The sequence below is a fragment of the Dromaius novaehollandiae genome, unplaced genomic scaffold (assembly GCF_036370855.1).
Source record: "Dromaius novaehollandiae isolate bDroNov1 unplaced genomic scaffold, bDroNov1.hap1 HAP1_SCAFFOLD_27, whole genome shotgun sequence".
Taxonomy (NCBI): domain Eukaryota; kingdom Metazoa; phylum Chordata; class Aves; order Casuariiformes; family Dromaiidae; genus Dromaius; species Dromaius novaehollandiae.
In genome coordinates, this window is record NW_026991415.1 from 3,629,741 (window position 1) to 3,700,145 (window position 70,405).

At 51.5% G+C, this 70,405-nt stretch overlaps 3 protein-coding genes across 3 annotated transcripts; 2 read left to right on the top strand and 1 right to left on the bottom strand.

Moving 5' to 3' along the window:
* The first annotated feature begins 1,830 nt into the window (after positions 1–1,830).
* LOC135326317 (olfactory receptor 14A16-like) lies at positions 1,831–34,733 on the top strand. Its single transcript, XM_064504198.1, has 4 exons — positions 1,831–2,007; positions 33,575–33,713; positions 33,918–34,441; positions 34,656–34,733. The coding sequence occupies exons 1-4, from the start codon at positions 1,831–1,833 to the stop codon at positions 34,731–34,733; spliced, it is 918 nt and encodes a 305-aa protein (XP_064360268.1).
* A 12,632-nt stretch (positions 34,734–47,365) lies between these two features.
* On the top strand, positions 47,366–47,953 carry LOC135326414 (olfactory receptor 6E1-like; the record flags this gene model as incomplete). The annotated part of the gene is made up of 1 exon (XM_064504302.1): positions 47,366–47,953. A coding segment is annotated over one exon (588 nt), but the record flags the coding sequence as incomplete, so codon positions are not given.
* A 6,840-nt stretch (positions 47,954–54,793) lies between these two features.
* LOC135326424 (olfactory receptor 14A16-like) lies at positions 54,794–55,312 on the bottom strand (the record flags this gene model as incomplete). Its single annotated transcript, XM_064504311.1, has 1 exon — positions 54,794–55,312. A coding segment is annotated over exon 1 (519 nt), but the record flags the coding sequence as incomplete, so codon positions are not given.
* Between the last annotated feature and the right edge of the window lie 15,093 nt (positions 55,313–70,405).

Below are 70,405 nucleotides of genomic sequence, written 5' to 3' on the forward strand. Positions count from 1 at the left end.
TTTTTCAGTGAAGTTTTGATTTTCTCTGGGGATGGAGATCTGAGAACCTCTCTGGATCCCTGTGCCACAGTTTTGCCACCCTCATGGAGAAAAAGGCTTGTTCTTAACATCTAAGAAGAATTTCCCATTGTCCAATTTGTCCCTGTTGCCTCTCATGCTATTAGCGTGCACCTCCAAGAAAATCTTCTCCATGACCTCCATAAGGTAGCTGTGCACAGCATGAAGATGCCCCTTGGCCTTCTCTTGTCTAGGCTGAACAAACCCAGCTCTCCCAGCCTCTCCTTGTATGCCCCATGCTCCAGGCCGGACCATCTTGGTGTCCCTGTGCTGGATTCCCTCCCGTGTGTTAGTGCCTTTGCAGAATGGGAGAGCCCAAATGGGAGCCGGTATACAGACATGGTCTCCCCTGTGCCAAAAAGAAGGCTAGAACATCTCGGTTGCCCTACTGGCTGTGCTCTCACAAATACAGCCCCAGCAGAGAGGGGAGACATTTGCCCCTGACTGTTGCAACTCTGCAAGGCCAGCAGAACTGACAGTAACACTCGGATTCTTTCTTTCTTTCTAGGTTGCTCCACTCAGGTAGGTTCCCGGTGCAGGCCTAGAGCCCCTGAGGATGGAGGCAGGATGCCAGGGTGTGTCCCTGTACCTGTCAACACCTTTGCCAATGTCTTGAGCCCTCTGTGAAAGCAGCTGCAAGTGAATGAGATGAGGCTATGCATGGATGCGAAGGCTTCCATAAATGCACCTGGCTTCCATGGGTGACTTGGGGTGTGGGTTCACCTCCTGCTACCTCTGCTGTGCTGCAAATTCCATGTCCCACAAATGCTGTTACTGCCAGCCTGCTCAGCAAATGCCATTGTGCCCCCTCCTTTTCCTAGAAGGTTGTGGTGCCACATAAGATGAGTCCAAGATCCTTATAATTAAATGTCAGCATCTCTTGAGTGCCTTTGTCTGCATGCTCCAAAGCCTGCTCAGCTTGAAGTGAGGAAGTCTCACAGATCTTGGGCTCCTGGCTCTGTGAGGGGTGAAGCTGTGCCCAGGGCCAGGTTGCCCGTGGCAGCCAGGACAGCTGGCATTTGAGCAGAGCTCCAGTCTGGGGCTGTCTCCTTGCTTGGGCCTCATGTCAAAGCCTCTGCACCCTTTTTCCCTTCACAGGGGCTCCTTGTCCAAGGAACTAAAGGCAGGGAACCAAGGTTACTTTGGACTCAGGAGGCCTTCAGCACTCTCAAAGGTTTCTACAGTGATCTGTAACTTTTGTATTACTAAACAAAATGTCCCATCCCTAGCTGGAGGATCCCGAGGGGATGGGGGTGGAAAGCAGCAGCCTGCTCTGCCCAAAGAAAGCAGCCTGCTTCCCTCTGAAAAGAGCAGCATCACCCAAGGAGCCAGCTCTGTCACTGAGCTTGTGCTGACCATTCGCACCTGCCTTGTGAGCCTGGAGTGCCTTGGCCACCTCCTGGTGTTACCACAAGAGCTTCACTGTGTGTGTTGGTTGAGGAGCCAGGGGAAGGCAGTGAGCAGGGCAGTGCCTGGGGAGTGCGCAAGCAGTGAGGGTCCTGCATCCATCTCTTCTTGCTGGCACTTGGTTGTATCTAGCAGAAGGGCCAGCTCTGTGTGGCAGGGACAGTGTGTTTGCAGACTAGCTGGCACAGCTGAGGTCTGGTGTCAGGGTGATGCCTCATGCAGTGCTGAGTTGGTCTGACAGTGTCAGGGACCCTTTCCAGTGTAGCTGCTCCCTCAGCTGATCTCTGTACCTCGGCACTAGAAATGGCAGTGGCCTCCTGCTGTCATTGTGTAGGTCCTCCAGTGCAAAGGCTCACAGCTCGGACGATGGTACTAAAGGAAAAGCAAGACCAATCGTTGCCTTTTGTGATTTGTGCCCAGGGTGACAGAGTGGAGATGTGCCATGATCTGGAGAGAAACCTGCCAGGAGATGGAAGCCATTTGCAGAAGACTGTTCTGTACAGAGTGATCACAGCGTACTCAAGGGCCATGCGAGTGGCCCAGGTGAGCTTCTCCTCTTTAAAGGTTTGCACTTCTCCAGTCACTTTTGACTCAGTACCAACTAGGCCAGCAGCAGGCACATCGATGCCGTTTGTGCTTGTGAGGTAAGTTGTGCTTCTGAGGAACACACAGCTTTGGTGATGCTGGTGAGGTCCCTCGTGTCTCAATGCTGCCAGAGAGGCAGGCTGCAGGAATACTGCGATGTTGTCCTTCTGAGCTCCCTTCTGCCTCAGGACGTAATAGGCCAACAGTAGGACCATGGCTTTGGGGCAGACTGTGAGGTCACTTCTTCCTGAGAACCTCAGAGGCCAGCAGCAGGGACACAGCTGCTCTCTGTGCTTGTGAGCTCACGTTTTCCTGAGTGTGTTACAGGCGAGCAGCTAGCCCACGGCTTCAAGGCTGATAGTGAGGTCACTTGTGCCAAGCAGACAGCATATTGCTGCCATTTGCGCTTGTGAGGTCATTTGTGTCTCGGACACTTTGAGGGCAGCTCCAGGCATTCGGCTTTGAACTGGACTGTGAGGTAACCATTGCACCAATACGCGATAGGCTAGGTGGAGGTGCTGAGTTTTTGGTGTAGTACCTGGTCCCTGAGGGGTGTTTGGCTGCCCTGTGAGCATGGTGAGGGGATGATGTGAATCTCTGCTGTCACGATGTCACTCTACAGCACTCTACAGCAACACAGAAATGCAAGTATGTGCTTAGCTGATAGGCCAGCACTTGACTCCTGTGTGGTGTTAGTGGCTGTGAGGTCATGTCTGCCTGAGTACCTGATAGGCCACCAGCAGGCACAGGGCTAGCATGTAGGTTTTGTGGTCACTCCTGTCTCTGCAGGTGATTGGCCAGCAGCAGGCACATGACTTGGATGTTGATTGTGAGGTGCCTTCTGCCCAAGTACCTGACTGGATAGCAGCAGGCACAGAGCTGGGTCACGTCCATCAGGAAGCTGAAAGGCCGGCAGCTGGTGCGTGGGCTTGGATGTTGTTTGTGAGGTTCTTTGTACCTGGTCAGCTGATGGGCCACTAAGAGGCTGATGGGTGGCAAAGTTATGATGAGGTGAATTATGTCTTGGAAGTTCCTAAGCTACTAGGAGGACCCTGGCTGTGAAGATGACAGTGATGTCACTTCTGTCTCCGAAGATGATGGTCCAGCAGCAGGCACCGGGGTGTGGAAGTGCCTGTGAGGTCACCTCTGTCTGTGCAGCTTAGAGGCCAGCAGCAAGTACACAGCTTGGATGTTCATTGTGCAGTCACTTAAGGTGTAGCAGCTGATAGGCCAGTACCAAGTACATGGCAGTGAAGGTGACTGTGAGGTCACTGCAGTATCAGCTCTTGATAGGCCATCAGGAGGCACATGGCTTGGATGTTGATTGTGAAGTCACCTCTGCCGTAGTACCTGACTGGATAGCAGCAGGCAAATAGCTGGGTCGTGTTCATCAGAGAAGCAGAAGGGCCTGCAGCAGGCACCTGGGCTGGACAGATGATTGTGAGGTGACTTCTTTCTGAGCAGCTGACAGGTCAGCCTGTGGCTCATGCTGAAGGTAATTGTGAGGTCAGTTGTGCTGGAGAATGTGATAGGCAAGCAGCAGGCTCAAAGCATGGCATGTGCTTCTGAGGTCACTTGTGCCTGAGGACCTTATTAGACAGCAGGCACAGAGCCTGCTGACACAGAGCCTGCAGGCACAGAGCCCTCGCCCTGCTGGCAACACTCTTCCAGTGCAGCCCAGGAAACCATTGGCTTTTTTGTCCACGAGGACATGTTGCTGCCTCATGCTGCTTCATGTTGTCTACCAGCATCCCCACGTCCCTCTCTGCAAAGCTGCTTTCCAGATGGTCAGCACCCAGTGTGTCCTGGGTTACTCTTTCTCACGTGCAAGATATTGCATTTCCCTTTGTGGAGCTTCATGAGGTTCCTCTGTGCCCATTTCTCCAGCCTGCCGAGGTCCCTCTGAGTGGCAGTGCAGACAGCTGTGGTATCATGGCTGTATTGTGGGAGAAGATTGTCTCAGAAGCTTGTAGGCCCTTGGGAGGTACAAGAGCATGCAGGGGACTGTGAAGTCACTTCTATCTCTGCAGGTGATGGGCCAGGAGCGAGTACATGAGTTGGAAACTGTCTGTGAGGTCACTTCTGCCTGAGTGCCTGATAGGTCAGCAGCAGGCACATAGCTGGGTCATGTCCCTCTGAGAAGCTGACCTGCCAGCAGCAGGCATATAGGGTTGGAAGGTGATGATGAGAGTACTGATTTCTGAGGGGCTGATAGGCTCCAAAGCTCAAAGGCCAATCTGAGGCACATGGCCACGAAGGTGACGGTGAGGTCACTTCTGTCTCTGCAAGGGATGGGCAAGGAGCAGCAGTCTGTGAGGTGACTTGTGTCTCAGTATCTGGGGTGTGATTTTCTGCCTGTGCGGTTTGCACCTCGAAGTAGGTGGTTCCATCCTCTCCAGTCTTTTTTTTCCTGAAGCTCAGATATGGACGTTTTGCAATCGGGAAGCTGAATCCCACCCACGACTGTTAAGCTCATGCCCTGTGTTCATCCAGAGGACAGCAGGGAGGGTTTTTTCCTGTTGGCTTGCTCCCATGCCACAGGGGCTCTTCTGCTGGGATTTGTCTCCCCTCATTTCAGACAACCACCACTGGGAAATCAGTCCACTCTTGCTCATACAGGCTTCTCTTACAGCTGACAGAGGGTCTCAACCCTCATCCAGGGTAATTCATCCTTGCAGCACCATGAACTCACCTGGCTCCTTCATCCTCTCGGCCTCTGGGAGCCTGATCAACCCAGGCACAGCCTGGCTATTAGCTCACTCCTGGACTCTTCTCTAGAGGTGAACCCCCTCTGAGATGAGATCCCAAGTGTGGTTCTGAGGCTAATTTGGACAAAGGTCCCCTCTTGGCATTGAGGTGTGGGGAAAAAAACAAGTGAGGTTCAGTTCCTTCTAGTGTGGTCCAGGCGTGTCCCAGCAGGCCTTGCACAGTTAAACTCACCCACCCATCATCAAACTGTACATTATAGCACACAGTGTGACTCCTTCTTGGTATCACACTATAAAAACCCTGTGACTGGTAATAATACATCATGCAAAACTTTGGGCACACTGAGCTGCCACTGAGCTGAACCTTCCAGATCCTGCCTGTGCTGTCCCTGGGCTGCAGGAGCAGCACCCTGGGCTCGGAGGAGATCTAGGCGAGGAGCTGTGTGCTGCTCGGTGGCAGGTCGGCTGCAGAGGGCTAGTCCTGAGCAGGGTGGCCATGAGCCCTGCCTGCCTGCCTGCCGGCCGCGGGCTGGTGGGGTGGCTGCAGCAGAGGTGCCCTCACAATCAGCACCCAGATGGGTCCCTGTCACCTGCGTCACCCCCTCCCCTCCCCAGGGCTGTCACTGCTGCTGGGTGGGCTCTCTGAGGTGCTGGGTGACATCACAATGCCTGCTGGTGAGCACATCTGCGAGGGCCAATCAGGCAGCTGCAGTGGCAGTGACCTCACAATCAACACTGCAGCCATGTCCCCTTTGCCTGCCTCTCCCCATGCTCTGCAGATGCAGAAGAAAGGACAGAGAGGCAGAAGAAGAGATAGGCAGTACGTCTATTTGAATGCAGTCGTTCCTCAGAACAAAGTTTCTCCATGCGCAGTGCTGGTAGGAAATGTATCAGGAATGAATAACTCTATATAAATGTAAAATAAATAATACAGAAAGAAATAAGAAATCCATTCCAATTGATTAAAAAAAATTGATTTGTGGAGATGAGGATTTTTTTCAGCTCTTCCATAGAGTTATCTTTCAAATAGGTATTACCTTATGACTAAAAGTTGGTGTTCAGGCCCTTATTCATCTGCCTACATATAGAGGCTATTGCTGCCTGAGATGCCCTGGGGTGGCTGTGCTCCCATGTGGAGCTGGGAAATGTGACCCAGGACCTACAGGAACCTTTCTGGAGCATTAGCTGGTCACCCGGAGAAGCATCTCCAGACCTCTCAGTGAGACAAATTATTTCTCTCCCTTGACTAGAAAGGGAGGTCCAGACACTTGCATTAGACATAGACATGTGCACCAAAATGGCCTGGCATTGGGGGAGATCAGCCTCCTCCCTGTTGTCACCTCAAATGGAGTAGCACTTCATTTATCGTGCAGGGAAGGAAACGGGAGTGTGGCTAGATAACTAGGGACTCCTTTCAGACATCACTCTCAGGGCTCTTCCTGGGGGCAGTGTAAGGGTGGGGGTGTGCAACGCTGAGCACAGGACAATGACATGGCACCTCCTGGGCTCCCTGTGGACAAGGAGGCCACAGTGCTTTAAAGAAACAGCATCTTGTCAGAGGCCTCGGTGGCAGAGACAACAGCCATAGCCAAGAGGGCAAAGACCTTTGGAGGCTCTGAGCCTTGGCAGTGCCCTTGGTTGTCTCCACCACAGGCTGTCTTACACTGTCCCAGGCCTGTGCCTCTTTCCCCACAGTCTGTAGACACCTAACCTGCTTCCCTACCTTGCTCTCACCCCAGGATCTCCCTACCTTTACTGGTGTCTCTCTGTCCTCACTTACTTTTCCTTGAAATACAAAGCAAGGGGCTGATCACAGACTGCCTGTGCATGACCTGTGGCACCACAGCACTACCCTTCAAGTGACATTTCCTTTTCCTAATGTCACAGCTGAACCCCACAAGCTGCAGCTTGTGGCTCTTTCCCCTTCTCATGCTGTTTCCCACTACCAAGAAAAGCTCCATCATTTCTGAAACCACCCTTCAAGCAGTCACAGGCCTCTACGCTACTGCCCTCAGCCTCCCCTTCATCAGGCTGAACAAGCCCCGGTCCTTCAGCCTCTCCATAAAGGCCTTGTCCTTTAGACTCCAACCTTATCTTCACAGACCTCCTCTGGACCCTCTCCAGTTCCTCCCCATTCCTCCAGCACAGGGCATCCCACACTGGGACACCCTGTTCTAGATGTGGCCTCACCAGTGCTGAGACGAGGGGGATAATAATTCACCTTGTCTGGGTGGCCGCTCACTTCCTAATGCAGCCCCGTATGCAGCTGGCCTGATTTATGGTGAGCACGCAGCACTGGCTCATGTGACATCCCTTGCATTGTCCAGGTCCTTCTGCTCAGGGTCACTCCTCTACCGGTCAAGTCCCAGCCTGTCCTGATGCACAGGCTGTTCTGCCCCCTCTTACACAGCACCTGCCATTTCTCCTTGTACAATGTCATGAAGTTTCTGTCAGTCAAATCCCCAAGTCTTTCAAGACTCCTTGGCTTTGCACCAATGTTCTCCACCCTTTGAGCCAGGCGGCCTCCAGCTCATTTCCCACACCCTCCATTGCTTACTCCTCCATCCCACCTCTCCCCAGTTTGGTTACAAAGATGTTATGGAAGAGCATGTCAAAGGCCTTCCTACATTCAAGGAGTGCATGCACTGCACTCCCCTTGTCCACACAGCCAGTCGTCCCATCACAGAAGGCAGCCAGACTGGTCAGGCACAATTTGCCCTCAATGACGTCATGCTGGCTGTTCCTGACCCCTTCATGTGGCTGGAACTAGCTCCAGGAAGATTTGCTTCCCAGGGCCTGAGGTGACACTGACCAGCCCATCACTCCCCAGATCCTCTTTCCTGTCCTTCTTGAAGATGGATGTGATGTTTGGCAGGCAGGCGGGGAGGGCCAGGGGCCGGGCAGCGGCTGTGGGGCTGTGCCAGCTCCTGCTGCATCACTGGTCCCTGCAGTGTGGAGAAGAGGGACAGAGGACGAGGCAGCACGGGGGTGGTGGCAGGTTGGCAGGGGCAGGTTGGCAGGGGCAGGGGCCAGTGGGGGCTGCAGGGAGGGGTTGTGCCCGTGCCACCCTCCCAGCAGGACGGGGACACACAAGGAGCGTGCTCTGCCTGTTGTGGTGCTCAGGGCAGCTCCCCAAGCAGCACAGCTTTGCCTGAGGGACCTCTTGGTCCTTGGCCTCGGCTCCAGCACAGCTGGAGCAAGAACAAGAGCTCATGGGCGAGGCCAACGTCCCCCTGGCACAGTCCCTGCGACAGCCTTCTGTGCCCCGTCCCCCACAGCCCTCCTGCTTTGGCAGCCTCCACAGTTCCTGCACCTTGCCCAGCCCTGGCCGTGCCCCACGCAGGGGTTAGCACACAGCCGTGCCCAGGGCCTGCTGGGGTCTGGGCCAGGACAGAGGCTGCCTAGACCTGGTTCTTGCCCTCGATACAGGCGCTGAGCCCAGCAGGAACGAGCTGGCCGCACAGCAAAACTTGCCCATAAACCTGGGCTGTACAGCCAGGGCTGCAAATGGCCTCCACTCTCCTGTGCCTGGCATGTCTTGATTCCCCTCCACGAGACCTGGCTCTGCCCCACAAACCCACCGGTGTGTGTCCTCACCCCAGGGAGTGCATCAGTGCTGGCCTGCCTGGCCACTCCTGGAGCCTCCCCTGTGCTCCCCGCAGGGCCCCGAGCTGGCGGTGCTGCTCTGCAGAGTGAGCGGGCTGTGGTGCCCCAGGGCCATGGGGTGACTCTGCACTGGCCGTGGTGGTTGGGGTGAGAAGCAGACCCAGCTGGACGGGCATCATTGCACCTGACAACCCCCTACCAAGGGGTCTGTGGCTGTGGATGATGCTCTGAGCAATCACAGGGCATTTCAGATGGCTCAGGCTGTGTTCAGGTGTGACCCTAGATGCAGCACATGTGTTTTCAATGAAGGTGACATGAACCACTCTGCAGGCTCCCTTCCCTCTGCCTGCAGGGTCCCCACTGTGGGCATCTGTCACCAACCCTGCCACAGGGCAGACAGTCCCAGGCAAATACCGCTTGACCATTCAGCACCTCCAGGAGCACTGGGCACGCACAAGTGAGAGCTGAATGCAGCCCGCATTCCCTAACACAGCACCCCATGAGCTCATCGCCTTGGGCCCATGGAGAGCCATAGAAATGCAACAGGCCATTTCATGGTTAAAGTCCTTGAGCGCATTCTTTGCTCCAGCTTTGGAAAAAAAACCCAACTTTCAAGCACAGCACCGTGGAAATCCCCTTTTATTCAAGACCGCCCAGCTCCGACACAGTGAGAGACACATTTACAGAAGGCCTCTCAGGCAGACAGACGGGGTTTGCGCCTCTGGAGAAGTGGGATGAATTCAAACACTAATGTACAAACGTGATTATCACAGGGAGAATGCCGAAAGTACAAAAGTTGTCCGAGAAAATTAGAAATCACCTGTGAAGAGGGATGGGCAGCTTACTGCTGCTGAACTAATACCAGCTGAATCAGTTTCTTCAGGGCATCCTGGAGCTCCTTGTTCCTCATGCTGTAGATGAGGGGGTTCACTGCTGGAGGCACCACCGAGTACAGAACAGCCACCACCAGATCCACAGCTGGGGAGGAGAGGGAGGGGGGCTTCAGGTAGGCAAACATTGCAGTGCTGAGAAACAGGGAGACCACGGCCAGGTGTGGGAGGCACATGGAAAAGGCTTTGTGCTGGCCCTGCTCAGAGGGGATCCTCAGCACAGCAGTGAAGATCTGCATGTAGGACAGCACAATGAAAACACAACACCCAAAGGCTAAACAGGCACTAACCACAAGAACCCCAACTTCCCTTATGTAGGAGTCTGAGCAGGAGAGCTTGAGAAGCTGAGGAATCTCACAGAAGAACTGCTCTACAGCATTGCCTTGGCAGAGTGGTATTGAAAATGTGTTCCCAGTGTGCAGGAGAGCATTGATAAAACCACTGGCCCAAGCAGCTGCTGCCATTTTGACACAAGCTCTGCTGCCCATGATGGTCCCGTAGTGCAGGGGTTTGCAGATGGCAACAAAGCGGTCATAGGCCATGACAGTGAGAAGAGAATACTCTCCTCCTAACGAGAAGACAAATAGGAAGACCTGGGCAGCACATCCTGAGTAGGAAATGGCCCTGGTGTTCTGCAGGGAATTGGCCATGGATTTGGGGACAGTGGTGGAGATGGAGCCGAGGTCGAGGAGGGAGAGGTTGAGGAGGAAGAAGTACATGGGGGTGTGGAGGCGGTGATCACAGGCTATGGCTGTGATGATGAGGCCGTTGCCCAGGAGGGCAGCCAGGTAGATGCCCAGGAAGAGCGAGAAGTGCAAGAGCTGCAGCTCCCGTGTGTCTGCAAATGCCAGGAGGAGGAATTCATTGAAGGAGGTGTTGTTGGACATTTGCTCCCATTTGGCTCTGGGGGAAAAGGCAGAGACAAGTTACAGCAGTCTTCTCTGAACCAAAACCATTCCATTTGTAATAAAAATCCCCACATTTTCTCTGTACCTTACATTCATTCAGCGTTCTGTCTGGAGCTCTGGTTCATGCTGACTGAACGTGACATGCAATGCAGGGCCCTCTGCCCATGGTCTCCAGAGGAGTCAGTTCTGCTCTGCTAGAGGATGGAAATGGAGGTGTCAGTCAGCCCCACATATTTGGTGGGATACCAGAAAATGATTGCCATGACATACAGAAAGGGGACTTGGTCCAGGGACACAGTGGGAATATTCTCTATTTACCAGAATGAGAGATGAATACAGTTCTCATGCCAGCTGCCTCTGAAAGAGAAGACCCTTGAGAAGGATTCATCTCTCCCAACCTTGCCCTCATGAACAGAGGTGTCTGTGTCTGAATCAGTCACACCAGATCCCACTCGAGCAAGGGAGAGAAAGAGGAAAGTGGAGGGGCTGAGCTGACCCTTTCTAGATGCCTCTGTCCCAGTGAGATGGACCCTCTCCTCAGGTCTATTTACCATCTGTGCTCCAGGCTCTGTAGTGGGAGTGGGAAGTGACTAGCTCTGATGCACACATCCTGCAGCAGACAATGTCTACCCCTTATGTGGAAGGGCTGTTCCACTTTTAGACACCTATTTTTACAAAAAAAAAAAAAAAAACAAAAAACAAATGACCTGCATCAGAGATCTAGTCATAGATGGATTTAGTTTTTAGATGCCTCCCTCTCACCGTGGAAGCATTCTTTGACAGGCAGAAATCTTTGGCATTTTGATTGCTCTCAGCATGAGCACTTGTGCATCGCAAGGGGAAAACAGGGCTCGCTATGACTTTGTACAGAGTCCCGGGATGTGGTCTGTCAATGAGTCTCGCCCCTCACTCACCTGTGCTTGCACCTCTCTCAGCTGAAGGACAATCACACTCAGACGTTCCTCTCAGAAAGAAAACACACTGAGCTGAGACTGGAGGATTTCAGGTTTTAAGGGAAGACTTCCAATTCCTTCTCTCTCTGGCCAGACATGCAGACAGTGATGAAGAGCATGGTAAGGTCAGCTCATTCCCCAGCCCCACAGGGTCCCTTTTCTGTAGTCTCACAGGTTTCAAGGAGGCTGGGGACAGCTCACTCCCATGCAGACCCTGCTGTTCCCCAACTTGCAGTGTCGGTGTCTGAACTGCAGCTGAAAGCCCCGCAACCCCAGAGAGCCCGAGAGAGGAAAGGGAGCAGCATGGACAGCTGGGGAAATGAGGAGCAACACCACGATCCTGCTGCCAAGGCAGGCAAGGAGAGAGAGACAGATGGGAACGCGGGAAAGCCTTCACCTGCCCGGCTGGACATGCCCCCTTGCAGATGGCCACATTTGTTGGGCAGGACAACATGGGCCTGTGGCAGGAGAGAGGCTCCTCACCTCTGGCAGAGGTCTGGCTGCAGAGGAGGCAGCTCATGCCCTGGACCCCATGACTGTCAGGGCAGAGGCTCTGCTGGGTGGGAGAGGAAACATGGGGAGCTTGCTCGGGGGAAGCTATCTGCAGTGGAGGGACACACCATGACTTGCCCAAATCCATTCTCCCATGATGATTCTGTGAACAGCTCCCTCTCATTCCCTGCCCATCTCTGCTGCCTGGAGCTGTCCCTGCTGGCAGCTTTTTCTCTGTCCCAACGTCTTTTCCCAGACCCTGTTCCACCCTCTGTGTGCTCAGTTCTGCCCTACAGAAACCTCCCGGGACAGGGCACTGGCCAGGGGCATTGCTGTGCTCAAATGTCCTAAGGAGCACGTCACATAAACCCTTATAATGCCATAAAGGTGATGACGATGCTGTCTGTAGGCTGGGTGAGGATGAAGGGGCTTTTCCCAGTTTTTCATAGACCTACTGATCTCTGAGAGTGAAGGTTTAGGGGTCCCAGTTCTTTGTCAAACTAGAAAACTCTTTCCTTCATTCTCCCTGCCAAAATGAGGGAACTGAAAACATGCACCCTGAAAGGGAAGCTGCTTCCCTTTCAAGGAGCCCTTGCCCAGAGCCCCCTCTTGAAAAGTCCCCTCAGGAATGTGCTTAGAGTGAGCTAGAGCTGTGAGCAGCCCTGACCCATGCAGCATGCTCTCAGCAGGAGAAGGAACCTGCCCTGCCAGGGGTTGCTCCTTCCACACAGAGGTTCTCCCCGCAGTGCCATGGGGAGCTCTCTGGGAAGGCTGAGTGCTGACCCTCGCAGGCAGCAGAGTCACTGCCCCAGGCACACAGCAAGCTGGGGCGCAGGCACACTGCCCTGAATCAAAGCCCTGGTCAGACATATGTGCACACCCAGGCTTCACAGCCCTGCAGCCATCCCTGGGAGGAGGTGGCAAGGCACCCTGTTCCAGTAACGGTGTGGCAGGGAATCCCTGTTCTGAAGCATCTCCCCCTCCTCCTGTGCACTAGAGGAACCCGGAGAGCAATTCAGGGGATGGGCTGGGTTTAGAAGACCCCTCCAGGAACCTCAGTAGTGTTGCTCTACAGCCAGAGACTTACTGTGTCAAGGGCTGTGAAGATTTCTCCCACAAGCAGCTCTCCTCTGTCCTCCCACTCCACACTGCCTTGCACTTCTCTCTGCCTTCTCTCAGCTCATGTCAGCAGCAGCAGGCAGTGCCCGCAGCCCTGCTGCTCTTGGCAGAGGAGCTGCTCCTGCACACAGCTGTCTCTGGGCAGTGCTGCCAGGTTGCCATGCGCTACCTCTGCCCCGGGAGCCTGACCCTCTCTGTCCCTTGTGCTCCCTCCTCCTGGGAAATGTTCATTGGAATAAACTAAAATAATCACCTATTGTCCTTCTGTAAAGAGTGGAGAGAAACTGATTCCAGCATTGCAACTTATTTCATCAGAGGATGACTATCTATGATAGGTGGAAATGTCCCACTCTGGAAGCCCCTATTCCCATCTCATAATTAGGCAGGACACCTAGATAGGGACAAGGAGGGAGCTTGTGGACACATGGTTCAGGTTTTCATTCATATGAATCAATCTGGGCATTCAGGCTTGTTTAGAAGCCCCTGGGCTGCAGTGGGATTCAGATCGCTCCCATGAACTCCACAAACACACAGGTGCTGAGATTCTCCTTCCCAAGTTGAAGTGTGCACAACAGAAGGGTCTGCACGTGAGCTCCTTGTCTACACTCCCATTGCAATCACAAGAGGGGGAGGCTGGGAGTCAGTTAGCTGGTGACACCTGGTGACATTTGAAACGACAGAGGTGGTCCGAGGCATGTGCAGTGTCTGCTTGCTCTGATAGAACAACTGGGAGATCCGCATCCTTCTGGAGCATGAGGTGGGGGCCAGGTGGGGAATTGCCCTGGCCATGTGAAATGACCCCAGATGCCTCCTACAACTAGAGCCCCACTCACTGTGAAGCTGAGACAGAAGCAGATTCCAGTGTTACAAGCAGGTAACGTAATTCAGTGCAGACGCTTAATTTAATGACATGGAAAGAGGCCTGCAGGGCCATGTCGGATGCTGGAGGAGTCCAGCACAACCACGTCTCTAGCACATACAGCATGGCACATTCAGGAAAACCATGTCCCTTTGGAGTTGCTGCTGGGCAAGTGCCCCAGGGCATCTTGGGTTTCTTATCTGTCCCCAGACAAATGAATCTCCAATACTGTCTTCGGGCACAGTCTCTACTGTCTGCATCCAAGTGTATTTCGTAAATGGGAGAGGCACATCACACCAAGGTCTCCACTCTAGCCTCTGCACTCTCAAACCCTTCTAGCTGTCCTCCCCTGAACCTCTGCTCACTCTGCCAGATGATATGAGCAGGGACTGGGCTAATGATGACCTCAGGGTCACTGGATCAAAGGATGTCCAGGCTGAGGGACTTCTTCAGTGGCACCTTGTCCTTCCTGGAGATTAGTTGAAGAAGTCTGTCACAGGTCCAATGGTGCTGCAGAGTCAGCTCAGGTAGTCAACCCCTCTCCTGGCATTCCTGCACAGCCCAGCTCTGTTTATCGCCCTGGCCTGGGGCACTGCAGGGTTTGCTCTCTGAGTGGGAACCTCCTTTCACCATTACATTGCCACCTGCTATCCATGCCAGCGTGTCACCACTTCCAATCAAAGCCTCTGCATACGCAAGGTCCTTGGTAACCTGTTTATCTGTAACAAATCTTCAGTCGGCACCACAGCTGAGATGCTGAAGCCAACACATATGCAAACACATGCAGCCTGGGGTGCAGGCAGCAGCAAATGGAGATGGACAAGCTGTCACAGGACTTCCACATGATTGGAATACCGGAGATGTAGTGGGATCACTCGCATGACTGGAGTCCTTCAATGGCAGGGTGCAAGTTCTTCAGGAGAGACCACCAGGGATCATCAGGAAGGGCATGCCCTATGTGTGAAGAGGCATCTTGGATGTATGGAACTATTCCATGGGATGGACCAAAGGAGGCAGCTCTGAAGGGCAGAGGAGTTCAGGAAAGCCAGCAGGTCACTAAGGACAGCATCCATCAGGCACAAGAATGCTCCAAATGAACAGTTTATAAAGCTGGTAGACATCTCTGGGGCCCAGCTTGGCTATACAGGGAGCTCCCACGTGATCTCCAGGGCAATAAGGCAGCCTACAGAAAAGGGAAGAAGGCAGAGGCTGCAAAGGAGGCATTTAGAAACACTGTCCAGCAAAGTAGGGATGGTGTTAAGGAAGCCAAAGCTCCTCTGGGACAGAGACACTTGCAGGGGATGTGAAGGACAGGAAGAAGAGCTGCTACTGCTTCAGTGACAGTAAAAGAATAAACAAGGAGATGTGGGCTCACTGCTGAAAGGGGCAGGGATTCTTGTAAAAGCAGATGTAGATAGGTGTGGGGAAGCCAAGTCCTTCCTGGCTTCAGCCTTCACCAGCAAGGTCTCCTGAGTTGTTGTGCCTTGATTCAGGAGTCCTGAGGAGAAAACCAACCTGCAGTGCCTAAGTCTCTAGAACTCAACCCATTCAAGTCTATGGGATTCGATGTCTGGCATCCATGGACATGGAGAGAGCTGGCTGGTATGACAGCAAGGCTGCTCTTTATCATCTTTGAAAGGTTGTGGAGATCAGGGGAGGTCCCAGTGAGCAGAAAAAGGAAGCCAGGTAAAGGTGGGGTATGCAGGGGTATACTCCACATCCCGTCCTGTTGGAAAGGCTCATCAGTGGGGCAGAACAACACGTGCATCAGGACAGGCAGAGACCTGACCAGCAGAGGAGTGACCCTGAGGAGAAGGCCGTGGACATTACGAGCGATGCCATATGAGCCAGTGATGTGTGCTCACAACAAATGAGGCCAGCTGCATACAGGACTGCATTAGGAAGAGCATGGCTACCCAGGCAAGGGCACTTCTTATCCCCCTCGACTCAGCACTGCTGTGGCCACGTCTGGAACAGTGTGTCCCAGTGTGGGCTGCCCAGTGCTGGAGGAATGGGGAGCAACTGGAGAGGGTCCAGAGGAGGTCTGCCAAGATGGGGATGGGGGCCTTAAGCACATGGCCTGTCTGGAGAGGTTGAGAGACCTGGGCTGCTGACGTAGAGGATAAGGCCAACATGGTAGTCACCTGTGACTGCCTGTGACAAGGTGGTTTCAGAGATGATGGAGCTTTTCTTGGTACTGGGAGGCAGCATAAGAGCCACAACTTGCATCTGGAGAGGTTCAGACTGCACTTCATGTAACAAGAATGTCACTCGTAGGGTAGTGCTGTGGTGCACCAGCACACCCAGAGGGACTCTGTGATCAGCCCCGGCTTTGTGTTTCAAGGAGCAGCCAGCAATGACAGAGGGACATCAGTAAAGGTGGGGAGATCCTGCAGTGAAAGCAAGGTGGGGAAGAATTTTGGGTGTCTACAGGCTGCAGGGAAACAGGTGCAGCTTTGGGACAGCTTAGGACAGCCTGCGATGGAGATGACAGAGGGCAATGCCAAGGCTGAAAGCCTCCAGAAGAACTGAGGTCTTTGTCCTCTTGGCTATGGCTAGTGTCTCTGCCACAGAGGCCTATGTGAAGATGATGTTACCTTATAGCACTGTGGCCTCGCTGCCTGCTCCCCTCCACGGAGCTGTACCGTGTCCTGTACTAGGCATTGCACACCTCCCCTACCCTGACACTGTCCCCAGCAAGAGCCCTGAACAACATGGGAGGGAAAGGATCACCCTACCCAGGGGCTGGCCGTGGGGCTTGGTCATTCTGCTTGATAATACACATCCAGGTTGACCTGGCATCAGAGCCACCTGCACATTGCCTTTGCCTCCCTGCAATCAGGGCCTCCAACTTTCTGCTGTAATCAGCCCCTGGGGAGGCTTTCTTGGTAATGGCCCTCACTGGGACTTGTTAACGCTCCAAGAAACTTGGAAACTTGGCTTATGACTTTAATTCTTGAGAAGTCTGTTCAGTCTCAGCGTCGGAGGTTCATGGGCTCAGCACTATATACCTTATGGGGCTCATTAAAATGCACAAACCCCTAAGGAGCCATGCCTCTTCCCAAAATTTTCTTCAGCTCTTCAATTCTTGTGTGGCTAATTGGAGAGGTTTCAGGAGTGTATTTACAAGAGGAAGATTTCAATGAGCACCAAAATAAAAAAAAAAAAAAAAAAGGATTTCTGCTTTCAAAGTTTTCCTTGTTTTCAGCTTACAAGCTAGAGTGATATCCACATTCTCCAACTGATACTGATCCAGAGTGTCTCCTAATGAAGTCTGCACATGTAGGAAAAGCAGCATCCTTGAGGTCAGACAATCATGGAAAAGATTCTGCCCCAGCCCTGCCATTTCTCTCATCAGCCACTGGGGACTTAGAGCACTCTTGGTGAAAAATCTAACCTTTTTCCACTCAAGGCTGTAGCTAAATGTTACAGCTCATGTGCACCAATTCCCGCCTGCTTTCAGTAGAGAACTAGCTACAAACAGACACAGAAGGATTTGTCTTAGTTGTGATCAAAGAAAAATGAACGTGATCCAGTGACATAATAAATAAAATGCACTCCTCAACTGTATGTCAAGTCCAAGTTGCCTCCAATGAGGTCCACAGTCTACAAGGAATAACCTTCCTTGAAATGTTTTCCCAAATAGATAGGAATGGGTGGATAGACACACAGTGAAGGATTTGGTTGAAGACACAATTAGACTCGTGAATCATGTCATCATGGGAAAACACAGACGTTTAATTAGAATTATTCAGTCCTTTCAGCTGACAAAAATGTTCTCATATGCTTCTTTCTTTTTTTTTTTCTTTTCTTTTTTTTTTTTTTTTAATGTTGAAAACAACTCTTCCCCTTTCCAGGCAGAGCTCAGGTGTCCAACCACAAGCACCCAGTGGCACTTGGAGAGGCCCTGGTGTCTCTGAGGCACCTGCCTGGGCCTGGCAGCTCTCGCAGGGGACCTGTGGGAGACCGGAGGCCCTTGGAGCTGCAGAGGGAGGCTGGGCAGAGGGGACCAGGGCACCTGCAATGGCACCACATGTCCATGACACTGTGACTGCATCACACCCCAGCTCTGAAAATCACTTTCAATTTCAGACAAAAAGATAATGCATCATCGCCCCAAAGACTAGTATACTGAAACAGAACAAATCAAGAAAGACAGTAAGAACACAAAAAAAATTAGAAGTTGGGAAGTATAACAACACATTTCTTTGCTTTAAATCTTTGTCTTAATTTCTACATTTTTTCATTGTTAATGTCATTTTCTAAACATTTCTGTTATAATCAGTCCTGCACCAATAAAGAAGATATTTTTGTGTCTCACACAAGGCCTGGTGCTCAGAAAACCATCCGTGCCCATGGCTGTCCATGCAACTCCTCACTCTTTGCAGAGAGTACATTGCACTTTGAGGTGTTGGGCTCTCTCGACTGATGAGGAAAGCAGGGTGACCAGCTTCGTCTATTTTTGGATGGCCAAAATTGCACAAATCCCAACATACCTGTGTTACCGTGACCTTTTAAAGGAGTCCTGAAAATATCTCGCCACAATCCCTTTTCATTCCCTGCACGGTCAATGAAGTGTGACTTCATTTTCAGGGACAACAGGGAGGAGGCTGATCTCACCCCATGCCAGACCCCACCAGTGAAAATGTCTCTGTCCGACCAAGTTGTCTGTACTTCCCTGTCCAATCAATGGAGGGAAATAGGTTTCTCAACTGAGGTGTTTGGAGATACTTTTCCTAATGAGAAGCTAAGGTCCTGTAGGAGCCGCCTCCAAAATTTCCAGCACCATGTGGGAACACAGCTATCCCAGGGCATCTCAGGCAGCAGCAACCTCTCTATGTGGGCAAATGAATCAAGCCCCAAAAGGAGAATCTAGTCACAAGCTGAAATCTTCTCCAAAAATAACTCGATGTGATAACTGACAAAAAAAATCCTCTTTTCAAAACTTCACACATTTTTACCATTGCTGAAGATTTTTTTTTTCTTTCCTCTTAATGGGCAGCATCACGTTCAGGCACTCCAGTAACCATGGCTATGAAGCATGGCAGGGACCAGGGTCCCAGATAAAGCTCTCAGGATGCTGTGTGTTCAGGACACATTTGCTCTTTTCTGGTGTATCATCTCTACCTTAAGCACCACAGACCGAGAAACCTTGCTGAGGACTTTTCAAAACAAAGAGCCTGCTTTGGTGCCTCAAGGAGGAAGGCTGCATCCTCTCCGCATAAGGTCCTACATCCTGCTTTTACAGAAAGAGCAACCCACAGTAGACATCAGTTTTGAGGCTCACCAAAGCATCTCAGCCTGTGGCCAGGCTTTGTGCTGTTTCATTCCACATGACTTTGATCTTGTCTTTAAAAATACCAAACCCCAAACCAAACCCCAGACGTCAGCTTCCTGCACAGGTCTGCCCAGTGCGGAGACCTGTCAGTGCAGGGGTGCAGAAGTGACCTCTCCAGGGCCCCCTTTTAGATTTTTCACAGCCTTTGGCACCACCTGGAGATATTCCTGAAGAATTAATCAGCAAGTCTTTGGCAAATACCTGGGGTGAAGGGAGCTGAGGGGAGGGGAAATCTATCTGCTCTCTCCCTGACTGTGCCATCTCCACGGCAGTGACCTGCTCAGTCCCCTGATGACACGAGCTGAGGTCACAGTGGGATGTGCTGCATCACAGGGAGGTCTCCCTGGGTCCACAGGAGTGTCCTCACTTCCCTGCGAGGCCCAGGAGCTGCTGGGCACTGCTCACGTGCTCCCCACTGCTGCCCGTCAGAGCCGCTCCCTGGCAAGGAGCCGGGATAACAGGAAGCAGGGGCATGCTGGGGCCCCTCAATGGCTGGCAGAGGAGCAGGGAGAGGAGTTTTGGGTGACGAGATGGGAAGAGCATCCTTTTTCCTTTCTCTCTGGATGGACAGAAGAGCTGAGGGCAAGGGGGCAAGTGAGATGGAGAACTGCTGGACCAAGACCATCAGCCCAGACCACAGTTCCTTGTTCTCAATACTCCTGCAGTTCTCCAAAGGTAAGGGCTTCGGGAGCACCTTCCTGAGGTGTTGCATAGAGACTGTTAACTGCAAAAACAGCTGTGGGTCCCGGGCTGTGGGAGTGGCTGGAAGGTGTGGGGGGGTGCCACAGGAGCCCTGCCTGAGGGTCTGGCCAGGCTCAGGGGACAATGTGGCAGCCAGGACTCCTGGGAGCCCCAAGGCTCCTGTGGGGCCAGCTCCATCTGCTTGTGGAGGCTGTGGGGCAATTCATGGCCAGGCTTCCCTGGGAGTGGGCCCCCTTTGGCATCTGGCTCTGGCAGGAAAGGGCTCCTGTGTCCTGGAGCTGGGGTGTCCGGCAGCTCCCGTGGGGCTCTCAAGACCATGCTGGAAATGCCCAAATGGGAAATCAAACCTTCACCTTGTAATAACCCCAAGGGGTCTACTTGTTTGGGAGAACCTCTCTTCTTTCCCCCAGATCCTTTTATGCTGCCAACTTGGCAGAACATGTTTTGGGCTCAGAGTTCTTGTCCTCAGGTGGCCATAACCCCTGTCCTCCTGCAAACTGGGGTCAGACCTCTGCACCCAAAAGACAGCCTGTTTGGGGGAGCAGCTTGGGAACAGGTCGGGGTGCCATCGCCACCCCACAAGTCCCTGCTGACCCCAAGCCTGTTTCTCTGAGCCGTGGGGGGCAGTGCTGGGGGGAGCCCAGCAGGGCCATCTCCCCCACCCCCTCCCAGCCCCACACCTCTGCTGCCCAGCACCGGCAGCCCCAGAGCTGCTCTGGCCCTGGCTGCCCTGAGGCCCCGGGGCTCCTCAGGGGGTGCCACAGGCAGGGGGCCGGGGCCCCAGGGGCCAGAAGGCTCTGCCCTGCCCTGCTGTGCCCGGGGGCAGCAGGATGCTGCCCATGGGCTCTGGCACCCTGGCCATGCCCAGGAGGACCACTTCTACCAGAGCAGCTGATAGGTCAGTATTTGATGCATGGTGGGGGAAGTCATAGTAAGGCAGCTGCTGTCTCAGAGGGTTAGAGGCCACTGACAGGCATATGGTTGTGAAGACGGCTGTGAGGTCATCTCTTCTGAGTACCCTATAGGCCAGCAGCAGGCCCCTGGCTGAAAAGTTGCTTGTGAGGTCACTGCAGACAGAGCAGCTGGCAGGCCAGCAGCTGGCACCTGGCTGGGAACTGACTTTGAGATCACACCTGTCCCAGCAGCATATAGGCCTGCAGCATGGGTTGGATATTGATGGTGAAATCTCTGGTTTCTAGTGTCTGTGTGCTATAGAAAATCCACCTCATCAAAACTGCAGCGAGCTTGTGAGACATTTCTCCAAGATCTGAGCCATATCTCTGCCCTTTCATGCCTCGAGGTAGGAAGTGACCAGGCGCAGGGCTGTGACTGGCTATTCGGAGGAAGTACTTGTTGCAAGCCCTTGGAGGACTACAAGCAAACGGAAGGGCTGGAGACGTGGCCTTTGTGCGTTTTGGGGCCTTTGCGGGTCCCCTAGCTGCTGCCATGTCTGGTTGTGTGCTCTTTGTGTCCCTGATGAGAAGGTGTGTGTTGGCTGGCAACCCTCTATGAGGTGAGGGGCAGGTGGTGCGGTTTGTCACAGTGGTGGGGTGCCCTGTGGTGGGAACGAGTGGTGGCCCCAGTGTCTTGGTGCTGCTCTGCGTGGGAGGAGGTGTCTGGAGAGAGCAGTGCTGTGCGTGGGGAGTGCCGCCAGGCTGGGGAGCTGGGGAGCCCTTGGAGGTGAGGAGGTGACTTGGCTCGCAGGGCCCAGGCTGCCCTGGTGGCGAGAGCCAGGGATGCTGGCAGCCTGCTGCCTTCTGTGTGCTGAGGTTCAGCCTTGAGTTTCCTCAGCTCTTGCCAGGATCTGCAGCCAGATATGCCACATAGACTGTGAAATACATAGAAATATGCAGCTTAGAGTATTTGGAGTACAAGAGGTCATCTTTCAGAAAGGTTTTCTTGGAGAACATTCTTGAAGTTAACACTTCTGAGATCTGTCAAACAGATTTTTTTTTAGGCTAGAGGCATAGCAGTTGCCTCTCTCTCCTTTTAGCAAAGGCTAAGAGGGGGAAACTGCCCATAGAGCTAACTGGTGCAGACACTCTTTTCTTCTCATGTGGCAGGACCCTAGAAACTCTTTGCTTATAATGCAGTAGTATCCCCCAACTAACCCTTACTTAACCATTTGAGTAACTCCCCTCCAATCCAGTGAACTATAGAGAGGATCTTGAGCTCTTCCTGCTGAAGGCCTCCCTGCTTTGGGGCTCTCTGCTGCTACCTGCACCCTGCGCACTGCCCTGGGCTCTGACACAGGACATCCAGGGTCTGACATCTAGCAGGAGGATGCAGAGAGCAGTTTAGATCATGTGGGACTTTTTTCACCCACACAGTTAACAAGGAAAGGGTCTTGCCACAGTGGAGTGCCCAGAAGCAGCCTTTCAAGCAGCAGTGCCACAGTCATTAGCTTTTAAAATGGGCAAAATAAGGAAAACTTCCAAAGACAAAGGATTTCCTCAGAAAATAACAGGACTTTAAAACCACTTCTCCCTGATGTGCAGTGACTGCAGTGAGTCGTGATGCTCAAGCACTTGCCTGCAAGTCAGCAGGAAATACTTCAGGGGTCACAGCTGAGAACCAGCTTGCAAAGCTGAAGTTGTTTTGTGCAGATAACTTGCAAGGCCCCTCAGAATTGTGTTCCTCACCTTTCCACATGCTCCTCTCTGCTCTAAGGGAGTCATTTCTGACCTGACAGTTCAGGTGTCCAACTCAGCTGAGCACGTTTTGCAGTGTGTCACTGAGCTGGTTGAGGCCTGCAGGTTCTGAAGCTCCTGCCTGATGAGCTCGGGCACAGCCTGGGTCTTAGCTCACTCGTGGACTGTTCTTTGCAAGTGAACCCCTGTGAGGTGAAATCCCAAGTGTGGATCTGAGGCTGATTTGGACAAAGGTGCCCTCTTGGCAGTGAGGTGTGGGTAAAAGCAAGTGAGGGTCAGTTCCTTCTGGAGTGGTGCAGGGCTGTCCCAGGAGGCCTTGCACACTGTAAAAAACCCATCTGGCTGGTAATAATCCATCATGCGCTGCTTTGGGAAGGTTGAGCTGCCAAAGCAAGCTTCCAGATAATGTCCATGGTGTGTCTGGGACACAGGGGCAGCACGCTGGGCTCAGAGAAGACCTAGGTGAGGAGCTGTGCACTGTTTGGTGGCAGGTCCACTCCAGAGGGCTAGTCCTGAGCAGGGTGGCCATGAGCCGTGCCTGCCAGTTTGCCAGCTGCAGGCTGGTGGGGTGGCTGCAGCAGAGGTGCCCTCACAATCAGCACCCAGATGGGTCCCTGTCACCTGCATCGCCCCCTCCCCTCCCCTGGGCTGTCACTTCTGCTGGGTGGGCTCTCTGAGGCACTGGGTGACATCACAAATCATTCCTTCTAGAGTGGTCTGGGCTGTCCCAGCAGATCTTGCACAATTCAATTCACCCACCCATTGTCAAACTGTACATTAGAGCCTACAGTATGACGCCTTCTTGGTAGAGCACTATAAAAAACCCCTCTGACTGCTAATAATCCATCATGTGCTACTTTGGGAAGGTCGAGCTGCCAACGCAAGCCTCCAGATAATGTCCATGGTGTCTCTGGGCTAGAGGGGCAGCACGCTGGGTTGGAGGAGACCCAAGTGAGGAGCTGTGCACTGCTCGGTGGCAGGACCGCTCTAGAGGGCGAGTCCTGAGCAGGGTGGCCGTGAGCCGTGCCTGCCTGCCTGCCGGCCGTGGGCTGGTGGGATGGCTGCAACAGAGGTGCCCTCACAATCAGCACCCAGATGGGTCCCTGTCACCTGCGTCACCCCCTCCTTTTCCCTCCCCAGGGTGGTCATTTCTGCTGGGTGAACTCTCTGAGGTGCTGGGTGACATCACAGTGCCTGCTGGCCAGCACATCTGCTGAGGGCCAATCAGGCAGCTGCAGTGGAAGTGGTCTCACAGTCAACACTGCAGCCATGTCCCCTTTGCCTGCCTTTCCCCATCCTCCTGCCTGTATATCATCTCTGGTGGGATGAGAGGTGGTGTGATTCTCTTCTTGTCCTCAGAATGGCTCCTACCAGAACCCAGCCCACGAGGTTCCACTACAAGAGTGACCTCATCACCAATACTGCAGATGTGTCACTTCTATGTTTTTTTCCCCTGCCCCTCTTCTGAGTTGTCCTCTCTTCCGGGCCCCACATGCAACATCCCAGCCATGTCCCTTTACTGGCACCTCCCTCTCCCCTGTCTCCGTGGAATTACATGCACATGGTGGGACAGCTCAAATGGCAGGATGAAACTGGGCTGCTGAGGAAGGCAGGCTGGGGTGGCAAGGAGGTGCAGGTGTGCTCTGTGCAAAGGGATGGCTGGAGTGCAGGGACCTTTGCCTTGGAGCAGGTGATGAGCCAGTCCAGACCTTGTAGGAAGGATAAGAGGACACAGCAGTCTGGGTGACATTCTGGTAGATGATTCAGCGCATTCAGGATCTGCTTGGCAGGATCCAACAGGAGACTTCCCTGGAGGTCAGAGGGGCCATGAGGCCTCTGTAAAGACAGAGTAGGCAGAGGAAGAGAGGACAGAGGGGCAGAAGGAGAGAGAGGAGACATGTCAATTTGAATACAGTAGTTTCTCAGAACAAGGTTTTTCCATTCAGAGTGTTGGTAGGAAATTTATCACATTGAATAACTGTACGTTTATATGAATATATACACTCACACGGAGTAATTACTGTAGTGTATGCATATGGTGCTGCCAATCAGAAGGAAAGAAATTATTCATTAGAATTGCTAAAGAATGTTTGAAGTTCTGAAAAAAAAGATTTGTTTCAGTTCTTGCATAGAGCTATTTCTGGCATAGGTTTCACCCAATGACGGGAACTTTACATTCAGGCCCTTCTAGACACATACAGAGGTCACTGCTGCCTGAGATGCCCTGTGTAGCTGTGTTCCTGTGTGACGCTGGGAAATGTGACCCAGGAACTATGGGAACCTTTCTGGAGCATTAGCTGGTCACCAGGAGAAGCATCTCCAGACCTCTCAGTGGGACAACTTTTTTCTTTCCATTGACTAGAAAGGGAAGTCCAGACAACTGGGTTAGCCAGAGACATCTGCACTGCAGGCGTCCGACATCAGATCAGATAATTCCCATCCCTGTTGTCACCTGAAATGGAGTCACACTTTATGACCATACAGGGAATGAAAAGAGAGAGTGGCTAGATGTGTAAGGACTCCTTCAAGATGTCACTGTAACACAGGAACATTGAGATTTGAGCAAATTAGGCCATCGATAATGAGAGCATTTTATTGAAGCTGGTCAGCCTGCTTTCCTCTATCAGCTGTGAGCAGGCGACACCTCACGCTACAGCTCACTGTGTGCAAAAAGTGAGATATGGCAAGGAAGATTGTGGGCAGGGAGTGGTTTGAGGGGCGCTGGACTTGTGCAAGACACAAAAATAGTATATTTAATAGTGTAGGCATTATTATAAAAGATATCTTCAGGAACTGTCAATAGAAATGAAAGAAGAAAGAAATTAAATAAACTACCTAAAGCAAAAAAAAGTTTTGTTACATCTTTCAGCTTTTGAAACATCTTTGTGTTCTTATTGAACTGGGAAAGAGATTTTCAGAGCTGGGGTGGGATGCAGTCACAGGGTCATGGACATGTGGTGCCATTGCAGGTGCCCTGGTCCCCTCTGCCCAGCCTCCATCTGCAGCTCCCAGGGGCTCCGGTCTCCTGCAGGTCCCCTGTGAGAGCTGCCAGGCCCAGGCAGGTGCCTCATAGACACCGGGGCCACTCCAAGGGCCACTGGGTGCTTGTGGTTGGACACCTGAGCTCTGCCTGGAAAGGGGAAGAACTCTTTTCAACATTAGAAAAAATATGAGCCCACTTTCATTAGCTCAGATGATTGACTAATTTTAATGTCAATGTTTTCCTGTGATGAAAGAGTGGAAATCTTCAGGAAGGGTGTTAATCTCAGGAGAAGAAATATTGATCTGCCCTTCACCTTGTGTTTCCACTGCTCTGTCTGTTACGCTGTGGATGTAATCTCTGTGCTCTCTCACATATTTCCACATGTCCTGATTAACTTGGTCATTTCTAAAGTCATCCGCATCAGACTTTCTGGGTGTACACACTTTCCATAGTTTCCCAGTTTTCCTCCTCCCCTTGTTCTTTATCATTCAGATGCCTCTCAACTCTCCAGTTGCTGCTCTGAGCTTCTGGGAGTCTGAAGCTTGCCTCATCCTTCAGCAGTCTTATTGTCTCTTTAGCCAGCTTCTTTGTTCTCTTTCTTGTCTATCCTTTCCTATCTATCTGTCGAAAACATTTCAAGGAAGGTTATGTCTTGTGGGCAGTGGAGCTCACTGGAGGCAGCTTGGACTTGACATAGAGTTGAGGAGTGTCTTTTATCTTTTATTAAACTGTTTCAAACTTTATTTTTCTTTGATCGCAATTAAGACAAACCCTTCTGTGTCTGTTTGCAGCTAGTTCTCTAAGGAAAGCAGGTGGGAATTGGTGCACATGAGCTGTAACCTTCAGCTACAGACTAGAGAGGAAAAAGCTGAGATTTTAACCAGAGTGCTCTAAGTCCCCAGTGGCTGATGAGAGAAATTGCAGGGCTGGGGAGCTGGAGAGGAAATTTGTCCATACGTGTCTCCTATCCAAATTACTGTTTTTCCTACATGCCCAGACTTCATTCAGAGATCCAGTGGGTCAGTGTGAATTGGAGAATGTGGGTACCGCTTATTCTGAAAACTGAAAAATAAAGAAAGCTTCAGAAGCAGACATTTTTTCCTGTTCAGGTGCTCATTGAAATCTGCCTAATTTCAATACTCTCCTGAAAGCTTCCCACTTAGCCACACAAGACTTGAAGAACTGAAGAAAATTATGGAAACAGGCATTGGTCCTTAGGGATTTTGGTATTTTCATGACCCCTCGAGTGTATTTGGTGCTGAGCCCATGAACTGCAGATGCTGAGAAGAGGCTGAAGAAACCTCTCCAGAAGTTAAAGTCAGAAGCAAATCCCAAGTTTCTTGGAGTGTTAACAGGTCCCACTGAGGGCAGTTACCAAGAAAGTCTCCCCAGGGTCTGATTAGAGCAGAAAGCTGGAGGCCCTGATTGCAGGTAGGCAAAGGCAATGTGCAGGTGGCTGTGATGCCAAGTCAACCTGGATGTGTGTTGTCAAGCAGAGCAGCCAGGCACTGACAGCCAGCCCCTGGGTAGGGTGATGCTTTCCATCATGCTTTGCTCAGGGCTCTTCCTGGGGGCAGTGTGTGGGTGGGGGTGTGCAATGCCGAGTGCTGGACCATGATACGGCACCTTGCTGGGCTCCCAAGGGACAAGGAGGCAGCAAGGCCACAGTGCTTTAAGGAATGGTGTCTTCTGGTGGGTCTCAGTGGCAGAGACTCCATCCAAAGCCAAGAGGAGAAAGACCTATCTATGTCGGGAGATTTCAGCCTTGGCAGTGCCCTTGGCCATCTCCACCTCAGGCTGTCCTATGCTTTCCCACACCTGTGCCTGTTTCCTTGCAGACTGTAGACACCCAACCTGCTTCCCCACCTTGCTCTCACCCCGGGGTCTCCCGACCTCTCTTGATGTCTTCCTGTCCTCACTTGCTTTTCCTTGAAACACAAAGCCAGGCTGATCGTGGAGTCCCTCTGGGTGACCTATTGTACCACAGCAGTACTCTATGAGTGACATTTTCTTTTCCTAATGTCACATCTAAGCGCCACAAGCTGCTGCTTGTGGCTTTTTCTCCTTCTTATGCTGTTTCCCACTCCTAAGATAAGCTTGATCATCTCTGAAACCACCCTTCAAGCAGTCACAGGCTCCTACTCTACTGCCCTTTGCCTGCACTTCAGCAGGCTGAAGAAGCCCAGTTCCCTCAACCTCTCCTCATGGACGGGTTTATTCCCCTGCTAGGCCCAGGACTTGACACTTCTCTTAAATCTTTATGAGGTATCTGTTGTCTGAATCACCCGACTTTCTCAAGAGCCTTCGGGACTGAAGTGCCTCTGTATGAAAATAAAACAAAACAAAACAAAAAAACAGTGCCAATGAGTTAAGGGTAAGCAGGCGTGGGGTGGGCTGTATGGGAAGGGATCAGGATGGTAAAAGAGACAGACTTAAAAGGGGTGGAAAAAGGAAGCTAAAAGTGAAGCAAAGGATGGATCAGGGCTGTCTTGGGGATTCCTGCCAAGAAGCCCTGCATCTGAACAATTCTGCCTGGAGGAGCACAAGAAAGGTGGCCTAATTCCACTGTCACAGGGAACCAGCGTCCTTTCCCTGACGTCAACAAGAGAAGATCGAGAGTGGGAAGAATCACAGACTCCTTCAGGGTGGAAGGGACCTCAGGAGGTCTCTAGCCCAATCTCCTTGCTCACAGCAGGGTCAGCTCTGCGGTCAGACTAGCTTGCTCTGGCCTTCCTCCAGTCTGGTCTTGGAAACCTCCAAGGCAGGAGGCTGCACAGCCTCTCTGGGCAACCACTTCCAATGCTTGACCATCCCTGCAGTGGAAAAGCTTTTCCTTATGTCCTGCATGAATGTCTCTTCTTTCAGCCAATGCCCATTGTCTCTTGTCCTCCCACCATGCACCCTGGTGAAGAGCCTGGCTCCATGTTGTTGATGACCTCCTCGTAGCCATTGGAAGGCTGCTGTGAGATCCCTCCAAAGCCATCTCTTCTCCAAGTTGAACCAGCCCCATTTCCTCTCAGAGCAAGTGCTCCAGCTCCTTGGCTACTGTGAGGATCCTTGGCTGAATTTGCTCCCAGTTATCAGCCTCTCTCTTGTTCTGGGAACCCAACACTGGATGCAGTATTCTCAAGGTGGTCTAATGAATAGAAGGTGATCATCATTCCCCTCGACCTCCTGGCTGTGCTCCTGGTCAGACAGCCCACAATGCTTCTGGCCTTCTTTGCTGCCAGGCAACACTGCTGGCTCATGCTTTGCCTCTGTCCACCAGGACCCTCAGGTCCTTTTCACCAAAGTGAGGCTGAACTGCCTGCAGCTCCCCAGGTTGCCCTTGTGGCCTTTTTTGAAGAGGGATGCAACATTTGCCTTTCTCCAGTCTTGGGGACTTCACCCCATCTCCACAACCTTTCAGAAATGGTGGTGAGTGGCCTTGCAGTGACAGCAGTCAGCTCTCACAGCATCCTCGTATGCAGCTCACCCAACCATCCAACAACTTGTGTAGTTTGAGTTCTCACAAGGATTCCCTCACTAACCTCATCCACCGTTGGCTGCTTTTCTCCTCTGGAGTCCTGACTCAAGGCACAACAGCCCAGGAGACCTTGCTTGTGGAAAGGGAAGCTAACCATGGGTTGAGTTCCTCAGACCTCTCTGCATCTGCTGCTACAAGATTCCCTGTCCCATTTAGCAGTGAGGCCACATTTTCCTTTTTATTCCTTGATGCTTACTGGAGCAATAGCAGCTCATCTTCATGCCCTTGACAACTCCTGCAAGTGTCAGTCCTAGGGGAGCTTTTTCCTCCCTAACACCATGTCTATGATGCTGGACAATATTTCTAAATTCCTCCTTTGCCTCTCCCTTCTTCCCCCTGCTGTATGCTGCCCTAATACCCTGGGGCTAAGCCATGAGTTCCCTGTTTAGCCAAGTTGGTCCCCTGAGGTGTCTGCTAGTTTTAGCGAGTAGCGGGATGGCCCATCCTTGTGCTTGGCAGGTCTGTCCTTAAAGACCTGCTGGCTTTGCTGAGCTCCTGGGCCTCTGAGAGCTGCCTCCCATGGCATCCCCCACCAGTCCCCTGAACAGCCCAGGAAGTCTGCTCCTCTGAAGTCCAGGGTCTGTACTTTGCTACTGTCCTTCCTCACTCCCCTCAGGATCTGGGACTACACGTTTTCAGGGTCATGGTAGGCCAGGCTGACACTTATTATCCCATCCCTGATCAGTTCCTCCCTGTCTCAAATTTCCAGATACAAGAAGGCATCACCCTTATCGGCTCATCTGGCAGCTGTGCAAAGAAGTTATCCTTGATGCCCTCCAGAAACCTCCTGGCCTGCTTGCACTCTGTGGTTTGCCCTTCCAGTTCATGTCAGGGGGATTAAAGTGTCCCCTTCAACAACCAGGGCCTGTGATCGACAGACTTTCTCACACTGCTTATAGGAGACTGCATCCACCCCCTTACCTGATTAGGTGGTCTTTAGCTTCCATCATGATGTCACTCTTACTGTGATGCTCACCCACAAGCACCCACCCAAACCCTTGTCCATCCCATGCAAGAGCTCCACACACCCGAGCTGCCCCTTCAGACAACAGACATCCCCCCTCCTCATCTTGCCTGACAGTCTCTCCTGAAGAGATTGTACCCTACAAGCATCACCCTCCAATCCTGTGAGTGATCCCACCATGTCTCAGTCATTCCAATGATGTTTCAGACCTCTGACAGGTTGTGCACTTCCAGCTGTTCCTGTGTGTACCCCAGGATGCATGCATTTGCATACATTTGGGCTGCAGAGCCTCAGCTGTGGCACAGAGCGCAGACTGGTCATGGTGAAACCTGTTACCAAGAGCCAAAGACACCGTGTGTGCAATGGCCTCACTTCAGAGCAGAGACATGCTGGCATAGATAGCAGGTGGCAATGTAATGGTGAAAGGAGGTTCCCACTAAGAGAGCAAACCCTGCAGTGCCCAAGGCCATCGGCAAAACAGAGCTGGGCTGTGCAGGAATGGCAGGAGAGGGGTTTGCTGCCTAAGCTGATTCACAGTAGTGGGCATCTAGTGCCCTTTGAGATGGCCCGGGAAATTCCCCATCTGGCCCCCACCGGAGGCTCCAAAAGGATGAGTGTCACAGTCACTCCAACAAAGGAAGCGGACACTGGCACATGCCTTGAACCATCTCTGCCTCTTCACATGTGGCCAGGTGTTTGTGTCTGGGCAACTGACTCTCACTCTCCATCTCCACTGATTCCAATGGGAGTTTAGACAAGGAGCTCATGGACAGATCTCTCTGTTGTGCACGCTTCAGCTTGGGCAAGGGGAATCTCAGCTCCTGTGTGTTTGTGGATATAATGGGAGGGATCTGAATCCCACTGCAGCCCAGAGCCTTCTAAACCATCATGAGATGCCCAGATTGACTCATCTGAATCAATACCTGAACCCTGGCATCAATGAATCCCTTCTTGTCTCTGTCTAGGTGTCCTGCCCAGTGAAGACATGGGAAGAGGGGCTTCCAGAGTGGGACATTTCCACCTCTTGCAAATAACCATCCTCTGATGAGACAAATTGCAATGCTGGAATCAGTCTTCCTTCAGTGCTTAGAGAGGGACCATCGGTGATTATTTTAGTTTATTGCAGTGAACATTTCCCAGGAGGAGGGAGCACAAGGGACAGAGACATTGGTGTCTGCAGCTGGGCCTCTGCTCCTGAGTGGGGCCAGGCTCCTGGGATGGAGGGAGCTCATGGCAACCTGGCAGCACTGCCCAGACACAGCTGTGTGCAGGAGCAGCTCCTCTGCCAAGAGCAGCAGGACTGCGGGCACTGCCTGCTGCTGCTGACATGAGCTGAGAGAAGGCAGAGAGAAGTGGAAGGCAGTGTGGAGTGGGAGGACAGAGGAGAGCTCACTGCAGGAGAAATCTTCACAGCCCTTTGCATGGTAAGTCTCTGGCTGCAGGGCAAAGCTACTGAGGTTCCTGGAGGGGTCTTCTGAACTCAGCCCAGACCATGGCTGACTGGATTTTTAATGCTCTCTCTCCTGGGTTATCCAGGGCATAGCAGGAGGAGGGGCATCAGAGCAGGGATTCCCTGACACACCATCACAGGGACAGGACATTCTGCTACCTCCTTCCAGAGATCCTGCAGCAGTGTGCTGCTGGGGTGGGCACCCAGGTCTCCACAGGGCAGTGAGTCAGAGCAGCATCCCTGTGCCCCAGGGTGCTGTGTGCCCAGGGCAGTGACTCTGCCGCCTGCAAGGGTCAGCACTCAGCCTGCCTGGGGAGCTCCCCATGACGCTGCAGGGAGAAGCTCTGGGTGGGAGGACTGACCCTGGCCAGGCAGGTTCATTTGTGGGTCAAGGATGCTCCCACCTCTAGCTCATGCACAGGACATGTCCAGGGGGTCTTTTCAAGAGGCAGATTAAGAGAAGGGCTACTCCCAAGGGAAGGAGCTTTCCTTCTGGTGTCTCTGCTTTCCGTTTTCTCCCTAATTTTGGCAGGGAGAAAAAAGGAGAGTTTTCTTTTTTAGCAAGGAACTGGGACTCACACACCTCCCCTCTCAGAGATCAGGAGGTCTGGGAGAAAGCTCAGCAAACCCCTTCAACCCCACCTCCACCTACAGACAGCATTGGCATCACCTGTGTGGTCTGCCTGGGGTTTATGTTACCTGCTCCTTACGAGCTGTAGGCACAGAGACGCCTCTGGACAGTGCACTGTCCCGGCAGGTTTCTGTCAGGCAGATCTGAGCACACAAAAGGTGTGACGCGGTCTGTGAGCACTGCCTGGGAAAAGATGTTGGGAGACAGAAAGGTGCCAGCAGGGACTGCTCCAGGCAGCAGAGCCAGGCAGGGAAGGAGAGGGAACTGCTAACAGAATCATCGTGGGAGGATGGATTTGGGCAAGTCATGGTCAGTCCCTCCAGGGCAAGCACATTGCACTGAGCAAGCCCCCCATGTCTCTGCTCCCGCCCAGCAGAGCCTCTGCCCTGACAGCCATGGAGTCCAGGCCATGAGTCACGTCCTCTGCAGCCAGACCTCCAACAGAGGAGAGGGGCATCTCTCCTGCCAGGGGCCCATTTAGCGCTGCCCAGCAAAGGGGCTGAGCGTGACTGCCCTGCAATGTCACCTTCTGCCAGGTGGCATGCCCAGCAGGGTAAGGTGAAGGCTTTCCCAAGTGTCCCTCTGCCTCTCTCCTTGCCTCCCTTGGCAGCAGGATCATGGTATTGCTCCTTCTTCCCTCTCCTGTCCATGCTGCTCCTGTTCTTCTCTCAGGCTGTCCAGGGTGGACGGGTTTTCAGCTGCAGTTCAGACACCACCACTGCGAGTTGGGCAGCAGAGGGGTCTGCATGGAAGTGAGGGGTCCACAGCCCCCTCCTAAGCAGTGCAGCTCCAGGAAATGCAGTCTGTGGGGTTGGGAAATGAGCTGATCCTCCCTTAAGGAGAGCCCATCTTCAGTCCTCATGGTCCTTTGACTGTTTCCCTGTGGTGTCCTGCCAGGCTGCGAGCTGCCCTCCAGAAAGGCACTGCTGTCTCATAGCGTATCTGTGATATCTGAGAGACTGTGAAGACAGTACAGAGATGCAGAGAGTATGGAGATGATGGTGGGAGGCTGTATATAGGCATCTGAAAAGAACCTGGTGTGTCCTTGGCTAGAAGGGGAGTGTGGAGACCTCCCTCTGGTGCCTGGAGAAAAGGTGAGAAGGTTGGAGACCAGCACTTTGAAAGTGGAGTCCTCTGCTCTCAGCAGTGGCTGGTTTCCTTTTAGGGCAACATATAAGTGCGATCGTCCACCAGCTCAATGAGGTGGGAGCACAGGACAGCTGGGAACAAGACTAATAGACAGACTAGCTGTCCTCATGCTGCAAGAAGGGACAGTGAATCCGTTTTCTTCAGGACTCACAGGAGAAATGCCAAGGATTTCTACCTTCGAGGAATACTCCCCAGGGGTGACAAGGACATCTCAAAGAAAATAAGAAATCCCTAAAACTCTGTTCCTCAAACCTCATTCTTTAGAATGGGGAGTGAAGATGCTGGAAAGCCCTTCTACATGATGGGTGGATTTCAGCTGACAGAAATGGTGAATGTCAGAGCTAGTCACCCCCATTCCTCCATTTCCACTGCTGTACAGCAGGACTGACTCCTCTGGAGCCCATGGGCAGTGGCCCCTGCTCCTCACAGCAGCACACTCAGCCAGTGCAAAGTGGAGCTGAAGCAAGGGAGATGCACAAAGATCCTCTCAGTAAAGAGACAGGCAATGTGGGGAGTTGTATGGGAACTGCAGCAACTGGGGTTCTTTGCTTGAAAAGTCCCTCCTAACTTCTGAATGTCTTTTCTTCTTTGGACAGTCCCCCATGCCCGGACATAGCAGAATGTCCAACAGCAGCTCCCTCAATGAGTTTCTCCTCTTGCCATTTTCAGACAAGCCGGAGCTGCAGCTCTTGCACTTCTCGCTCTTCCTGGGCATCTACCTGGCTGCCCTCCTGGGCAATGGCCTCATCATCACAGCTGTAGCCTGCAACCACCACCTCCACACCCCCACGTACTTCTTCCTCCTCAACCTCTCCCTCCTCGACCTTGGCTCCATCTCCACTACTGTCCCCAAATCCATGGCCAATTCCCTGTGGAACACCAGGGCCATTTCCTACTCAGGATGTGCTGCTCAAGTCTTTCTATTTGTATTCTTGTCAGGAGGAGAGTATTCTCTCCTCACAGTCATGGCCTATGACCGCTTTGTTGCCATCTGCAAACCCCTGCACTATGGGACCCTCATGGGCAGCAGAGCTTGTGTCAGAATGGCAGCAGCTGCCTGGAGCAGTGGTCTTCTCTATGCTGTGCTGCACACTGCCAACACATTTTTAATACCACTGTGCCAAGGCAACACAGTGGACCAGTTCTTCTGTGAAGTTCCCCAGATCCTCAAGCTCTCCTGCTCAGACTTCTACCTCAGGGAAGCTGGACTTATCATGGTTAGTCTTTGTTTAGCTTTGGGGTGTTTCATTTTCATTGTGGTGTCCTACGTGCAGATCTTCACTGCTGTGCTGAGGATCCCCTCTGAGCAGGGCCGGCACAAAGCCTTTTCCATGTGCCTCCCGCACCTGGCCGTGGTCTCCCTGTTTGTCAGTACTTCATTTTTTGCCTACCTGAAGCCCCCCTCCATCTCCTCCCCAGCTCTGGATCTGGTGGTGGCTGTTCTGTACTCGGTGGTGCCTCCAGCACTGAACCCCCTCATCTACAGCATGAGGAACAAGCAGCTCCAGGATGCCCTGAGGAAACTGGTTCAGCTGGTACTAGTTCAGCAGCAATGAGCTGCCCATCTCTCTTCACAAGCAGTTCCCAGTTTATCTCAGGCAACTCTTGTGCTTTGGGAGTTCTGTCTGTGATAGCCATTTTTGTGCACAAATGTCTGAATTTCTCCCACTTCTCCAGAGGCGCAAACCTCGTCTGTCTACCCCAGAGGCCTTCTATAAATCTGCCAACCACTGTCAGAGCTGGCCTCCCAAGTAGCATTGCTGTAATAAAAGAGGATCTCCTTAGTCCTGTGCCTGAAGGATGGGCTCTTCTTCCCAAGCTGGAGCTGAGAATACACCCAGCGAATTGCACCTGAAAAGGCCTTGTTGCCATGCCTGGGTTTTGCATGGGCTAAGGGGGATGCACTCATAGGGTGATGTGTTGTGGTGCCCAATGGGTGCCCAGTACCCCTGGAGAGGGTGGGTGCTCAAGAGGTCTCTGCTGGGGACTGTCCCATGTATTAGAGGGCTGGTGACAGATGCCCATCCCTCTGGACGGAAATATTAGGCACCTGGAGAGCACAGGGCATCTCCAGGGCAGCGTGTGCCTGGAGTGGGCAGTGAGAGGAGACTCCCCAAACCAAGTGGAGTCACCCAAAGGTGAAGGGCCAAACAGAGGAATGCACCACATCAGGGCTCTGCAGTCTCAGCAGAGGGAGTGGGCTGGGTCTAATGACACCCCTGAACACCTCCTGAGCAATGTGAAATGCCCTGTGATTGCTCCAAGCATCCTCCACAGCCACAGACCCTGGGGAGGGTTTGTCAGGTGCCATGATGCTGGTCCAGCTGGGTCTGCCCTCACCAGCATGACCAGTGCGGAGACACCCCAGGACCCCACAGCCCACTTGCCCTGCAGAGCAGCACCACCAGCCCAGGGCCCTGCAGGGAGCACAGGGCAGGGGTGCAGGAATGGCCGGCCAGGCCAGCACACACGCATGCACCTGGGGAAAGACTCTCTGGGGAGCAGGGATGTCTCTGGAGAAGAGCAAAGGAGCGACTGTGTGCTTGTGGGGAGGAATGTATGAAAACCTGTTTCTGTGTGTGTCAGCTCTGGGCAGGCTGCTCTGTCACTGGAGCTGCCTGAGGAGCCCTGGGGCCAGGACTCTGGTGCTGTCCTGGGGAGAGGGGCTGCCCAGAGGGGCTGCAGGCAGCCGGGGTTAAGGATCTCTGGTCATGAGAGCAGTGGAGACCTGGAGTGCCTGGCCTCCATTTCCTTGTGCCATTGCTGGTCCCCAGCCCGGGGGCTGATGGGGAGGCTGACACCCCTCTCTGCCCCCCAGCAGCTGCTGTGCCCTGCAGAGGGGCTGGGGCTGTGGGGTGAGTGCCCAGAGCTCTGCAGCCCCCTGCGTTGGGCACTGCTGTGGGGCCACCCCAGCCTGGTCTGCTGTGCTGGGTGGGCTGGGGGGGAGGGCAGGGGAGGTGGGGAGAATTGGGGAGGGTCTGGGCTGGGCTGGACTGGAAAGCAGTCATGAGCCTGAGGGAAGCAGCTCAGTGCTGCCTCTCCCTATAAGCCTCCCTCTGCTCTCCCCACAGGCTTGCCAGGAGCAGCACCTTCCCTTTTCTCTCAAAAGACACCAAAGAAGGGGAACATGTCAAGTAACCCACATGCATCCCCACCTCCCACAGCAAAAGGAAATGCTTCCCACCCCCTTCTTAGCTTGCACATGACTCTCGGTGATGTCCCCTCCCCTCTCCCGGCACCATTTCTGCTGGGCGAGTCAAAGGGCAGCTATTCTGCAGCTCCAGAGCAGGGCACTTTGCCACAGCAGTTCCGGGGGGCTCCGTGCTGGCACTCGGATGTTCAGGGATGGTTCCCGGCACAACACAGCCCACTCCAGGCCAAAGCAGCCTCTGTCCCCCAAAACGCGGGGGGAATGGATCCACTCCCAGCCACCCCCTTCTCCTCCAAGCCACCTCCTCAGCCTGGCAGGGGCAGTGCTGGACCTCGCCCCCTTACAGAAGTGCCCAGGACAAGGAGCTGAAATAGCAGGAATTACCAAAGTACCATCCCCTTTCCCCTGCACTGCCCCTTACAACACACCGCCCTTGCCGCCCTCTTCCTGCCACCCTGGGGCTGCTCCAGGGTCTCGGGGCCGTTGGGGATCCCCAGGCAGCTGCGGCGCCCTTCATAGTTCCCTGGGGACTGTCCCAGGTGCTGCCATGACGGGACACCTCCACCCTGGCCTCTCCCGGGCCACTGCTCCTTGCGGCCGCTGTCCTGGCCCAGCCCCAGGCAGTCAGCCCGGGGTCCAGCATGTCCCCTGGGCAACACGGCCGCCCAACAGCCCAGCGCTGGCAGACTACAGCTCCCAGCCTGCTCTGTGGGCAACATGGCCACCCAGCAGCCCAGTGCTGGCAGACTACAGCTCCCAGCCTGCCCTGCATGCAACATGGCTGCCTTAGAGCCCTGTGATTACTGACTACAGCTCCCATCATGCCCCATGGGCAACATGGCCACACGGCAGCCCTGTGCTCGCAGACTACAGCTCCCAGTATGTAACAGCAGTCCTTCCTCCCCAGGAGAAACAGGGCTTCCCTTGTTTGGAGGCAGAGGCAGCTTTCAGTTGGGTCCATTTGATTTTATTACTTCGGCTCGCTGATGGTTTTCTGCTCTCTTCAAGTGCAGCTGTGGCAATTAGTCTAAAAGTTATCATCTCTTCCCCTTCTCACACATTCATGCAGGATAACGAAAGCAAACGGAAAGAAGAGAGAAGCCACCAAAGTGGAGTGAAGCCAGATACTGTTAACACCGTGCCCAGGGTGGGAAAGGATTGCTTAGTCCTCAGCACTGCCCGGGAGAAGATGCAACACACACTTGGCATGGAGAGTTATCCCAGTTCCCCGGGCAGGAACAGCTCTGTCTGTTGGCAGTTCTGGTGATACCAACAGTCCAATAAATCGCATTTGTGCTTCCTTGCTTCATCCAAACCATGAGGAACTATTCACAAAAACCTGTGCAGAGATGTTCTCTGTTGTCCGTCAGCGTTTGCTGTCATTGGTTCCATCTCTGTAACAAACACAGGAACTTTGTGTTTGTATTTTCAGTGAGACGCTGTTCAATTTATGCAGGTTCTTTTTCTCTTTGCCGTGTTCTTTTTTTTTGGGGGGGGGGGGTTGTTTTCCTTCAAAGAAAGCTCTTAGCATATCACTCGCATTCATGCATTACAAGGTAAACTTTTTGCAAACATCAACTACAGGGCTTCAGCTTTTACCACTAGACATGTAGGAGCATTCCCAAATGGTTACCTACACCATTACCCATGCAACATGATTTTTATTCTGAGTCAATATTTTTCTGCTGTTCAGTGGTCTCTTTCAAGCCTTCATATATGAGCCCATCCCTAAAGCCTCACTCCTGTGCATGCCGAGGGTGTTTCCCTCACCCAGCTTTCAGCAGCTGGGGTGGCCTTCTGAGGAGATATAGCTATTCTCTGTGGAGCCACAAACATATGATAAGTATATCAACAGAAGCTGATTGTAATTTGGTCACCAGAGGCAGGGCCTGACTTAATCTTCCTCTGAGCTTTTGTGCTCAGTCAGCCTCCCAACATCCTGTGTTCCCTCATGCCTGTTGCACCTGTTCTGAAGTGGGAGAAACCTTACTCTTGAGGGGCTGTTTTCTCTCCCATTGCCCAGCTAAGTTGAGGGATGGCATTCCTGTACATGTCTTGGATACCTCAGGGCATCTCCATATTGGCAGGGACAAGTGGGCAACTGAATCAAGCCTTTCCACGGAACGTGTCTACATCTGAGAAGGTGAATCCCATCCCTCCTGTTCTCTCAGGTTTCTTGCAGAGGAGAACTGTGAAAGCTGGTCTGATAGTCTCAGCCCCTCCAGAAAGTTGTAGGCTCTTCTTCAGAGGAAAGGTATATTAGCTGGGTCTTATTTTCCCAATACTTTAAGCAGAAATCATTACTTTCCTCTGCTTTCCTTTGCATCATTTCCCCCCCACAAACACATTTTAATTACTCATTTGTTCCCCACTCACTGACATAGCTCTTATGAACTGAGGCCTTGCATTTTCTTCCTTTCCTACCCCTAATCCTCTCTCTTTGCTTTACTCCCACAGTTCGTGCTTACCATGGCCTCTGAAGCTCTCTTCATCTTTCTTTGCTTCCCCTCATCTGAATTCACAGATGAAAGCATGTTTGTTGTTTGTTTGTTTGTTTGTTAATAACTGAGCCAATACCATCCTGCTGCAGTGGGAGATGAGAAAACAAGGGTGTTGATAATAAAGAAAGCTTTCCTAAGAGTCCCGTCCCATAGCCAGAGGGATGAATATGATGTAATTTTAGAGTGACAGAAATTGGTCATGAAGTTCTGGGTACCCTTAATTCCCTGAGCATATAACTATAATCAGTGTGTAAATTCTCTGGGTGGCATTCATCGACCTTAACTTCAGATATTTGAAGTACTGATCTCTAAGTCTTGGCGCAGTGATATTGGCTCTGTTATGTACTTCAGAGCAGTATCTGCAGAGGATAATTCAGCCTCTGAAAACCGGTATCTCAGATGCCACCTGAAGTGGTTTCATCATTCCAGGATTCCTTTTCCTCCCCACAATAACTTTGCATGGGGATTGAAAGCAGGGACTTCCAGCAGCAGCATGGGATGGGGTCTCAAGCAGAAGCACAGTGAGTTCTTGACACACTCTGACCCCCCAGACTAGGGGAGTGATGGATCACACAGAGCTCACTTGGGACAGTAACGGACTTGGCTTGACTGTCCTTGGGTGGGTGCTCTCTTCCTTTCAGACAGAAATAATGAGTACCAGCAGGTGCAGGCCAAGCTTCTCCCTGATCAGTAATGAAGTATGTGAGCATGGATATTCCTGTGTGATGCAATCATTCCCCATTTCCTGAAGAGCTGGACTTCAGTCACCTCCTGCATCCCAGGGTGAGCTGAGCATGTGAACAAGATGTTCTTTCTAACGAGGTGCACAATTTTCTGGGGAATGACAAAGAAAGGGAAATCTGGAAAATACTGTGGTTGAAAGTGGTATGGCAGAGAAAAGAACTTGAGCTGTGAGAGATACCAAGGTGATACCTGAGGGGAAAATGTATGAGCCACATGACTTGCTTTTCTTTGAGGGGATGTGTTGGACCCAATGACCTCTACAAAAAAAACCAAAAACCATTTCCTTGAGTATCCCCAAATTTAATTTATTTTTAAGAGTGACTCCCTTGCGATTCACTTCAACAGACTTCTAGGATCCAAATCTCTGCTGGTCAGGGAGATTTCACTGACAGTCAGAATCAGCCACATCAGCGAATGAGAGATGCTCTTCTAAGATGGACTCCTGAAACAGGTAGGATGACTCCCTCTCTGGAGATGTGGAGATGCTGGTCTCTTGTCATGGACTTGGGAGGGACCTGAGGTAGCAGGTGAGGCTGAGGTGACTTTGACACAAGAGGCTCTGTGAATTCATACGTGTAGGTGTTCAAGGCCATTTGAGGACGTCCTGCCTGGCCTCAAACTGCCTCCCTGAAGGGCACAGGTTTTCTGTATGTGATGTATACACGCCCAGGGCACCTGGAGTACCACTAGATGCCTGCAAGAGGTACCATCCAAAGGAGCTTCCTCTTTTAGCCTGCCTTCACACCCAGTGAGGCATTTCCAGAGGGATACAACTCATCTTATGTGAATTGTCCAAATTAGCTCAAATGACTTGTATCCAACAGTAGACGTTTCTCTTCACTAACTACAAAGGAAGCTCAGGGAGAGACATCTCTATGGTAGCCATCCCAAGTGAGGTAACTGAGTGCTCCTACCTCTGTTTTTCTTGGTCCAGAGAACTCCTGGAGCCTTCTGTGGAATCACACTCCATCACTCCATCTTGACTTCTTGACTTCTGCATGAGGCAGAAGTCTACACAAACTCCCTCTTCCCCCTTCCCCTCCTATCAGGGCAGAGATTCATCTCTCCCTTTGCTCAAAGCCATCCAACAGCAAGACATGCAATGCCAAGGAAGTCTTACTGCTGCTAAGGATCTGGAGATCAAAAAAGTAGGGAAAGGATATGTGGAGTGGAAGTTGTAAAATAATTTAGGAGAATGACTTGAAAAGAGGTCAGAGACAGCAATTGTTCTGGTTTGGAGGGCTGGCAAGGCCAGGGGAGTGAGGTCTCTTCCCTCTAGAAAGCACTGACTCAGACTGGGAGCATGAGGGTACTGAATGGTTCTAAGGTCTGGTCAGTGCACCCCAAGACTTTCATTCTCTGTGGAGCACCAGCAAATGGGACATATAAGCTTCTGTTATAGTCAATGGAGGCCAACTGCTTGAATACAGGCATCTATGAACCATCTAAGATTTAATCAGCTGGTTCTGAGCCAGAAGTGTCTGTTGTCTTTTCTTCCATCCCATGTAGGCATTTAAAATATCCTAGAATATCCTAGAATACTAAAAAGAGCACTACATGCCCATGTTTCATCAACTATTCACTTCCCTACATTTGTTCAGCAAAAATGCTCTGTAAGCTCTGTGGATACTATTGGTCAGATCACTGCTGAATATAATGAGAGCTCAGACCACTTGCATTGCAGACACCAGCTTCGCTGTCTGGAGCTGAATCCCACTGCTGCACTGCAAATGTTCACATCAGAGTTAGTGTCTGCTGCCCCTTCAGAGTCAGGGGGAAAAGAATGGCACCTGCAGAGGATGATGAATGTAGGCAGTTTAGAGAGTGTCTTAGCAATGGAGGGCTCTCCATTTAGTAAAGCATACCTGTCTCCGCTTGTGTCTAGAGAGACCACAGTTTAGATGAGAAAGGTAAAATAAGTATAGTGGAATCTGATCCAGAAGTTAATTGCTTGTTTTTTCAACGAATATTTCAGAAAAAAAATTCATTTTATGTACTGTTTGTATCTAGAAAAACTAATAGCTATCAAGAAATCATAGAGTGTGAGGTTACCCATTCAGCAGGAAAGACTAGATTTTATCATAGCTACTGGCATCTGAACTGCCTGATGACATTTATTTTCACCTGTATTTTTAACATTTTAATGACAGATTTATAAATGCTTCTCTTTATCTAGTAAGGCAAGGTGTGTAAGAGGCAAGCTTTTTGTTTTTGAGGCCAGGTCTTACAGAAGTCAATGCTACTTAAATATGGAGGATTGCCTTTTATTGCACCTCCAAATAGACAGACATGGAAATAATTTCATTTAATCTTCAGCTTTTTCATATAACTCATTTAAACAACTTTAAGCCTCAATGGGTCATCCAATCTCTGCAGTCACTGGAGAGAGACAGAGCTACTGGGGCTTGAGTCATCCCATCCCTAAGGTCAGGATGCCTCTGAGATTCCACCTCCCTGTGGCTTCTGCAGAGCAGCTTAGGCTGTGTGGCTGTGTATTAGGTGACTGAACTTTGGGAAGATGAGTGCACCAGTTGCTACCAAAAGCAACATTCTTCAGTGTTAATGCACCATGAACCACAAAGCATCTGCTCAGTATGGGTGGACACTGACATAGCTAAAGTTAAGGCAAGGAATAAATAGTAAGATAACTGAAGAGAAGAAGAAATCATCAAGAGAAGCAAGGTGGAATAATACATAGATGTTAGCATCAAGTGGGAGTGAGTGAACAGCCATCAGTTAATCCAAGTTTGCAGTGACTGAAAATAAAGGTCTTTGCAGGTTGATTTTACCAGACCATCTCACAACAAAAACAAGACCTTTGAGGGATTGTGAGCCCTTGGAAAACAAACAAACAAACAAAACCTAATCATTTTCAAGGACAGAAATTGCTAGAAAGATTTTGATTTTGTTGGAAGGACCACACGGATAAAAAAGAAAAAAACACCAATTAAGTAATTGATTCTGGTTTTGTTGCAACAGACTTTTTGTCCTCAGCAACTTTGTGTTTCATGTGAGACACCTCATTTCAAACATACCATGTTTAAACACTGGAATCTCCCAAGTAATGATACAGTTATGACACTAAAGATACAATGTGAGCACTTAATAAAGAAGGATGCAGCATTCTGAGGAAACCATAGCCTTTATTTTCAATGAGAACACACATTTGGAGAAATATAATAATGAATCATCTCTCTGAAATCATGTACTCCTCTTTCAGTTAAAGTTTTCCCAGGAAGTTAAAAAAAAAAAAAAAAAAAAAAAAAAAAAGGAGTGAGAGAGGGAAAGAAACTTCTTAATTACCTTACATATTCAGATTTTTAAAAACTGCAAAAATACTTCAATATATAAAGCCCAATCAATCTGTCTCTTCCTGTGCTGCAGGGCACTGTGAAGGCAGATTATTCTACTTTTTTTTTAAATGCACCAATCATCTGCATGCTTAAGAGAGCCCAATCCACAGCTACAGAGACAATTCATATAGTTTACAATATAAACCAAATCATAACATTTAACTGATGTGAAAAAAGGGTGGTGGGGGGGGAAACTTCAGGAGGGGTCAAATCTAGTTGATTTAGATGTGTTTAGAGGTTCATATTTCTCTCCAGAGTCCCCAGTAATTCTGACCATCCATACTTTGAAGCTCTTAGTTTGCACCTTATCTGGAGTGAGCCAATTAGGTCCCTTAATGGAAGAATCTGGGTGCAGAAAAGAAGAGGCCAGAATTTACACTCTGCAGACAGAATGGATGCAAACCAGTCAGCATCACTTGCTCAGGTACTGTGACTCAGCCCCTGGAAGACACCACAAGAACAGAAGTGTAGCCTGAGGCACACCTGATGTGTGCAAGAGACTCAGCCAGGCTGAGTCTACAATTGACAGACAGAATTCACCACTTCCAGAGGCCAGGTCAATGCACCCATCCCGAGTTGTGCTGAATGACTGTGTGGAAATATCTTTCTTTCCACTCACTCTAGCAATAGCTCATGGTAATCTCAAATACAGACACATCCTTTGCAGTGGCTAAAGCTAGGTGAGACGAATCCTGAACACCACAGTTCTTTAGAGAATGGGATTCAGTTGTCCACATGCAGGTGCCTTCTGCTTTTTGAGATGCCCTAAGGAGCCCAAGACATCTGTGCAGTTGTGACAAGGGGCTTTGGGAGACTTGTTCCTTTCCAGAAAGGCAGGTGGAGGTCAACTAGGATATGCTGTGGCACCTGAAATGGCACTAGCCCCCATGTGACTGTGACTGGAATTTAGTTCCTTATCGATACAGACAATGGAGCTGAGAGAATGATTCCCGTCATCCTCATGTAGATACCACCTGGCTGCTTACCTGAAGCATATTCTAAGCACCACTGAATCTCATCCAAGGAGGCTAATCTAATCTGGCTAGTTTATCCACGTGAACGCAAAGATCCTGCTCACATTTTTCAAGGATTGACTGAGTAACAGTCATCATGAAGCTCGTGGGTTTCCTGCCCTCTTAGGCATCACCAGGCCCTTGTGCAAAGCATTTTTCAAGGCCTCTTTCATTTGTTCATTCCTTAGGCTGAATATGAATGGGTTTAAAAGAGGTGTCACAATACTGGAGAACACAGAGAGTATTTTGTAGACATGCAGAGAGGTCACCTGGGAAGGCCTGGCATAGACAAAGATGCCAAAACCTAAGGAAACAACAGTGAAATGAGAAGCACAAGTCGCAAATGCCTCCTGCCTGCCCTGAGTTGATGGGATCCAGAATATGGTAGAAATAATGTAGGCATAGGAGACCACAGTCGATGCCGAAAAGCCAAGGAGCAAGACCAGGACACCACAAAATCAGTCAGCTCAATAAGCTGGATGTCAGCACAAGCAAGGTGTAATAAAGGCACACTGTCACAGAAGTAGTAATCGATTACATTGGGACCACAGTACGGCAACGGGGCTTTCAGAACCAGAGACGACAGAATCATGACAAAGCCACCCACCCAGGAGCCCCAAACAAGTTGACTGCATACCTTGCTTGTCATGATGCTGGGATACCTCAGTGGGTGACATATTGCCACATACTGGTCATGGGACATAACAGCAAAGAAGATGAAGCCAGTTGTGCCCAGGAGGAAATAGAAGTAGAGCTGGCTAAAGCAGCCAGCAAAGGAAATGACCTTCTTGTCTGACAGGAAGTTTGCCAGCATTTTAGGAACCACAGAGGAAGTCATGGAGATCTCAGTGAAAGACAGGGTACTGAGGAAGTAATACAGTGGCAATCAGTGTATAGCAGGACAATGATAAGAGCGTTTTCCAAGACAGCCGCTAAATAAATAAGCAGGAACACAATGAAGAAGAGGATCTCCACCTCATGGATGTTAGGAAATCCCACTAGGATGAACTCTGTCACAGATGTCACATTCTCCATCTCTGTGCATTCTCTGTCATGGGAAAGAACAACAGAGTAATGTAATTTTCTCAGGTGACATCTAGTAAGTTTTGGACATCCTGATTTTAAAGAGAAGTTAAGTCCCTACACATAGGTATTCAGGGTCGAGTTCATCACACCTAACTTGGACATCTTCACCTTCTGAGTTAGTCATCTAGTACCATTTTTTGAGGCTGCCTAGCCCTCCACAACTATAGAAGGGTCCTGGAGTGACCAGTTCAGCCTTAGACATCTGTCTTTTCAACTGAGATTCATCATGCCTGACTTAAGGTGCTTGATTTAGTTGCTCATAATTAGGCATCCAGTACCATTTGAGATGTCTCAGACATCCCCACAAAGCTGAAGTCTTAGATAACTGGAGGTCTCAGTGTGTCAGCAACTGAATGGAGCCTGCAGGTGCCCACCTACAGGGTACAAGCAGTAGTGCCTAAAGGGCCATTCATCTGTTCTTGTCCAAAAATATACCTTGTCCAAAAATACAGGCCTACTTTGGTCTGTTTTGGCAATAACCTTTCTAGAGATGGAATATATCCCATTCCAGCTAATCAAACAGGAGAGGAAGTGTCTAATCAGGAGAGGAGTGTGTAATCAAAGAGGAGAGGAAGGCATCCCTAAAAGGTGATTCAGACCATTGCAGTCTGCCTCTTTCCATTGACGGCTGAGGAGTAGAAGATGACAACCTTTGTGAAACAGCTGTCACAGTTTGGTGCCACCAATCTTTGCCATTGCTCTTTCCTTAATAAACAGAGGTGACATAGGTAGGTCTTTATTGCAAAGCTGCCTCAATTTCTCTGTAACCATCATTCAAAATTACCATCAAATCATAACACAAGAGAGACTACAGCGATATTGCTGTAGGTGACTGGGCTTGAGCTTTTGCTCAAACAATTACAGCCAGCGGTTTAATTTCAGCAAATCTTCCAGATGGACCCAGTGCAGAGATCCCCCTATGCCAGACTAGAGGCAGAGAACAAGACAGAGCATTTGGGATCTAGGACTAACCTGAGCCCCAAGTTAAAATGCCAGTGCAAACATGGAGTATTGCCCACTACTGGGCTTCCCATTTTACTCCCTGTATAAGAGCCACGTGCTATGCTCTGAGATGGGGCCTGGGGGGGACAACACAGTTTGTGGAGAACCTCTGTTTCACTGCTTAAAACCCATCATCTCCTCCTCTCCCCTTGCATTTTTGAGGCATCCTATTTATGGAGTCATCTGCTCCTTTCCTTTACATGTCTAAAACCAAATGCAAAGGTGGAGGGAAAAATGTCAGTATTTATTGCCTGTGTTTTCCTTGGGCTTCCTTCTGTTAGACGTGTCCATTTGTCTGAAAAGGAAATTAGCTACTAAATAAATTAGGAGATTTGAGATTGAAATAGGGAGTTTCATCTACTTCACTGGAGGTGTGTGTGAGCAGCTGGAGCCTGTACTCATTTTCCCTTGGCTCCCTATATAGTCAATGGAGATGAACAGAGAGCTCTAGAGGTTGGGTCCTCCCAGACTATAACCAGCATGTGAAAGAAGTGTTACCAGTGTCTTCCAGACACTCTTCTCTCTCTGCCCTGACCATATGGGAGTATGCTAAATTGCTCAAACTGAAGCGCCCAACTTTTAGACACCTAAAATATAACCCTGCTTCATGTTTTCTTTGTTCCAGATGCTTCCTGTTTCAAATAACCAGAAGGACAGCCTTTAGGTTTTTCGCATGAGATGATTCCCCCCTCCCCTAAAGGGAAAGCCACTTCCAGTGACTGAAGGGAACTGTCACGAATTTCACTATTTAGAGTATTAAAGTAGGCAAGCTATGCTTGTTCCCTATTTCCTCCCCTTTTCCGGAGAAAGAAGATGTGGAAGGAAGCAGGGAACTACAAAAGAGATACTTGATATTGACTTGTTTCGAAATCAACAGCCTCCCAGATGTTCTGAATCAAAAAAGGCAAGTACTGGAAAGTAGAAGGAATACCTTTCAAAATGCATATATAAAGGGATGGTCTGGCATCTGCAGATAACAGATAAACAGTAATTTTTGCTGGGACATTAGTTTGGCTTTTGAAACACAGATGTGATGGATGTTTGCAATAAGTCGGAGTGAACTGGGAATTTCCAAGGCATGGCATGAAATAGTTCACAATCTCTTTAAAATATTGTGCTCTTGGGAAAGAATCCTTTGTGAGAGTTTGGAAAAGGTAGAAAGAAGACAGTAAAATCTCTGAGGACTGTAAATGTGAAACAGAGAAATCAGGGTGCAATGAATGGTTGAGAGGAATATTCTGTCTGTGTTACATAGGAAGCAAGCAAGGGAGCAAAGAAGGAAGGATACAGCCTCCTGTGCAGACTGTGAAATTCTCACACTTGTTTCTTCCTGCTCCTCTCTCAGCAGGATGTACTGAAATTGGGCATGGGACCAGGAAATGGAACTGTAGTTGCTGAGTTCATCCTAGAGGGTTTCTCAGGGCTTGATCAACGACTATAGCTGTTTCTCTCCCTGCTCCTTCTGCTCATATACCTGACAACTGTGATAGGGAGCACAGCGATCATTTTCCTCGTGTGTGTGGATCACCACCTGCAAACCCCCATGTACTTTTTCATCAGCAATCTGGCATTCCTGGAAATCTGGTTTACATCCTCCACAACTATCAAATTGTTGGTGATTCTGAGCTCTGGCAGGAGAACAATCTCTTTAAGCAGCTGCTTTGCCCAGTCCTATTTCTATTTTGCCCTGGGTGGTACAGAGATGGGTCTCCTTGTTGTCATGTCCTTTGACCGCTACGTTGCCATCTGCCAACCTTTGCATTATGCTGCTGTCATGAAGTGGCAGCTCTGCACCCAGCTCCTTGTTGCTGCTTGGGTCATAGGCTTCACACTCTCGAGTTCCCGCCTGGTCCTGCTCTCAAAGCTGACGTTCTGTGGCCCAAACAAGATCCACCATTTTTTTTGTGACAACGCTCCCTTGTTCAAACTGTCCTGCTCTGACACCAGCCTGCTTTGGAAAGCGGACTCTCTTTTCATATCATTTGTAGTGCTGGGTTCCTTATGTTTAGTCCTGGTGTCCTACATGTGTGTCTTCCATTGTATTCTGCACATGCCATCAGCATCTGGGAGGAAGAAAGCTTTTGCTACATGTTCTTCCCATCTCATCACCTTAGCCATCGCGTATGGAAGCTGCATTGTTCTCTACGCACAACCCTCAGAAGATGTTTCCTTGGAGACCAACAGAACTGTAGCTTTGCTGAACACTGTCCTGTACCCATTCTTAAATCCCTTCATCTACAGTCTCAGAAACAAGACTGTGAAACTGGCCTTGAAGGAAGCCATTGGCAGTGCAAAGGTTGGACTTTTCCCCCAGTCATGATGTTTCTCGAGATAGCAATTTTAATTATGTATCATATAAAATATCTCACACACAGAGATATGTAGCTACTAAATACAGGTGCCTCAGGAGATTTATTTTCACATTGGATTGTAGTAGTGAAAGGAAGAAATATGAATTGTGTGTCTTGGTCACAGGGGTTTATTATAAACAAAATCTGAAAAATATTAATAAAATGCTGGAAACGTACTTCTTAGGACTGGGGCATAGACTGCCAGTGGGTGTTGACACAGGGAGGCTTTCATAAGTCATCTCAGGAAATTTAGCTGAAAACTCTGGGGACAATGTCCCCGGACTGTTGAGAAAAGCTCAGAACATCTTCTCTCCCTGAATAACAGAAGATGCTAAGCACAAAAATTCAGCTCCAGCCTGGGTCCTTCTGCACTGCAGTGGAGGATGTGGTGGCCCTGGTCTTCCCATCCAGGCCTACAGCTCCACCAGCAACGTGGGTAGGTTAGGGTATGCAGGCAGACAACTAGGCTCTGGCTTGAGGTTGAGCTAACTGACTAAATTGTCTACTACATATGTGTTTGAGTACATACATAGTAAAACTGGGACCAATGAGGAAAAAAAGCTTAGTGACAGACTGTTTATTGCAAAGGGGATAAAGCTGGTGAAAGGGAGGGATCAGCTGGATTATGGAAGAAAAAGCATGGGAAAATGGAGGGAAAGGGAATAAAAGGGGCCAGTTTTGTGTAAGCAAGCTGCTGGCAAGTACACTTGCCCGGCCAAGCTGTGTGTCTGGTCACTGCGGTCTGCCTTAGCGTCGTATTAAATCCTGTTCCTAGCTACTTTCTGGGTGAGCGTTCTCTGTTCTGTGTGAGTACATGTGTGGAAGGCTTGCAGCCCTCAAGGCAGCCAGCTGCCAGGGACACCCATGCAAGGGTGCATGTGAGGTCTCCTGCAAGCTTGGAGTCTCATTAGCCGGTGAGCAAAAACAGGACCAGGCCATTTGCATGGTTCATGTTTATGAGTGCTGCTCGTGTCTCTGTGGTGCCTGTAAAGGTACTGTGCCTTGGCTGAACTGATTTTTTGGTGGCCCACCATGTCTGTACAGCGTGTGTGTGTGTGCCTGTTGGAAGCACATGCGCAGCCTCACTGCTGGCAGGACCAGGGAGCAGAGAACCGCAGCAGTCTCCCATCCAGTGGACCAGGGAGGAGGAATCCCCTGGATCCAAAAGTCCACCAGGGTCAGCGTCCTTTAACAGTGCAGGCCTTGGAGGTGCTGCACCTGCTTGATCTTGATGTCAAGGTCCCTCTTCTCCATTACTTTGTGATCCCCAAAGGGGACAGAGATGACTATAGGCTCAGGCTTTGGGGTTGCAGCATGAAGGACCAGCTTTGGCACACATCTCTCTATTTCCCCACTATTAATCTAAGCAATATGAAGACAGAGATTTTATAAGTGTTTGGGTCAGTGATCCCCTAGAGTCAAAGGGAGATTTTTTTGTTGTTGTTGGTCAGACTTATCATCTGTCAACCTTTATTGTAAAAGTGTCTGGGTTTGGACAGGCAGTGCCATATGAACTACCCTCCATTTTAAAACCATCTACAGAAAGTAGCACTACTTGGTTAATCTAAATAGCAGATCACTGTTTTGCTGGCGGTCCATGAGCAGGACAGTCGTGGTGAGCAAAACTTCATTGTCTGAGGATCTGCTGCACATTACTATACCCATCTTCATCATATCCACGGGTAAAAAAAAAAAAAACAAAAACTGGGGGATTTTTCAGCTAAATACCTATTGCAAATATCTCAAGACCTGTTTTCTCCTTTTACACAATGGATATTACTCTTGTATTAAGAATGGCAGGAAGGTATTTGGGTTGAGAAATTCTTTGGAGCTCTGTCAGACATTGCACAAACATCTCCATAGCTACATTATTGCCATTTCCGCCTGCTGCAAAACTGTGCAGATAGCATAGGCACAAGAATAAGGTGTCCTAACTGCAAGCTTATATGTAGGTCTGGGCCAGCACAAGGCCATGGCTATTAGACTTTAAATGATTTGTCTATGATTTTGTGAGAGAGGTGCACAGTCTACATGGAAAAGCATCTCAAGTGTCAAAGCTAGGAATGCAATTTGTGTCATGAAAAGATCTTGAATGTCAGCTATCATCAGTGTTTCATGCCTGTGGTCAAACTCCCAGAAACAGGGAAGGGCTGTATTTTCTATGATATGTAACAAATACAGGAAACTGGAAAAAATGTCCGAAATTATATTTCTTTCCTGGAGTTAGCACTGGAAGTAGCATGGGATGAAGAAGGGGTAGAAAGGAAACCTCAGTGAGAATGGGACATAAAAAGGGTTATGAGTCTCATGGACTTTATTTGGCTGTTTATGAACACAAAGATTCAGGGCTAACCCCCCCCCCCCCCCCCCCCCCGCCCACCAGCAGATAATGCCAAAAGCTGTGCTGGCCCCCTTGTTGTTAGTCTGCTTCTGAAGAAATAAATAAATGAATAAATAAGGACCTAACACTAATCACCCAGGGTGTCATATGCATAGAAATCCCCAGCCTGAGTAGGCTTCATAGACTGTTGGGGACCAAGATAGAATGATGCTGTGTAAGACAGCAGAGAATCTTTAAGGCAGAAAGTAATGATGAGGTAACTATGATTTGTGGCCAGAATGTGTGCACGTGAGTCACCAGTGATCATGTGCCTTCTTGCCTACGTGCCAGCAGACACGGTGTGCCCCCCTGCCTACGTGCCAGCAGCTGCGGTGGGGCTGTGCTGCTGGACTGTCCTGCCCGCCTGCTGGGCATCAGGAGATGTCTTCCTACCTATCACAAGATGCCACAATGTCTAGGAGATACTTGGAGGAGTGGCTGAGCTTGATTGCTATATAACCGGCCATTGTGTTTTCAGTAAAGGATCTTTTGCACTACCCTACCTCAGGTCTGTGTCGTTGTATGCCACAAACCACCTGGGACACTAGCTTTGCCACTAACATGGAGGCAGAGAAGCTCCTGAGGCCCTTACAGACAGAGGCTGCTCCAAAGGCCACTACCCCAATGGCACCAGGCCCCCAGGCATGCCTGCCTTGCTGCTGGGCACCCTCCAGCCCCAGGCGGGAGGTCTGCGGGGAACAGCGTGGGGTCTGCAGCCTGCAGCCCTGGCCACCCAGCAGGTGTGGTGGGACTCCACCCCTCTACATGAGACTGGGCTCTCCTGCATTTCCCCAGTGCAAAGCCTGCATCCCCTCTAGCTGGGAATACAGCCCGTCAGGGATGGCCAACGTGGGAAACACAATCTCTGTTCTGTGGTGTGAAGAGAGAGGGGAGGGCAGAGGGGGAGCTGCTCCTGCTCTGGGCAGTGATTCCCTCCCTGCAGCCAGCACAGCCCTGCTGATGCCCTGTAACCAGTGAGCCCAGGACATGGGATTCTGATCTGCTCTGGCTCTAAAGATTTCTCAGCCCTTAAGACCCAGCATGCAAAGCACTGCTCTGGGGACACCTCAGCAGTCGAAGGGGCTGAATGCCTGGCGTGTTCCTGAGAACTCTTCTGCAGTCTCCCTGCACTGGTTTGACTCCTGTTGCCCATGGAGCAGAGACTCCTTTTGAGGATGAACTCACTCCCTGTGTGACTCTGAGGACAGACTTGAGCAGTCAGTACAAATACCAGCAAGACCTCAACTGAACAACAGTGTCCCCTGCTCAGGACTCCTCCTTCCAGCCCCTTCCTCCTGGAAGATTTGGGTTGGGAGGGACTGCTGGAGATCTCCAGGACCACAACCTGCTCTGAGCTGAGCTAACTACATTTAGATCAGGTTGGTGAGTGCTTTCTCTGGGAGAGTTTTGAAAGACCTCCTGGCCCCTGACACAGTGCTGCTCAACTACCATGGTTATTTCTTTATTTTTTTCCATAAACTCATATGACATTTCCCTTATTGCATCTTCTCCTTGCTGTCTCTTGTCCTTTCCTCTCCTGGCTGCCAGCCAGACCATCCCATCTACTTTGGCCGGGGACAATCAGAGCCTCACCTCCAAACACGGCCTTACTGGGTTCTCTGGGCCCTGTGCAGGTGGGCCATGGTGGCCAGCTCCAAGCAGAGCTATGTGCTGCAGGTCCCTACATGGTCTCCGAGGAGAGGGTATGGAGACATAACATGACCCAGGGCAGAGCCTGTGGGCTGACACCAGGGCAGAGCCGAGATCAGCAGGGGTGAGAACAGCAGACCTCCAGCAGCTCCTCTCCCTGCCTGTGCAGGGAGTGACACCCAGCAGTGCGCCTGAGAGAGGGCAGTGACACAGGATTGAAGGCCCCATGAGCTGCGTTACTGGGCTCCAACCACCTGTGCTGGGTCTGGGAGTCCTGGCAGCCTGTGCCGGTGGCTGCAGCCCTCGAGAAATCCCCGACTCTGCTAGCAGCAGTGAGTCCCCTCCAGGACTGTCGGGAGCTTCTGGAGTGTCGTGGCTCCTGTCTCCCTCCTGTCCCTGTGCTGGCCCAGCCCTGCTGCCCTCCGTGTGACCCCCATGGCCCCACTGTGCAGGCACCGCACAGGACAGGGTGCGTTCAGGGTGGGGAAATGTCCCCCCAGCATGGTTCCCATGACAGTCTTCGGCGCCCCGTCCCCCAAAGCTCTCCTGCTCTGCAGCCTCCCACCAGTCATCGGCCCCTGCCCAGCCCTGATCCTGTCCGCCCAGGGTTAGCAGAAGGCCATGCTCCACGGTCTGCTGGGGTCTGGGCCCAGGGAGAGAGGCCAAGTGGGATGGCCATTCTCCCCACACAGGTGCTGAGCCCAGCAGGCAGACGGAGCTGCTCACATTCAAAGATCACCCCTCAGCAGGACCACAGGGAATGGCCAGTGCTGGAGATGGCTGGTACCATGGACTGGGTGTGTGAGGAGTTTCCTGGGACAGCTTCTCCTCCCTGTTCATGCAACAAGCAGCTGGGCTGTATCTTTGCCCTGAAGCACCCTGTTTGAGGTCTCCCATGGGAGGAGGATGCTCTACAGGCTGAGTAGACGGCCCCAGGACCTCCTCTGCATGCTCCCTGCCAGCCCTGCAGAGGATCCGGGAGAGGGCTCGTCCTCCCGGGGCTCACAGTTGGATGCACAGTCCTCCAGCTGGGCATGGACCCCTTTCTGGATGTGACTTTTGGGGTAAGGACCAGCATGCAGGGTGAGGGAGATTGTCTCAAGGACATGTGCTGGGGACAGCGCCTGAGAGAGAGCAGCAAACCGATGTGGCTCCCGGGTCCGGCTTCCTTCAGTGCAAGCTCTGACAAAGAGTCCCAGCCTTCCTTTTGGTGCCACCCATCAGGAGGGATGATGGCATGATGAGCTGGGCGGGTGGGGAGCATTAATCCTTCTTCAGCCACTTCCCAGGCCATGTGGACAGCTAGGACAGCAAGGACTTCTGGCTCTGCACCAAGAGCTCGCTGTAGTGTACCCACACTCTGAACCTTTTTTTCTTGGATTAAAAGTTGGCATTTTTCTCTCCAAGACACTTTCAAGCTCAGTTCCACTTCCTTCTCACCTCTCCCAACTCCTCCTCTGATCTAGCTGGCCATTCCCACACCCCTCCCCTGTTCTCCCACAGGACCCTGAGGTGATGGTGCTGCTCTGCAAAGCAAGCAGGCTGTGAAGTCATGGGTCCACAGGTTGACCCTGCACTGGCCGTGCTGGTCAGGGTGGGAATCAGACCCAACCAAATGAGGATCATGGCTTCTAATCCCTCCAGGGGGATGCAGATGTGGCAGGTGCTTGGAAAGACTATGGAGCATTTCCAAGGGTGCTAGTTGTGTCCAGGTGCACCTCTAGATCCTGGCCCTGGTATTTCACAGAGGGTGACACAGAGGGCTCTCCAGTCTCCCTTTCCTGTGCCAGCTGGCTCCTCACTGCCTCTGCTGGGATTGCGGAGGCCTCCTTTGCCCACAGATACCTGGGTTTAGCACTTTACCTTTAGGTGACTCCACCTTGGAGGACCTCTCCCTTTGTGAGGTTCCCCTCACTGCCCACCCCAGGCACACGCTGTCCCAGCAGATACCCTGTGCTCTCCTGGCAGCTTCAGCTTCCCCTCCAGAAGGACGGGCATCTGACACTGGGCCTTAAAATGTGGCACAGCTCTGGGTATGTGAAATTGTGACCATTCATCGCCTCCACTGTCACTGGACACCGATGGGGGAGTCCTAAACCCAGCCCTTGGTCTCTAAGAGATCATTGCATGATTATGAGCTTTTTGCTTCTGAATCCATGGAGAACCCTGTGCAGTAGGCCCTTCTGTAATGCAATTCCTTGGGCATATTCTTAATACCAGCTTAGAAAGAAAAGCCAGCCTTCAAGCACTGCACCACAAAGAACCTACTTTATTACAGAGATACTGTGAGGGAGTCAGCTCTGACTCAGTGTAAGACACAATGTTATATAGGTACCAAGTGAGAGAGAGCAGTCTCAGTGAAGGTGGAGTGAACCCAAGCATTTGTGCAGCAACAGGAATAGGAATACTAGTAATAATAGTAACAATAATCATAATAAAACTAAAGTGAACAAACAATGCTCAGTCCTAGTCTGAGATACCGTGGGAGTCATTTGTGGAGAGCAATGGCAATTTTACCACTGCTGAAAAATGTCCATGAAATCAGTTTCCTCAGTGCATGCTTGAGCTCCTTGTTCCTCATGCTGTAGATGAGGGGGTTCACTGCTGGAGGCACCACTGAGTACAGAACAGCCACCACCAGATCCAGAGCTGGGGAGGAGAGGGAGGGGGGCTTCAGGTAGGCAAAAAATGAAGTACTGACAAACAGGGAGAGCACGGCCAGGTGCGGGAGGCACATGGAAAAGGCTTTGTGCCGGCCCTGCTCAGAGGGGATCCTCAGCACAGCAGTGAAGATCTGCACGTAGGACACCACAATGAAAATGAAACACCCAAAGACTAAACAAAGACTAACCACGGTAAGCCCGACTTCTCTGAGGTAGGAGTCTGAGCAGGAGAGCTTGAGGATCTGGGGAACTTCACAGAAGAACTGCTCCACTGTGTTGCCTTGGCAGAGTGGTATTGAAAATGTGTTCCCAGTGTGCAGGAGAGCATGGAGAAAGCCACTGGCCCAGGCAGCTGCTGCCATTTTGACACAAGCTCTGCTGCCCATGAGGGTCCCATAGTGCAGGGGTCTGCAGATGGCAACATAGTGGTCATAGGCCATGACTGTGAGAAGAGAATACTCTGCTCCAAGCAAGAATATAACCAGGAAGAGCTGGGCAGCACATCCTGAGTAGGAAATGGCCCTGGTGTCCCTCAGGGAATTGGCCATGGATTTGGGAACAGTGGTGGAGATGGAGCCAAGGTCAAGGATGGAGAGATTGAGGAGGAAGAAGTACATGGGGGTGTGGAGGTGGTGGTCACAGGCTACGGCTGTGATGATGAGGCCGTTGCCCAGGAGAGCAGCCAGGTAGATGCCCAGGAAGAGCGAGAAGTGCAAGAGCTGCAGCTCCCGTGTGCCTGTGAATGCCAGGAGAAGGAACTGATTGAGGGAACTGCCGTTGGACTTTTTGCTATCTCTAGGCATGGGGGACTGTCGAAAAGGAAAAGACATTGACAAGTTAGGAGAGAATTGTCAAGAAAAAAAACAATCCCCAGAATGTTCCAGTTCTCATACAACCCCCCACTTTGCTTCTCTTTATCAAGAGGATCTTTGTGCAGCTCCGTTGCTTGAGCTCCACTTTGCACTGGCTGAGTGTGCTGTGAGGAGCAGGGGCCTCTGCCCGTGGACTCCAGAGGAGTCAGTGCAGCTGTACAGCAGTGGGAACGGGGCAATGGGGGTGACTAGACCTGGCATTCACAGTTCCTGCCAAGTGAAATCCACTAGTGATGTAGAAGAGCTTTTCAGTGTCTTCACTCCCAGTTGTAAAGGATGAGGTTTGAGGAACAGTTTTAGGGATTTTGTAGCTATTTTATTTTCTTTTAGATGTCACCCCTGGCGAGTGTTCCTCAAAGGTAGAAATCCTTGGCATTTCTACTGTGAGTCGTGAGAGGAAAGCATCCACTGTTCCTTGTTGCAGAGTGAGGACATCTCGTCTGTCTATTAGTCTCATTCCCAGCTGTCCTGCACTCTCACCTCTTTCAGCTGGAGGATGATGTTACCCTAAAAAGAAGCCAGTCCCTACTGAGTGCAGAGGAGTCCACTTTCAAAGTGCAGGTCTCCAAACTTCTAAACCCTTCTCAGGGCACCAGAGGGAGGTCTCCACACTCCCCTTCTAGCCAAGGACACACAGGGCTCTTTTCAGATGCCCATATACAGCCTCCCACCACCATCTCCATACTCTCAGCATCTCTGCAGCTTCTTCATTTCTCTCTCAGATATCATAGAGATGCTATGAGACAGCAGTGCCTTTCTAGAGGGCAGCTTGCAGCCCAACAGGACCCAAAAAGGAAATGGTCAAAGGATCATTAGGACTGAAGACAGGCCCTCCTTAAGGGAGAGTCAGCTGATTTCCCAACTCCAGAGCTCCACAGGTCAGAAGGGGGCTGGGGAAACCTCACTGCCATGCAGATCCCTCTGTTGCACAACTTGCAGCGCTGCTGTCTGAACCCCACCCCTGAGACCTGAGAGCAAGAACAGGAGCAGCATGGACAGGAGGAGAAAGAATGAGCAACCCCATGATCCTGTTGCCAAGGGAGGCAAGGAAAAAGAGAGACATACGGGCACTTAGGAAAGCCTTACTCAGGTGGGCATGCCACTTCATGGATGGTGACATTGCAGGGCAGTCACTCTCAGCCGCTTTGTCAGGCAGCATGAAATTGGCCTGTGGCAAGAGAGAGGCCCCTCTCCTCAGCCAGACCTCTGTCTGGCTGCAGAGGAGATGGCTCATGCCCTTGACTCCATATCTTTCAGGGCAGAGGCTCGGCTGGGTGGGAGAGGAGACATGGGGGACTCGCTCAGAGGAAGAGGTCAGCATCAAAAGTACTGACCAGGACTTGCCTAAATCCATTCTCCCATGATGATTCTGTTAGCAGTTCCCTCTCATTCCCTGCCCATCTCTGCTGCCTGCAGCTGTCCCTGCTGGCAGCTCTTTCTTTGTCCCAACATCTTTTCCTGGGCAGTGCTCCCAGACCCCTTCCCACCCTCTCTGTGCTCAGTTCTGCCCTACAGAAGCCCCCCAGGACAGGGCACTTGCCAGGGGCATCTCTGTGCATCTAGGTCCTAAGCAGCAGATCAGATAAACTCCTATGAGGCCACACAGGTGATGCTAATGCTGTCTGTAGACTAAGGTGAGGATAAAGCAGCTTGATGAGATTTCTCACAGACCTATTAATCTCTCAGAGTAAAGGTTTAGGAGTCCCAGTTCCTTGACAAAACAGAGAACTCTCTCTTTTTTTCTCCCTGACAAAATGAGGGAACTGAAAGTGCAGACACCAGAAGGAAAGCTCCTTCTCTTTCAAGTACCCCTTCTCTTGATATTCCTCTTGAAAGACTCCTCAGACATCTCCTGTGCATGAGCTAGAGCTGTGAGCAGACCTGATCCACACAGCACCCTCTCAGCGGGAGAATTAACCTGCCCTGCTGGGGGTCACTCCTCTCACCCAGAGCTTCTCTCCGCAGAGCCGTGGGGAGCTCCCTGGGCAGGCTGAGTGCTGACCCTCACAGGCGGCAGAATCACTGCTCTGAACTTCTCTGGATTACAGCCCTGCACAGACCTGAGGGCACACCCAGGCTTCACCCCCATGCAGCTGCCCCTGGGAGAAGGGAGCAGTGTGCCCTGTCCCTTTGATGCTGAGGCAGGGAATCCCTGCACTAAAGGATCTCCTTCTCTTATGCACTAGAAGAACAGGGAGAGCAATTCTTAAAAAGCCTATCAGCCATGGTATGGGATGGGTTCAGAAGACCCCTCCAGGAACCTCAATAATATTTCTCTACAGCCAGAGACTTACCGTGCCAGGGGCTGTGAAGATTTCTCCTGCAGTGAGCTCTCCTCTGTCCTCCCGCTCCACACTGCCTTGCACTTCTCCCTGTCTTCTCTCATCTCATGTCAGCAGCAGCAGGCAGTGCCCGCAGCCCTGCTGCTCTTGGCAGAGGAGCTGCTCCTGCACACAGCTGTGTCTGGGCAGTGCTGCCAGGTTGCCATGAGCTCCCTCCATCCCAGGAGCCTGACCCCACTCAGGAGCAGAGGCCCAGCTGAAGACACCAATGTCTCTGTCCCTTGTGCTCCCTCCTCCTGGGAAATGTTCACTGCAATAAACTAAAATAATCACCTATTGTCCTTTTCTAAAGAGTGCAGAGAAACTGATTCCAACATTGCAACTTGTCTCATCAGAGGGTGACTATCTATGATAGGTGGAAATGTCCCACTCTGGAAGCCCCTATTCCCATCTCTTCACTAGGCAGGACACCTTGATGGGGACAAGAAGGGAGCTCATTTTCCAATGGTTCAGGTGTTGATTCAGATGATTCAATTTGGACATCACATGCTGGTTTAGAAGCGCCTGGGCTGGAGTGGGATTCAGCTCCCTCCTGTGAATTCCACAGACACAGAGGAGGTGGCATACCCCTTGCCAAAACTGAAGTGAGCACAACATAGAGGTCTGCATGGGAACTCCTTGTCTAAGCTCCCGTTATAATCACTGGAGAGGGAGAATGAGTCATTTGCCCACACACAAACACCTGGCAACAGTTGAAGAGACAGACGTGGTCCCAGGCATGTGCCAGTGTCTGCTTGCTCTGGCTAAGTGACCATGAGACCCCCATCCTTCTGGAGCATCAGGTGGGGGCCAGGTGGGGAGTTTCCTTGGCCTTCTGGAATGACACCAGATGCCAACTGCTACTACTAGAGCTCCACTCACTATGAAGCAGAGACACAGGCAGACCTCTGCAGTCCCAAAAGCTAACAGAATTCAGTGCAGACATGTGATTTAATGACATAAAGACAGGCCATAGGCAGGGACCATGTCACATGCCTGTCCAGCACAACCACATGTCTCTAGCACATACAGCATGGCACCTGCAGGAAAACCATGCCCCTTTGGAGTGGTGCTGGGCAAGTGCCCCAGGGCATCTCAGGTTTCCTACCTGTGCCCAAACAACTGGATCCCACCATTGCCTTTAGGCCAAGTCCATCTCAGCTACATTCAAGTGTGCTGCATAAATGGGAGGCACATCACACCAAGGTCTCTGCTCTACTCTCTGCACTCTCAAACCCTCTTGCTCTCCTCCTCTTGAACCTCTTCTCACCCCTGGATGTTATGAACAGGGAATGGGCTAATGATGACCTCAGAGTGGCTGGATCGCAGGCTGTTCAGGCCCAGGGACTTTCTTCAGTGGCACCTTGTCCTGCCTGGAGATCAGTCCACCTCTGTCACAGGCCCCACGGTGCTGCAGAGTCAGCTCAGGCAGCAAACCCCTCCCCTGACATTCCAGCCCAGCCCAGCTCTCTTTCTCCCTGCCTTGGGCACTGAAAGGTTTGCTCTCTTAGTGGGAACCTCCTTTCACCATTACATTGCCACCTGCTATCCATGCCAGCACGTCTCTGCTCTGACGTGGGACAATCGTACACACGGTGTCCTTGGCTCTTGATAACAGGTTTCACCATGACCAGTGTGTTCTCTGTGCCACAGCTGAGGCTCTGGAGCCCAAATATATGCAAATGCCTGCAGCCTGGGGCACAGCCAGGAGCACAAGCTGTCACAGGACTGCAACATCACTGGAATAACTGAGATGTGGTGGGATCACCCACATGACTGGCGGTCTCTCCTTGTAGAGTACAAGCTCTTCAGCAGAGACTGTCAGGGACAATGAGGGCGGGGGGGGGGTGGTGTCCTTTGTGTGAAAGGGCAGCTCAGATGTGTGGAGCTCTTCCATGGAAGAAGCAAGGCTTTGGGTGAGTGCTTGGCTCCAGTCTCCTTTAAGCAATGTGAACAAGTCTGTGGATCATGGGTCCTGGTTCTTAGGGTGGTGGTGGTGGTGATTTCCATGTCCCAGACATTCACTGGAAGGGCAAGCAGCAGAGTGCAAGCAGACCAGGCGGTTTCTGGATGGTATCAGGGACAACTTCTTAGCACAGGTGTACGATGGGACAATACTCATGATACTTTCCTGTATCTGGAAATTTCAAACCGGGAGGAACTGATCAGGGATGGGATAGGCAGTGTCTGCCTTGCCTGTAGTGACCATGAAAAAGTAGAGTTCCAGCTCCTGAGCGGAGTGAGGAAGGATAGTAGCAGAGCACAGACCCTGGACTCCAGAGGAGCAGACTTGGGCCTGTTCAGGGGTCTGGTGGGGGATCCCATGGGCGACAGCTCTGAAGGGCCCAGGAGCTCTGGAAAGCCATCAGGTCTTTAAGGACAGCATCTGGCACACACAAGGATGGTCCACCCCAAGACTTAGTAAAACTACTGGACATCTGGGGAGATCGGCTTGGCTGCTTTGGGAACCCTTCCTGAAGATTTCCACTATTTCACCAGAGGAGAACATTGACATTAAAATTAGCCAATCATCTGAGCTGATGAAAGTGAGCTCATATTTTTGAAATGTTGAAAACAGTTCTTCCCCTTTCCAGGCAGAGCTCAGGTGTCCAACCACAAGCACCCAGTGGCACTTGGAGAGGCCCCGGTGTCTCTGAGGCACCTGCCTGGGCCTGGCAGCTCTCACAGGGGACCTGCGGGAGACCGGAGCCCCTCAGAGCTGCAGAGGGAGGCTGGGCAGAGGGGACCAGGGCACCTGCAATGGCAGCACATGTCCATGACCCTGTGACTGCATCCCACCCCAGCTCTGAAAAATCACTTTCCCAGGGCAATAAGAACACAAAGAAGTTTCAAAAGCTGAAAAGTGTAAAGAAACATTTTTTTTGCTTTAGATAATTTTTTAAATTTCTTTCTTCTTTCATTTCTACTGACTGTTTCTAAGGATTTCTTTCATAATAAGGCCTGCACTATTAAAAATGATATCTTTGTGTCTCTCACAAGTCCAGTGCCCCTCAAACCACTCCCTGCCCAGGATCATCCTTGCAGCTCCTCACTCTTTGCACACAGCGAGTTGCACCATGAGATGTCATGCGCTCACAGCTGATAGAGGAAAGCAGGCTGATCAGCTTCAATGAAAATGCCCTAGTTATCCATGGCCTAATTTGCACCAATCTCAATGTACCTGTGTTAGAGTGATGTCTTAAGGGAGTCTCTAAACATCTAGCCAAAAACCCTTTTCATTCCCTGCATGGGCATGAAGTGCGACTCCATTTGAGGTGACAACAGGGATGGGAATTAGCTCACTCGATGCCAGACCCCTTCAGGGCAGATGTCTCTGGCTAACCCAGTTGTCTGGACTTCCCTTTCTAGTCGATGGAAATAGACCTCCCACTGAGAGATTTTGAGATGCTTCTCCAGGTGACCAGCTAATGCTCCAGAAAGGTGCTCATGGTTCCTGGGTCACATTTCCCAGCGTCACACAGGAACACAGCTACACAGGGCATCTCAGGCAGCAATGGCCTCTGTATATATCTCTAAAGGCCTGAATGTAAAGTTCCCGTCATTGGGTGAAATCTGTGTCATGAATAGCTCTGTGCAAGAACTGAAACAAATCTTTGTTTTCAGAACTTCAAACATTCTTTAGCAATTCTAATGAATAATTTCTTTCCTTCTGATTGGCAGCACCATATGCATACACTACAGTAATTACTCTATGTGAGTAGAGTAACAACCCTAAATTTCCTACCAACACTCTGAATGGAAAAACCTTGTTCTGAGAAACTACTGTATTCAAATTGACATGTCTTCTCTCCCTTCCTCTGCCTCTCTGTCCTCTCTTCCTCTGCCTAGTCTCTCTTTACAAAGGCCTCATGGCCCCTCTGCCCCCCCAGGGAAGTCTCCTGTTGGATCCTGCCAAGCAGAGCCTGAATGAGCTGAATCACCTACCAGAATGTCACCCAGACTGCTGTGTACTCTTGTTCTTACTACAAGGTCTCCACTGGCTCATCACCTGCTCCAAGGCAAAGCCCTGTGCACTCCAGCCACCCCTTTGCACAGAGCACACCTGCACCTCCTCACCATCCCAGCCTGCCTTCCCCAGGAGCCCAGCTTCATCCTGCCATGTGAGCTGTCCCATCACGTGTGTGTAATTCCACGGGGATAGGAGAGAGGGAGGTGCCAGTAAAGGGACATGGCTGGGATGTTGAATATGGGGCCAAGAGAGGATGACTCAGAAGAAGGGCAGGGGAGAACAAGACAAGAATGACACATCTGCAGTGTTGATGGTGAGGTCACCTCGTTTAGAGGACTCTCGTGGGCTGGGTTCTGGTGGGAGCCATTTCGAGGACAAGAAGAGAATCACACCACCTCTCATCCCACCAGAGATGATATACGGGCGGGAGGAGAGGGAGAGGCAGGCAGAGGGGACATGGCTGCAGTGGTGATTGTGAGGTCACTTCCACTGCAGCTGCCTGATTGGCTCTCAGCAGATGTGCTGGCCAGCAGGCTTGGTGATGTCACCCAGTGCCTTAGAGAGCCCACCCAGCAGAAATGACTGCTTTGTGGAGGGAGAGGGTGATGCAGGTGACAGGGACCCATCTGGGTGCTGACTGTGAGGGCACCTCTGCTGCAGCCACCCCACCAGCCCATGGCTGCAGGCAGGCAGGCATGGCTTATGGCCACCCTGCTCAGGACTAGCCCCTCTGGAGTGGACCTGCCACCAAGCAGTGCACAGCTCCTCACCTAGGTCTCCTCCACGCCCAGTGTGCTGCCCCTGTGGCCCAGAGGCACCATGACCATTGTCTGGAGGCTTGCTTTGGCAACTCAACCTTCCCAAAGCAGCACATGATGGATTATTACCAGCCAGAGGGTTTTTTTTATAGTGTGCTACCAAGAAGGGGTCATCCTGCAGGCTCCAATGTACAGGTTGATGATGGGTGGGTGAGATGAACTGTGCAAGACCTCCTGGGACAGCCCTGCACCACTCCAGAAGGAACTGACCCTCACTTGCTTTTATCCACACCTCACTGCCAAGAGGGCACCTTTGTCCAAATTAGCCTCAGATCCACACTTGGGATGTCATCTCACAGTGGGTTCACTTGCAAAGAAGAGTTCATGAGTGAGCTAAGACCCAGGCTGTGCCCAAGCTGATCAGGCAGGAGCTTCAGAACCTGCAGGCCTCAACCAGCTCAGTGACACATTGCAAAACGTGCTCAGCTGAGCTGGACACGAACTGTCAGGTCAGAAATGACTCCCTTAAAGAAGCGAGGAGCATGTGGAAAGGTGAGGAACTTAATTCTGAGGGGGCTTGCAAGTTATCTGCACAAAACAGCTTCAGCTTTGCAAGCTGGTTCTCAGCTATGATCCCTGAAGTATTTCCTGCTGACTTGCAGGCAAGTGCTTGAGCATCACGACTCACTGCAGTCACTGCGCATCTGGGAGAAGTCTTTTCAAAGGCCAATTATTTTCTGAAGAAATACTTTGTCTTTGGAAGTTTTCCTTATTTTGGCCATTTTTAAAGCTAATGACTGTGGCACTGCTGCTTGAAAGGGTGCTTCTGGGTGCTCCACTGTGGCAAGACCATTTCCTTGTTAACTGTGTGGGTGAAAAAAGTCCCACATCATCTAAATTGCTCTCTGTGGTCTCCTGCTCTCTCTGAGGCCTCCTGCTAGATGTCAGGCCCTGGATGTCTGGTGTCAGAGCCCAGGGCAGTGTACAGTTTGCAGGGAGCAGCAGAGAGCCCCGAAGCAGCGAGGCCTTCAGCAGGAAGAGCTCAAGACCCTCTCTCCCAGCTATATTTCATTGGATTGAAAGGAGATTAATATGATCATTAAGTAATGGCTACTACTGCATTGTAAGCAAAGAGTTTCTAGGGTCCTACCACATAAGAAGAAAAGAGTGTCTGCACCAATTAGGTATATGGGTAGTATCCTCCCTTAACCTTTGCTAATAGGAGAGAGAGGCAACTGCTATGCCTCCAGCCTAAAAAAAACTTGTGGTTGGACAGATCCCAGAAGTGTTAACTTCAAGAATCTCCAACAAGGAACCCTTTCTGAAAGATGAAATGTACTCCAAGTACTCTAAGCTCCATATTTCTATGTATTTCACAGTCTATATGTCATATCTGGCTGCAGATCCTGGCAGGAGCTGAGGAAACTCAAGGCCTGAACCTCAGTGCACAGGAGGCAGCAGGCTGCCAGCACCCCTGGCTCTCGCCACCAGGGCAGCCTGGGCCCTGCGAGCCAAGTCACCTCCTCACCTCCAAGGGCTCCCCAGCTCCCCAGCCTGGCAGCACTCCCCACGCACAGCACTGCTCTCTCCAGACACCTCCTCCCGTGACAAGTACCAAGACACTGGGGCCACCACCCATCCCCACCACACGGCACCCCACCACTGTGACACGCTGCACCCCCCACCCCTCGCCTCACAGAGGGTTCCCAGCCAACACGCACCTCTGCAGCAGGGACACACAGGGCACAGCACCACACAGGGCAGCAGCCAGGGCAGCCCCAGGGCCCCAAAACACACACACACCAACTCTGCAGCCCTTCCATTCCCTTCGATTCCTGCAAGACCTTCCAACAGGGACTTCCTCTGAACAGTCCCTCACAGCCCTGCACTGCTCACTTCCCACCTCCAGGAACCAAAGGACAGAGATATCCTTTATCTCTTGGAGAAAAATCTCAGAAGCCTCCTGGCATTTTGATGTGGAAGAATATTCTGCAGCACACAGACACTGGAAATCAGAGATTACTGATGTCACTGCTCACACCAGGACTTCATTGATTTAGCAGTGTAAAAATTCTGGCTGGATTCCCTCATCCAGTGGCAGCAGGCTGTAATCGTATACTTAGCAAGAAGTGCATGGTTAAAGTCCACGTCTGCATTCACCAGAGAACATCATCCACATTTTACATGTAGCACTACTAATTCATGATGAGGCAGCAGAATAACATTTGTGACAGATGGTGTGGAATATTATTATCTACTTCTGCTTGATTTACTAGTAGCACCTCTGTACTGCTGTAGAGCTCTGCAGGTGTCAATCCCTCCTCCCGGCACACTCACCAAACCCAGAAGTGACCTCACCACCAACATCCAAGCCATGGGCCTTCTCCTGGCCTAGCAGCTGCTCAGATAGAAGTGACCTCACAAGTCCATACCCCCACCAGGTGCCTGCTGATGCCTATGGGCTTCAGAGACACAAGTTGCCTCAAAATAACATCCCCAGCCATGAACATGCTGCTGCCCTACCAGGTCCTCTGACCAAGGAGACCTCACAATCTGCTTCCACACCCATCTGCCTGCTGCTGGCCTATCAGGGACTCAGACACAAGTGACCTCATCATCAACAGCTGAGCCACGGGTCTCCTGCTGGCCTGGCAGCTACTGACCAAGAGCTGATTTGACACTGCTGATTTTCTGGCCCAGCTCTCGCAGACAGCCGTGACCTCCCTGCCCACAGCCCGGCCACGCGGCTATTGCTCCTGAATGGCTGCCCTGATTCACCCAGGTCCTCACAATGATCACAGTGCAGCAAAACACCCATTATGCACCAGTTACTGCCCCAAGAGAACATCAGCTTCTGCCTAGGTAGCACCTACACCTGGCCCGTGAAACTTAGCAATTGCAGAAAGGCCTGCAAGTAATTCAAGCAACATCTCCTAACAGCAGGATTGCATGGGAGCAGTGACCATGGAGCTGGAGGCAGCAGGGCCTCATGGCCCAGGCAGAGGCAGAAGCCCTCCCGCAACTCCCAAGTCTGGTTCCTGCCCCAGTGCTGAACACACCCAGCAAATCCTCCACACCCCCAGGACAACAAGCGCTCTCCTGCTTGGGGCCCTGACACTCTGAGACACGGGGAAGGACTGCGGCCAGGGCATCTCAGTGGGTGGAACCAGCAGAGCCGGGATTCAGCAGCTCTGCAGCCCGGCCTGGGAGCAGGGCTCATGGCACTGGCCATGGCAGCACTGGCCGCCCAGCAGCTGCCCAGGCCCTGCAGGAGCCCAGCAGCTCCCAGCACAGAGCTGCTCTGCAAACACCCTCCCGGCTGCTGCCAGGGCCGCAGGGCTGCGGCCCAGCAAGAGGCCCGGAGCAGCCGCAGCGGCTGGGGCCCGGCGGGACCCGTGGGGACAGCCTCTCTGCGAGCCCTGGGAAACGCCCTGTTCAGGACAAAAGGGAGCCTGGGGCAGGGCCCTGGTGAGGCCCCCAGCAGCCTGCTGCACTCCCATTGGCTGACGGAGCCATCAGTCAAGGCCAGCCCGCCCTCCTCCCCTTGCTGGCCAATAGGAGGGCAGCACTGGGGGTGATGCCATGGCAACGCTGCAGCCCTGTGTGACCTGGTGCGCAGTCCCTCCCCTCCCCCCTCCCCCCCCCCCACGCGGTGGGGCGCCATGTTGTGGGCGGCAGCGCGGGGTGCGGCGGCGCCTGGGGGCAGCCCGGCACCATGTGCCCGGGCAGTGTGAGGCCCCGGGGCCCGGCTGCTGCCCCACAGGGTCTGGGCTCTGCCGCAGGGGCCCCGCGGGGCTCCTGGCTGCCCTGCGCCCGGGGGCAGCGCCAGGCACAGGGGAGCAGCCCCGAGGCCAGTGCTGGTGCCAGGCCGGGCCGCGTCCTCTCACCCCTTTGGCCCCATCGGGACCCTACAGCAGGGCTGTCGTGGCAGCCCCCACCCTGTGCAGCCACCCCCACAGCCCGGGATCCACAGCCCTGTTTGCAGTTAACAGACTCTGTGCGACCCCTCAGGAAGGAGCTCCCAAAGCCCTTACCCTCAGTGCAGAGCCGCAGGAGCGCTGGGAACAAGGAACTGTGGTCTGGGCTCTTGGTGGTGTTCGAGCAGTCCTGCATCTCGCTTGTCCCCTTGCCCTTGGCTCACCTCTCCAGATGAGGAGGAAGGAAACTCTTCCCGTCTCGTTACACAAAACTCGCTGATGTGCCCCTGTTCCTCTGCCTGTTGGTGAGGGGCCCCAGTGCAGCTCCCATCCCCTCTCCTTGTCACGGAGTGGTTCCAAAGGGCAGTGGCAGGCAGCACATGAGCGGTGCCCAGCAGTGACCTGGCCTTGCAGGGTTGTGCAGGTACCCCTGTGGCACCACCTGGGAGACCTCTGTGTGATGCAGCACATCCCACTGTGACCTCAGCTCGTGTCATCAGGGGGCTCAGGAGGTCACTGCCATGGAGATGGCACAGCCAGGGAGAGAGCAGAGAGATTTTCCCTCACGTCCTGGAAAGCAGTCACCTCCCTTCACCCCAGTTATGTTCCAGAACGTGCTGATAAATCCTTCTGGAATGTCTCCAGATGGTGCCAAAGGCTGTGAAATATCTCAAATGGGGCACTGGAGAGGTCACTTCTGCACCTCTGCCCTGACATGTCTTTGCCCTGGGCAGACGTGTGTGGGAAGCCAAGGCTTCAGGGCTGGTTTAAGCTTTGGCATTTTTCAAAGCCGGGACCAAAGTCCTGTGAGATCAAACAGCACAAAGTGTGGCCACAGGCTGAGAGGCTTTGGTGAGCCTCAACACTGCTTTCTGCTATGGGTCACTCTTTTTGTAGTAGGGTGTTGGACAATATGGGAGAGGACAGAGCCTTCTTCCCTGAGGCACCAAAGCAGGCTTGCTGTTTTTAAGAGTCCTCAGCAAGGTTTCTCCATCTGTGGTGCTTAAGATGATGATACACCAGAGAAGAGCAAATGTGCCCTTAATGCACCTCATCTGGAGGGTCAGGCCAGGGAGGAAATCTGGGGAAGTTTTCCCATTTCCCATGCATTTTGCCCAGCTGTCCTTCTGGCTGAGCCTTCCCTGAGCCTAGGGAAAGCCATTTCTCCTCCCTGGTTCTCTTTTGGGCCTTGGGCTTTTCAGTGTCCCCTCCAAGCAGTGCTTCTTGCCTGAGGGTCACTAAAGCCTCTGGGACCCTGCACATACCCAGCTGCCACTCAAGCTCTCCTGAGGGGCTTTACAGCCCTGGCACCCTGCATCTCCCACAGTTTTGACCATGATATTCTCAGGACATGCCCACACACCACAGTGCTGCTGTCCAGGCTCTGGTGCAGAGCCTGGAAGGTGGTGCAGTGCCTCAGGACCTGCATTTGGGATCATTCAGAAGTTTGTGAGGTGACCAGCTCCCACCTCTGCAGCTGCTGAAATTTGAGAACGTCCCTACAACCAGCCTTCCTGCTCTTCCTAGTCTTGGCACAGTCCCGGGGTGACTCTTGCAGAAGGGAGACTCCATCCCCCTTGAATACTGTCAGAGATGGGGCTTTCCAAGTCACTGCCAAAGGAAGGACTCGTTTACTTCTTTGGGTTGCTCCTTCAGCCCGTGGCACCCCCTCTGTGACGCTGTGAGCCCAGCTGTGCACCCTGAGGACTCTGCCCTTTCTCTGCCCTCTCTCCTGGGTGTCTGCCCAAAGTCTGGCCAGTGCACCAGGGCCATGGGAAGTGTTGCTTTAGAGAGCTCACTTGAAGCTGTGACATGTTGTGGAGCTGAAGACCTGACAGAGGCTTGTTTGGGATGTGGCCATGCTCCCAAATCCCCTCCTGCTCCTGGTCTGAGGGCCCGGGAAGGTCCCAGGATTGAGAGCAGTGGGTTTGGTGTGGGTGGGATGGGTTTCCCTTGACATGCCTGAGTCCTGCCTGGGTTGCTCTGAGGGCCCAGGAAAATCCCTCTTCCCCAGGGACTTGCATAGAGTTTTTTCCGGACTTTTGTACAGAAACACAGCCTGCTCCAAGATGCCCAAGAGCAGCACAGCCCCCAGCATAGTGCAGGACCCCCAGGAGCTGTGTGGCTCTCTCCTCTTTTTCCACATGTCCTGATTACATTAACAATTTCTAACATCCCTTTACAGCACACTGTCTGGGCACTGTAACACTGTAACTCCTTCCATTACTCTTTGTTCATTCCCATACCACACTGCTGATTTGCGCTTTGGGGAGTCTAAAGCTTGCTCCGTCTTTCAGTAGTTTGTTCCTCTGGGCAAGTCCTTCATTCTGTTTCTATCTAGCATTTCCTATCTCTCCAAGACATTTCTAGGCAGGCTATCCCTTGTGGAAAGGGGACCTCATTGGAGGCAGCTTGGACTTAGCATACAGTTGAGGAGTGTAATTAATTTTACCAAATTATAGCATGCCTTTTTTTTTTTTTTTTTTTCTGGCTTGCAGTTAAGAAAAATTCTTCTGTGTGTATTTGCAGCTCATTCTCTAAGGAAAGCAGGTGGGAAGTGGGGCATATGAGCTGTAACATTCAGTTGCAGACTTCAGTGGAGAATGGTTAGACTTTAACAGGAGTGATGCAAGTCCCAGGTGGCTGATGAGAGAAAAGGCAGGTTTAAGGAGATGGGGAAGAAGATTGCCCATACAGTGTCTGACCTCTGGGACACTGCTTTTCCTGCATGTCCACACTTCATTAGGAGACACTCTGGATCTATGTCATTTGGAGAACGTTGCTGTCACTTATTGTGAAAGCTGAATAAGAATACTAATCATAAAAACCTTAAAAAGCAGAAATACCTTTACACTACATTCTAACTGAAGTCACTGTCTTTCAACTACACTGCTGAAACCAATTAGCCATATATTAGTTGAAGAAAATGATAGAGAGAGACATGGTTCATCGGGGCTTTTTGCACTGTAATGAGTCCCATGGTGTATTTGGTGCTAAGTCCATGAACATCAGCTATTGCGAGGAGATTGAGCAAAATGTTCAAGTCAAGTCAGAACCAAATCCCAGACCTTTGTAGAGCGTTAATAGATCCCTCTGAGGGCCATTACCATCAAAGACTCACTGGGGGCTGATGAGAGCAGAAAATTGTAATCACTGATTACAGGTAGGCAAAGGAAATGTTCAGTTGTCTCTGATGCCAAGGAAACCCTTCATTTGCTCTATCGAGCAAAACGGCTAAGCATGGACACTGAGACCCTGGGAAGGGAGATGCTTTCCCTCATGCATTGCCCAGGGCTCCTCCTGGGGCAGTGTGCGGGTGGGGGTGTGCAGTGCTGAGTGCAGGACAATGACAGGACATCTCCCTGGGTTCCTGGGAAGACAAGGGGACAACGTGGCTCTGGTGTCTCCTGGTAGGACCCGGTGGCAGAGACAACAGCCACAGGACAAAGACCTCAGTTCTGCCAGGGCCCTTCAGCCTTGCCATCACCTTTGGCCATCTCCACCACAGGCCAATCAGCGCTATCCCACACCTGCTCCTGTGTCCCTGGAGACTGTAGACACCCAGCCTGCTTCCCCACCTGGCTCTCACCCTGGGTTCTCTCTCCCTTCCTTGATCTCTCTCATCCTCACTGGCTGTTCCTTGAAAAACAAAGCCTTGGGCTGATCACAGACTCCCTCCGGGTGACCTGTTGCAC

Excerpts from the sequence above, each read along its gene's own strand:
- LOC135326317 (XM_064504198.1), top strand. The coding sequence starts at position 1,831 with ATGGTACTAAAGGAAAAGCAAGACCAATCGTTGCCTTTTGTGATTTGT. Across the intron at positions 2,008-33,574 it reads GGGCCATGCGAGTGGCCCAG|TCCCCCATGCCCGGACATAG; the intron begins GTGAGCTTCTCC and ends TTCTTTGGACAG. Across the intron at positions 33,714-33,917 it reads CTACCTGGCTGCCCTCCTGG|GAGGAGAGTATTCTCTCCTC; the intron begins GCAATGGCCTCA and ends TATTCTTGTCAG.